We start from the raw sequence: 72,089 nt of genomic DNA, 5'->3' as shown, positions 1-72,089 counted from the left end.
GGAAGCTAACAACTTTATGAGAAATCAAGAAGTTATAAAACAAAACCAAAAGAATGAAAAAAATAGAAGACAATGTGAGTCTCATTGGAAAAACAACTGACCTGGAAAATGGATCCAGGAGAAATAATTTTTAAATTATTGGACTACCTGAAAGCTATGATCAAAAAACAGCCTAGACATCATCTTTCAAGAAATTATCAAGGAAAACTGCCCTGATATTCTAGAACCAGAGGGTAAAATAGAAATGGAAAGAATCCATCAATTACCTCATGAAAGAGATACCAAAAGGAAAACTCCTAGGAATATTGTAGCCAAATTCCAGGAGAAAATATTATAAGTAGCCAGAAAGAAACGATTCAAGTATTGTGGAAACACAATCAGGATAACACAAGACTTATCAGCTTCTACACTAAGGGATCAAAGGGCTTGGAATATGACATGCCAGAGGTCAAAGGAGATAGTATTAAAACCAAGGATCACCAACCCAGCAAAACTGAGTATAACACTTCAGAGAAAAAATGGAACTTCAATGAAATAGAGGACTTCCAAGCATTCTTGTTGAAAAGACCAGAGCTGAATAGAAAATTTGACTTTCCAACACAAGAGTCAAGAGAAGCATGAAAAGGTAAACAGGGAAGAGAAATCCTAAGGGACTTACTAAAGTTGAACTGTTTACATTCCTACATGGAAAGATCATATTTGTAATTCTTGAAATTTTTCTTCAGTATTTGGGTAGTTGGAGGGATTATACACACACACAGACACACACACACACATATGTAGGATTAGTGTGAGTGTATGGAGCTATCTACATGAAATATCCCCATTAGAATATAAGGTTCTTGAGGGCAACAAGGATTCTTTTTTTCTTTCTGTCACTTTTGTCTTTCTGTGCCTAGCATTTAGCATAGTTCCTGTCATATAATGGTTAATAAATATTTGTTGCCTTTTTTATAATTAATGTACACTGTACAAATATCTTGGATGATGATGGGATGTATATGAATCCATACAGGCCACTCTTTATCCATTTGTGTGATTCTTTGCTTAGAGTCAAACCCTTGGAAATTTTGAGGCTAAGGGCCTCAAAATGTGACGGGCCCTAAAATAGGAGCCCAGAGCCACAAGCTCAGTTCCTAATCTCTGTCAGCCGGCTCACAAATGGTTTTCACATCAATTAGTCCTTTCTTCCCAAAATTTCTACAGAACCACTACATTTCATTGGCCCTTACTAGAGTCATTCTCACATGGGTTGAATGATGTCATGGCAAGTGGATCCACATCCTGAAGTCTAGCATATGTACTCTGGATCATTATTTTAGGGTTGTACTGAAAGTCACACCTGCCCACAGCTTGGTTTCTACTGGATGAATGTGACCCTGTGGAGCTGGGATTATTTGCATGATTATATTAGGCGATATCTGAAAAGCCATCATATTTACTCTTCTCACTCCCCTCCCCCTTCCAGTTTCCCTCTCTGTCAAACAGGGAGAATAATCTCTAGAGAAAGAGAACAATGACCCAAATCCCTGAGAAGGGCTAGAGATACCCTACGAACAGATCATTGCAAGGTTGGACTTTCCTTTTGGGTATCTGTCCTGGATCTTATTCCAAACAAGGGGCTAAGGAAGCCTATGGAAATGTTGATCCCTGGCATAATCCAATTAGCTTCACAATGGAGAGAGCATAGGATCTGGAGTAAGAAAAACATGGGTTGTATTCTCAGTCCTATCACTTATTAGCAATGTGGTTTGGGGCAATTCACTTAACTTTCTTAATCTCAGTTTCCTCATCTATAAAATGGTGATAACATGCCCATTACCTATAAAAGGATTGTAATGAGGCCTAAATGAGAAAAATATCTATGAGTACTAAACCATAAATAATGTAATGTAATATATTATTAATATTATTATTATTTATATAGAGAAAACCTCCATATCATGACCACAAACTGCAACCCTGAGCACGGTCAGGCTCATCACAAATGCAGGCTGTCAGACACAAGGGGAGACCAGAGAGAATGACGAGATTGGTGAGTGCCTTTCCCACTACTGAAAACACTGCTTAAAGAGCACGTGGCAAGGGTTGGGATCCTTTCTTCTTTCTCTTCTCTCAGCCTGGGGGGAATGAATGGTGACCATGTCAGTCAGAAGTATATGTGGTAGCAACAGGGCCAGTAAGTGGTAGTAAAGGGGGAGGGAGAATAATAAAAAGAAGATACCTCATGAGAGGAAAAGAACTCATAAGGGTCATTGGGAGATGGCAATGGAAGAATGGGGGCACTTGTCTTTGCCTTCCCTGGCCTAAGAAAGTAGGTGGATAAGAGAAGCTGGCTAAGACATGAGAGAGGGACAGAGAGGAGGGGGGGTGGAGACAGAAACAGACAGTTATCTTCAATAATATCAGCTTCTCTAATATTGTAAACAAGTATGCTTTCCAGTAGAGGGTTAGTCCAACGATAATGGAGGAGAGCAATGCCATGTCTAGAATCTCCCCAATGTCCTGGGTGTGGCAGTTCTGAGCCAAGAGAAGCAGGAAAATCTCAGGAAGTACAAAGCGGCCTGCTTTCTGTGACAGTGGCACTAACCATGTCATGTACCAAAGCCAGCTGTTCTTTCCTGTTCCCTTCATTCTTGCATGCATGCTCACAGCTCTTAGGTCTGTTACAGAAGGGTGTGAACATCTAAAGCATGAAATGAGATTCTTCAGACTCCCACAATGAAGGGGATTAGGATGCTGGAAGTCAGTGGTGCACAACCATGGGGAAAACTGCTGCCACTTCCCTCACAGTCTCCAGGTCTACCCCATACCCTCATACACTAGCAAGGCAGCTCTGTCCACAAGAATACCCTGCCCTGTCCTCTATTTCCAAGTTGGAGGTGAGGAGGGGGGTGCTAGAATTTGAGAAGCAAATGTGCTCCCCCACCCAGCACTCCCTACCAGCCGCTGACAAACTACCAGACCCAACTTCTCTGCTGGCAGCTTCGGCCTGGCTGAAACCGGTCTGGCATGAAAGCACTCTGTTTGCACGTCATTGTCCCCTTACCCAGGGAACACCCAGAGCTGGCACTATGCCCTGTGAGAATCACAAGAGATACACACTGTGTGGTTTGACCCTATTGTCCCTCCCCTGGCTGTATCACTTTCAGAGTTTGCATGTGCAAGTGAATTACTGCAGTACTCTCTCTTCAACCCTCGAATAAACCAAGGGTCAATGTGCTTTAACCTCTGTCGCTTCCCTCCCAAATCCACCTTCTTCATGTCCCTGGCTCTACTCCCAGAAGAGGGTGTTTCAGTCAGTAGGAGTTTGTTTTAATTCTGGGTTTCTTTTTACTTCCTTGCTTGGTGACCCATGGTTTCCCAACTTCTGCTCTTTCTTTTCCTGCCTGTCTCAGGTAGGTGGGTTTCTTTCTAGCAGCCTAGGAGTTGGGGGAGCTGACTTGGGGCTCCAGAACAATTTGGATCCTATTCCCCAAGACTAGTTTGATAGCAAGTCAAAGAATTTGACCTTCCTAACAAGAAGCGGTTTTGGAATCAATAAGAAATCCAAAAGGCCAGGGATGGCATAGGGTTAGAGGATCTGAGAGTTGGAAGGGACCATAGGGGCTGATCTTTTCCAAACTTCTGAGTTCTTATAGTTGAGGAAACTGTTGCCCAAGGGTGAGGTGAATTCTATCCGGTGACAATTCTTAGTTTGTGTCTTATAAAATGGGTCAGACTTGATCCAGTCTTAGTAGCCATCTTCTCCAAAAGTGCTGGAGAGTCTAGGGATTCCTTCCCTTGCTTACAATCATCTCTAACTGGATCCAGAAACTCTGGGATTCTCAAACTCATAAGAATGCCTCCAAGCCTGAGCATATCCACCTCAAGAATCACATTCAATCGCCTACTCGGGAAATGAAACACAAAGTAGTAAAGGCAGATCATACACAAGCTGGCTAGTTGAGTCCATCCTCCATTTGGGAAAGACAGTGAGGTAGGGGGAAGGAATGTAGCCCATTTCCCTCACTAATTGTAAGGTACTTAGCATAGTTCTTGGCACATAGAAAGTGCTATATAAATGTAAGCTATTATGTTCTTGTTACTTCCTTCACTGGGAGTGTAGAGACAAAGAACACTACTTGTTCCATAAGAAATTCAAAGCAAGAGACTGAGCCAGATAAAGGTCCACCAAGTCATCAATTTTTCTTCCTCAGAAGCAAATGAGAGCGTTGCACCAGCATTTCAAAGCATGCATGTACTTCAGTGGTGAGCTACCTCATGGCTATCAACAGCCAAGGAGTTTCCATCCAACATGGCCAATCACTAAGCTAGCACAAGGGGTCATTAGAATCAGGAAGGGCAGCTCTTGAACATGCTCCCTAGGATGGCTCTTATCAATCATGCTTTCCCTAGATTATAAATGGAATTATTTATATTCGCTTGGAAGAAGCAATACAACTTCATCATAAAAAAGTACTGGACTGAACAAAAAACCCTGTAGTCATTCAAATACAGTATAATGATTCCAAGTAAAAAGAATTAAATGAGTAATAGTTATGGCTGCTGTTTATGGTGCATTATGTGAAAGACTCATTGTGAAATGCCCTTTATGCCTCATTTCTTATATTATTCATTAAATTTTTTATCCAAACCTTTAAATTCTTTGGTCTATGGATTTTCCAGTGAGGAAATTCTCTCTCCCACGTAGAACATCAACTGTCATGCAACTTACTGTCTTAAGAGTTCCTTGGGCAACTGAAATAACCTCTCTGTGACTTATTTGGAATCCCACAGAGGCACTGCCAGAACTTGCTGGCACCAAGGAGGACTGTACCATGTAAATCTTATTTATAGTATGCATGGCAACTTGAAAGTTATAAAACTGCATTCATTTTAAAATATTCTCTAATTTGGACTATTCACTAAGTCAAATATAATTTCCCTCCACCTCTCAGCTTCATAAATCCCATTTTGTCTCCATTCTTTTTTTCATTATTTTATTTTCAGTTTTCTACAGTCACTTCCATATATCTTAGATTATTTTCCTCTCCCTCTCCAACCTTCCCCATCCTTTCCCTCTCCCTCCCCAAGATGGTATGCAATCTTAATATAGGTTCTACACATACATTCTCATTAAATACATTTTTACCTTAATCATGTTGCATAGAAGAATGAAAATAAATGGGAGAAACCATAAAACAAAACAAAACATAACACAAGGAAAAATGGTCCACTTTATTCTGCAATCCAATTCCATAGTTCTTTCTCTGGATGTGGAAGGCATTTTGCCTCAATAATCCATTGGGAATTTTTTAGGTCTTTGCATTGCTGCGAAGGGCTAAGTCTACCAGAAAAATTCCTCTCATACTGTGGTTGTTGCTGTGTACAAAGTTCTCCTGGTTCTGCTCCTTTCACTCAGCATCAGTTCATATAGGTCCTTCCAGGACTTTCTGAAGTCTTCCTGTTCATCATTTCTTATAGCGTAATAGTATTCCATTACATTCATATACTTGTGCAGCCATTCCCCAGTTGATGAGCATCCCCTCGATTTCCAGTTCTTGGCCACCACAAAGAGAGCTGTGGGTCCCTTTCTCATTTTTATGATCTCTTTGGGATACAGTCCTAGAAGCGGCATTGTTGCATCAAAGGGTATGCACATTTTTGTAGTCCTTTGGGCATAGTTCCAAATTGCTCTCCAGAATGGTTAGATCAGCTCACAGTTCCACCAACAATCAGAGTTCCAACTTTCCCATATCTTCTCCAACATTTATCATCTTCCTGTTTTGTCATGTTAGCCAATCTGATAGGTGTGATGTGACACCTCAAAGATGTTTTGATTTGCATCAATAGTGATTTAGAGCATTTTTTCGTATGACTATATATAGCTTTAGTTTCTTCCTCTGAAAACTTCCTGTTCATATCCTTTGACTATTTATCAATTGGGAAATGACTTGTATTCTTGTACATTTGACTCAGTTCTCTATATATTTTAGAAATGAGGCCTTCCTCACAAACACTAGTTGCAAAAATTCTTTCCCAGTTTTCTGCTTCCATCTCCATTCTTTACAGCAGAATCTCAGAGTAAGAAAGGAATCAGGGAGACTACAGGTCCAGTTTTCACCTGGACAAAAATCTGCTCTCCCCCATCCCTAACAAAAGTGGTCACCCAACCAAGGCTGGACAAGCTTTGAGCCAAGCTCAAAGACCCACAGAGAAGGAGAATGCACCATGCCCAGAGACAGCTCAAGACTGTAAGCACCTTGAGAGCAAAGACTGTTATCTACTTTTCTTTGTATCCCTAGAACCTAGCATAGTGCCTGAAACATAGTAGGTGCTTAATGGTTAACTAAATACTCAATGAATTTAACCTCCTCATTTTACAGAAAGAGGGTAAAGAGGGAATGGAACATGTACTACGTACCAGGAAGTATGCTAAGCACTTTAAAAATATCATCTCATTTGATCCCAGCAACAACCCTGAAAATTAAGTGCTATTATTATCCCCATTTTACAACCGAGGAAACTGACGCAGGCAGTGGTTAAATGACTTGCCCAGGGCCACACAGTAAATATCTGTGGTAGGATTTGAACCAAGGAATTCCTGACTCAGTCTTCAATTAGTCAGCTTTATTACGTGCTAGGCACTGTGCTAAACATTCAAGTTACAAAGAAAAGGCAAAAATTATCCCTACTCCAGGAGATCACATTCTGGTAGGAGAGACAGCATATGTAGACAAGATTCCACATCTAGGATCTTATCCAATTTGCCACCTGGCCTATCTATTCCTTCAACTGAGCTTCATCTGACTGTCCTCGACTTTTCACAAACACACACACACACACACACACACACACACACACACGCACACGCACACGCACACGCACACACACACTGCCTTCCTTTGGATGCTCTGCAGCTTAGTGAGGTCCTTCTAAAACAGGTAACTCCCAGAACTGAACACAACACTTGAGATGTCTGGCCAGGTCACAGTACATCAAAACTATCACCTCCTTTGTACTGGATACTATCTCTTCTCAATGCAGGCTAAGTCACATGAGCTATTTGCGGGGTAAGGCAAGCGAGGGAGATGCTTCCATATCACACTTTTGGCTCACATTAAATTTGGTCCACCAACACACACACATTCCACCTCTTTCAGATAAACTATTGCCTTGTCATGCCTTCCCCAGCTCATTCTTAAGAAGTTGAATTTATGAACCCAAACTTTTATAAGTTTGATTGCATCTTAATAAATTAAGCCCACATTCTAGTTTGTTGAGATTTTTTTCAGATCCTTTCTCTGAGTCATCCAGTGGATTAGCTACCCCTTCCTAACTTTGTGTCATCTGGAAATCTGATAAGCATTCCATCTGTACTTTTATCTAAATCATTAATAAACAACATAAGAGCAAGTACAGAGGTAGGGACTTCCAAGAAGTGGATTTGATCAATGCCATCATTGTGTCTATCTAGGTAAAGAATTGGGGAACCAGTTACAGACATGGCTCTTTCCCTTCTCCTTTTGTCGTCTCAACTGACCTATTGCAATAGCTTGCTATTTAGTCTTCCTGCCTCAAGTCTCTCCCCACTCCACTTTATTCCACATACACATCTGCCATTTTCCCAAAAGGATAGGTCTGATCATGTTGCTCCTCTGATCAATAAACTTCAGGGGTTCCCTGTTACCTCAAGTCACTGTTTGGAATTTTAAGCCCTTCACACGGATCCCATCTAGCTTTCCACAGTTATTATACTTTACACCCCTTCATGTACTCTATTGTCCAGGTCAACTGGACCTCTTCATATTGCTCACACATACCATTTGATCTATGTTACCAGTGCCTTTGCCATGGCCATGGCCATACCCTGTGCCTGGAACACATCTCCTCACTTAAGATCCTCAGAATCCCCTAAGACTTAACTCAAGTACTATCTTCTACATGAAGCAGCAAGGTAGCAAAGAGTATTTAGTCTGGAATTGGAAAGAACTGAATTCAAATTCAGTCTCAGATTCTTACTAGTTCAAGACCCTAGGTAAATCACTTAACCTCTCTTAGCCTCAGTTTTCTCATCTATAAAATAGGGATAGTAATAGTACCTACCTCATAAGTGAACATGTAAAGGTTTTTATATACTTTAAAGCATTATATGAATACTAGCTATTATTATGAACTCTTTCCTGAAACCTACAACTACTAGTGTAAAAATAATGATGACAATAGTTTACAATCATATAGAGTTTTAAGTCAATGGAGGTAAAAGGGAGCCACTGGGGTTGATTGAGTAGGGAAGTAACATTGTCAGACCTTACTTGATCAACTATGGTGGCTCTTAGCTGAGTGGAAAATGGATTGGAGTGGAGACACTTGAGGTAGGGAAACCAAACCATGGGCTGTTTTAATAATCCAAGTATGAGGTAATGAGAACTAACCCCAGGAAGTCACCACGTCAGAGAAGAGAGAGAGAGGATAGATTAAGGGAACTAGACAGACCTTGGCAATAGATGATCTTTTCCCCTATGGAAGGAAACATCATTCTTTCGAACTCCCATGAAGTCATCCTCAGCTTTGTACATCCCCTCATTTCCATATCCAATCAATTGCTAAGTCTCATCAATTTCAACTCCTCAATATCACTCACATTCCTCTTTGCTTTTCTCCCCCCACAGCTGCTCTAGTTAAATGCTGATCACTCCTTGTCTGAATCTGTGCAACAGACTCCTAATTAACTGGTCTTCTCCCTCCTCTCTCCAGTCCCTCCTTTACACAACTGTTGACCTGATCATCCTGATGAATGGGTCTGATTGGATCAGAAGCTTCAGAGTGTGTCCCCTTGGGTCAAATGAGAATAAATCACATCTTATCTCTGTCTCATTGAGTTCTCTTAGGGTCTCAAGGGCTGCGCTGCTCACTTATCTTTGCTTCCAGAGATGAAGGAGAAACTGAAAGACTTAACCAAAGTTTTGTAGTCTTATCACAAATACTAGGCCTTCTAGTAACTTCTACAAAAGTCCATTGGGGCAACTAGGTGGTGTAGTGGATAGAGCACCAGTGCAGGAGTCAGGAGGACCTGAGTTCCAATCTCACATCAGACACTTGACACTCACTAGCTTTGTGACCTTGGACAAGTCACTTAACCCCAATTGCCTCCTCCTGGGTCATCTCCTGTCATCCTGCTGAATATCTGGTCACTGAATTCAGATGGCTCTGGAGAAGTGAGACTGATGACCTCCCTCACTCCAAACAAAGTCAAGTGCAAGTCATGTCATTATTTCTCTCATGGCATGGTCTTCTTTGGCAACGAAGGACGAACACACACACACAAAAGTCCATTAATTTGATGGCAACAGAAAAACCTGGAAAGACTTACATGAACTGCTGCATGGTGAAGTGAACAGAGCCAGGAGAATGTTGTACACAGTAACAGCAATATTGTTCGATGAAGAATTGTAAATGACTTAGCTATTCTCAACAATGCAATCATCCAAGACAATCCCAAAGGATTCATGATGAAGCACCCTATCCACCTCCAGAGAAAGAAGAATACCGTCTGAAACACGCTATTTTTCACAAATTCTTGTACAAACTGAGTAATAAGGAAATGCTTTCCATAATTGCACATGTATAACCTATGTATGATTGCTGACTCTCTCAGGGAAGGGGACGGAGGGGTAGAACTTGGAACTCAAAACTTTTAATAAAAATGTTTTTTAAAAATATGCTGGTAAGCCTGCATCTATTAACTTCGTAGTCATGTGCCTTATTTTTCAACCATTTCCCCAGTCGTCACAGGATGGCCCTATCTTTAAAAAACATTCATTGCTATTGATGCGGGTTCAGACTCTGGGAGCCTCCTTGAGCTCCGCTTGAATCTTCCCACTGAATATGGCCTTTCTTACTCAAATCTAAACTTCCCATTTTTTCCAGCAGTCTTAGGAAGCCTGGGCTTTTCATTATCATTCTACTCAGGTCCCTGTTGCACCCCCCCCCCCCCACCCTTGATCCCATCAAAACCCCATTCCCCAGGCTGCCAACCACTCCCATCAAGATCTGTATCCATTCCCATTCTGTCCCTATCAAGATCTCTGGATTGCCCCACCTGCTTCCCACCCAAACCCTCCACTGTCTGATATCTCCTAACAGCCTCCAGTTGTTTCCAGCCTTTGACCCTCCTTGGATTCCCTCCTTGGACTTTTCCACAAGACCCTTCCTAAATCCCTCCTCCCATCACGCTGGACTACCTGACCACCCCCCAGATCCCTCCTATACTCTTTTCTGTATTTAAGTCCCACCTTGCCTCCATGAAGGCGCTCAGATGCAATCCAGCTCAGACTGTCTAGCTGGGATTCTATCTGGCCCGCTTGTGAATACAAGCGTCACAAATGCTTAGGTTGCTTAAGAGGCAACCCAGTTTGGCGGATCTTTAATAAACTTTGTTTTCTTTGGCTTTAAGAAGGCTTGAGTCGAATTCATTCGAGCACGACCCGGATTGTTGGTATTTTGGGGTCCTATCACCCCTCAACCTTGTCACTATTGGGTCATAGTTCCAATTGCTATTTGGCCTTTAGGACAAAAGAGACTCCACTGCTTGCTACTTACGATCCTTCACAATCTGACTGCCTGTCTCTATAGGCTGCTTAGCCATTATTGCTCTACTCTAGCCCAATGAGCTGACTTGCTGCTCCTCATAAATGCCATCTCTCCTCTCACCTCCCCCCTTTTGCTGTCCTCTATCCTCAGTGCTTCCTGGGACAACTGGCTCCCTTCAGTTCAATAAGGATTTGTTAAGGCACCAGATACTGCACTCAGTGCTGTCTGCAAGATGCTTACAACCTAATAGGAGAAAACAACACCCAAGAAGAAGATGGAAACTGGGAAAGGTGGAGGCAGGGGGAAGGGCGGGGGGGGGGGGAGGAGCGTGCCTGCCTGGGGGAGAGGGGATATCATGTTCCAAGGAATTGAAACCAAGCAGAGCTACAGATGGAGAGTAGGGTCTATCCTCGAGGCTCAGTTCCAGTGCCAGCTCTTTTAAGAGGTTTTGCCTGATTCCCCTAGTTTTTACTCTCCCCTCTCACACTAGATTTATTTTGCAAGTACTCTATATTTATCTATGAACATGCTATATTCCATCCCATACTCCCAAGTGTCTAAGCCTCTTGAGGGGAGGAATCATCTCACTGTTGTATTTGTATCCCCAGTATCTAGCAACCTCTAGTCTTAGAAAACTGCTTTGGGCAATAAGCAGGAAAGTGACTTAGTAAAGCTCACACGGTCAGTGTGAGTCGGAGATGAGACTTAAAGACTCACTCCTCACTCTGAGGTCAGCTTTCTATCCATATTCCAGACCGCCTCCTTCATCCTCCCTGTTATGCATGTACCTATGTGCACATGCAGGTGTATGCATGTACATGCATGTGTGTTTGTGTATGCATTGTGTATGCGTATATGTGCATTGTGTTTGTGTGTGCATGTGTGTATGTGGATATGTGTATGTGCATATGTGTGCATGTGTATATGTATATATGTATGTGTGAATGCATTGTGTGCATTGTATATTTGTATATCTATGTGTATGTGCATATCTGCATGTTTATGTGTGTATATGTATTGTGTGTGCATATGTGTATATGTGTTGTGTATATGCATGTGTATTGTGTATTATGTATATTTAAGTGCCTATGTATGTGCTGTGTCTATGTGTGCATGCACGTGCATACATGTACATATGTGTGTGTTGTGTGCGAATGTGTATGTGTGCGTGCATTTGTACATGTGTGTATGTGTGTGCATGCATATATGTGCGTGTGTATATTTGTATATGCATATGTGCATGTATGCATACGTATGTGTATGTATGTGTGTATGTATGCATGTATGTATATGTGTATGTATAATTTATCCTTCCTTAAGTGTAGGTACTTTGAGAGCAAAAAATAAGCTTTTTCTATTTCATATTCCTATCGCCTATGTGACTAATAAATATATGTTGAACCAAACTGCCCAGTGTTCATACCTGCTTGTCTTCCAGCAAAGACTCTGTGCCAGAAACTAAAGGTAACTCAGAGATGAAGGAAATATCCTTGCCTATAAGATGCTTAGATTCTCACTGGAGAGGGGGGAGGAGGAAAGAAAGAGACAGACAGAAGAAAGAGAGAGAGACAGAGAGAGAAGAGGAGAAGATGAGAAGAGGGGGGGAGGGGAGAGGGGGGAAAAAGGGAGAGGAGAGGGGAGAGGGAGGGGAGGGGAGGGGTTCAAATCCTCAAAGTATTTGAAGGGCTATCATTTGGAAGATGAGTTAAATGTTCCGTGCTTATTAGAAGCATAGTAAATAGACAGATTTGGCCAACTCTTTGCTTAAGGTAACTAGGAACTATGGAGCTACCTTTTCAGCACATCTCAACCATGGCATCCAAATTGCCCCCTGCCTCAGGCTTACTCGACCACATTTTTGAGTACCCAGGAAGGAAAACAGACAGTCTCATTTCAGAGAGTCTAGTATTCAATATTAATGGATTCCATGCAGAGAGCAGGCCTGGGCCAAGTGGGTAAACCCCAAAACCAAGTAGCTCAAATCTCATGGACACTTATGGAAAGGATTTGTTCTTAATCCCTAAACAAGGGAAATCTAGCTACAACTGGATTTCTTGGCTGCCAGCAAGATAGCCCTCCACTGAACACTCCTTCAGAGTGGGTCCTCTTGTGCCAAATGAGAATGAATCACATCTTGCTTCCATCTGGATGAGTTCTTGTAGAGTCCCAAGGGTTGGGTTACCCACTTATCTGTGCTTCCAGAGGTGAAGGAGAAACTGGAAGGCTTAGCCAAAGGCTTCATACAGCCTTATCACAAACACCAGGTCTTCCAGTAACTTTCTGAAAAAGTTCACTAATTTGCTGGCAAGTCTGAATTTGTTAATTTCTTACTCATGTCTGACCAATTTCATTTGCATATTCCTTGTTTTTCAACAATTCCCCTAACAATCACAGTGTTCCAAAACTTTAGATGGTCCTATCTTTACAAAAATATCAATTGCTATTGGGTCATTGTACCAACTGACATCTTTGGGTCTCTGCTACATCCTATCCACATCTTTTACAGGTACAAAGGTAAAATGAGGCAAATCATATTCAAGAAATTTATACAGTCTAATTGGGGGTGGGCTCATTCACCTGCAGGTTGGCCAAGAGGTGATTCATTATTTGGCCACAGTAACTCCTCTGAGCTATCTCATGCATTAAACCACAGAGAGGTTATAATCTATGTTGGTGGATAGCGTACTAACACCAGGAAGATCGCATATCCTGGAAGTAGTGTGAAGTATTTATATGGAAAAAAGAAATATAAATCTATGAAGAATTCAGAGGATAAATTCTTTTCCAGTGCCTTCTAGTGATATGGAAATGTGAATAATGGCATAGAAATAGAAATTATAAGCAAACAAAGCTTCCCAGTCTAGGTTGGATATTTACCATCTACACTATTCTATTTAGCTCTAGCTCCTCAGGCTTGGAATGACCTATGATTTCTTCACAATCTTAGAAGTCCATTCTTTCATGACCTAGAAAGGGATGCCCAATTTGGTCCCTACAGGAGTCTATTCAAAAATCCAACTCAGCCAATCAGAAAGCTTCTTCACTGTAGAACAGCTTTAAGGTATTGCACCCAGGTCCTTTTTATAATTACTGAATTAATGTCTACTTTCCTTCCTTGATATGGGGTTTGAGTTGGGGAAGAGGGGTCAGTTTTTACTGCCTTCAAGGTACAAACAAGGAAATACAAATAAGGAAATTAGATAACATTTCTAGTACTCCTCAAATAATAACAGTTCAAATCAATACACAGTTGGCACCTACAGAAGACAGGCTTTCTTTACATAAAGTTGAGAACATTGAAGAAGAAGGAAAATATGCTAGTAATTAATACATTAATTAATAGCAAATATTGATAATTAATACATTAATAAATCACTCATTTTGTCTTTTGATGATGCAAAGGAGCAGCTGTTACATATCAGTGATTCTATAATAGAGAATATATTTTTATTTCTCAATCTTAGTTTCCTCAACTGTAAGATGGGGATAATAATAGTAGTAACCACACAGATTTGTTCTGAGGATCAAATGAGATAACAGGTGTAAAGTACTTTAAAAACCTTGAAACACTGTATATACGCTAGCTTTTGTTATCATGGATAGTATCTTTCCTGCCTTATAAATAATTAGTGAGGATTCATGATGAACACTCCAATCAGCCTGCTATGGAGTTGACTAAGCCCTCCAAAGCTGTTCCACTGGAGTACAAGCTCTGGAAGGTTCTACCATCAACCAATCAGTATTTATTTGGCACCTACTATGTGCCAGGTGCCATGTTGGTGCTAAGTATATAGACAAAAATGAAAACAGTCCTTGTTCTAAAGAACTTTACATTGAATGGTTTGGGAAAGACGTCAAGGAAGAAACTAGGGATGGGTCATTGGCCAAGTGATAGTCTGTTGTCCAAAGACCAACCCTAGGTAGATGCAGAAACGTTCATCTCCAGATAGTTGCATACCAAGTGATAATTTTTTTCAGTCACAGTAACATACAAAACATGCAAAGGTTTCAGTCTATATGGAAGCAGTGACTACCCATGAATACGATGAAATCAAGGTTCTTTCAAAGTCTTAGGGACAGTATACTAATGGGGGGATCAAATGAGATTGAGGGGTATGTGTGTAAAGATAATGGGGGTAGAGGGAAAGGGGGAGTTTCCTGGGCTATCACCCATTTCAAGTTCCCTGAGTCACAAAGGTCACTATGACATTGCCCAGGATCACCTGGGCAACAGTGGTCAGTAAGCACCAAGATATCTCAAATTAAAGATGATTAGCTCTAGGGAGGGATCTTCATCAACATCTCAGTAAGACCATGTGACTTGCACAAGGACTCCTGAACCCTAGTCTAGTTAGTGCTCATTCAACTTTCAGATGATATGAAATGGGACTCATGAAAATAGGTGGTTTTTCCAATGAAGTGAGCACTTCCTTTCCCACCACCATCCTTCCTATTTCTTCTTTCCATAATTTCACTTTCACTCATTCTTCTGCTTCCCCCCAGATGTGCTCCCAGTTGCTTTCCTTCTCCTCTCCTCTCCTCTCCTCTCTTCATCCATCATAACTTCAGTCCTGTGATTCTCTGGTTCAGGATCTAGCCAGCGAAGAGTAAATAACACCCTTGTTTAGGTTGGCCTCCCTTTTGACACAGGAAAATGTCCTTTCAGGTTGACAGTGTAGTGCTAGGAACCAGATTTCTCATATTAATGCAAACCTCTTGAGTTGTAGGCTTTTTTTTTTGTCTGCTTTATAGATTGTTGTGATTACACAACAGTTTTCAAAGTTGACCTGTGTGCCAGGAATGAAAAGTCACCATGCTATACAAGTAGAAAGGGAATTGGGCTGGTCACGTAGTGAGAAACAAATGACAGATGGCTAGCCTCAGTGGCACATAGGTACTTCTGAGATGTTAAAAGAACAAAAGGAAAACCTCTAAAGCATTAAGTGGATCCCCTGTGGAGGATTAATAGGAAGATGGATAAAAATTACACAGGAGTTACAATCTGAATTAGTAGGGTGTAGTTCCCACATGGATTCACCAAGACAACAAAGAACCAAAACCAGGGGGTAAGACATCTCCCATTGATATTTTAAGAAAAAAAATTATGAAAATAGATTGGTGTCTATTTTATTAGATTTCCCAGTTCTTACATAATTATAGGTTTTCTGGTAAACCTCAAAAAAGAAGACAAGTGGAATAGAATAGAAAGTGTGATGAGCAGGGTAGTAAGATACACTACTCTAAATTTAAGCTTGAAATCCCAGGGACTAAGATAATCCTAAATTGTCCAGTCTCCCCAATCACATTAACAACAACTCTTTGAGGGCATAAATACTATTTCATGCTTCAAGCAACCATAAAATCTTCTAAATGAAAGGGACCTTAGAGATCATCTTGTATACTTGTATCATCTTGTATATCTTGTATTTTGACCAAGAATTCCTCCTAGAAAATAGTAAGATGCTTACCTAGTCAATATTTCCTGGAATGGAGAACTTCCTACTTACTAAGAAAGTCCATTCCATTTATGAAAAGCACTAATTATTAACAAGTACTTCCTTATCATTAGGCCAAAATCTAACCCATGGTCCTACTTTTGATCTTTTCAGGGGCAAGAGAAATCATGAGTCATTCCAGTTCTGAGGAACTAGAGCTAAATAGAATAGTGTAGATGGTAAATATCCAATCTAGACTGGGGAGCTTTGTTTGCTTATAATTTCTATTTCTATGCCATTATTCACATTTCCATATCACTAGAAGGCACTGGAAAAGAATTTATCCTCTGAATTCTTCATAGATTTATATTGCTTTTTTCCATACAAATGCTTCACTACTTCTAGGATATATAATCTTCCTGGTGTTAGTATGCCATCCACCAACATAGATTACAACCTCTCTGTGGTTTAATGCATGAGATAGCTCAGAGGAGTTACTGTGGCCAAATAATGAATCACCTCTTGGCCAACCTGCAGGTGAATGAGCCCACCCCCAATTAGACTGTATAAATTTCTTGAATATGATTTGCCTCATTCTACCTTTGTACCTGTAAAAGATGTGGATAGGATGTAGCAGAGACCCAAAGATGTCAATTGGTACAATGATCCAATAGCAATTGATATTTTTGTAAAGATAGGACCATCCAAAGTTTTGGAACACTGTGATCATTAGGGGAATTGTGGGTTACCCACTTATCTGTGCTTCCAGAGGTGAAGAAGAAACTGGCAGGCTTAGCTGAAGGCTTCATATAGTCTTATCACAAACACCAGGTCTTCTAGTAACTTTCTGCAAAAGTTCACTAATTTGCTGGCAAGTCTAAATTTGTTAATTTCTCAGTCATGTTTGACCAATTTCGTTTGCATATTCTTTCCATTATCAACTTCATGGGGAGGGACAGACGTTAATATGGAGGATCAAGTTAGATATGGTAGATAAAGAGCTTTGTGCCTGCAGAAAGCTGTATAAAGGTGAATTATTACACAGAATCAGCTTGTCATCTCTCTTCTCCTTAATAGCTCTTCACATATTTTGATGACCTATCATATTCCTCCCAAGCTAAATATCCTCAATTCCTGTAATCATTCCTAATATGACATGGCTTATGGTACCTTCCTTCCTTGATCTATACACACTGTATAGTGCAGGTTTTTTTATAGTAGTTATAGTGCTTTTTCTGTTTCTTTGTTTATATGGAGCTAAACTAGGAGTAGGGAACCTGTGGCCTTGAAGCCACATGTGGCCTTCTAGGTCCTCGAGTGCCTTTTTACTGAGTCTTAAGTTTGACAGGACAAATCCTTTTATTAAGGGGATTTGTTCTGTGAAGTTTGGATTCAACCAAAGGGCTGCAACTTGGGGACTTAGAGGGTCACATGTGGCTTTGGGGCCACAGGTTCCCACCCCTGAACCAATCACCTACGTCTTTTTTACTGTACTACTGTTAATCTACACCTTCTGCATCCTGTACTTGTGTGATTGATTTGTAAAAAACAAAAACAAAACCCTAAACGAAGGATTATTTACATTTATCTATAATGTTATCCATGTATGCATGGGATGAGGTGTTAAGCACTAGAGACACAAAAGAAAACATCAGCTTCTAGCCTTAAAGGACTCACATTCTATGGGGAGGGAGACAACATGTACCCAGGGAAGTCAATACAAAATTCATACAGAGGAAATTCTAGGAGGGCAGGCATAGCAAAGAAGATTTGTGTACAAGTGGTACTTGAACCTCTGAACCTACAAGGAAGCTAAATATTCCATGAAATAGATGTGAGGAGAGAGTCCATTTGGGCAGCCTGTCCAAAGGTGTGAAATTAGGAGATGGAATACCAAATACGGGAATCAGCAAATCACCCAATTAGGCTGGACCATGGAATTCATTAGGCAGAGTTATATTCAACTAGCCTGAAAAGGTGGGCTGAAGTCAGATTGTGAAAAGGTAATTAGATCTAGAGAGGAGACTCCATTCTATTCTGGAGGCAAGGAGACATTGGCAACTCCTGATGAGTGAACTGATAGTTTTAGGAATATCAAATTGGAGGCTATGCAGAAAGTGAATTGGATTCTAATAAGGAAATGATTGTCATGGTCTTGGCAAGAGATGATGAAGACATGAACTAGTCATGATGTATTAGGGGAGAGAAGGAGATACAAAAGGTACAGTCTGACATGGAAGTTGAACCCCCAAAATTTGGTAAGTGATGGGGTAGGAGAGGTCATAGCGTGAAGAGTTGGATTTGATCTTATGGTTGTGTATCTGGGTAACTGGGACAATAGTGCTCTGGAAAGAAAGAGCAAAGCATGGAAGATGGGAGAATTTAATCTTGTTTGTTTCAGTCTATTAGTTTAGTTGGTATATGAAATTTCTCAAATCTTGACTATTACTTCATCTTTAATCTGTTTCTCCCAACTTTATGTCATCTGCAAATTTAGTACTAATATTTTCTTTACCTTCCTCCAAATAATTTTCCAAATGTTAAGAAAGAAAGGACAAATATAGAATACTTTAGGGCACAAAGAAGTTTCTGCCATTAATCCATATAAACATCAATCATTGGATACCAATAATTACTTGTGTATAGACCTCTGTTCTGTTCCTGGCATTTCTCCTGGAGTTGTGGGGCGGCAAACACCATATCGACTGTTCCTCAGCCCTTTCTGAAGCCACACTGGCTCTCAGGTAGATAACCATCTTCCAGATGAAGGATCAGCCTATTAAGGAGGACTCTAGCAAGAATCTTGCCAGAAAGAGACACTCCCTCACCCCCCATGATTGTCGCAGGATGATCTATTTCCTTTACCTTTATAGAAATGGACAACGGAGGCATCCCTGAACTCCTAGGGGATAAACTCCTCTTGCCATATAGCCTGGAAAATTTCAGTCAGCTTTCATATGAACAATGGTCCTCCTACCTTGTAAATCTCAGGGGGAATAGAATCAGTACCAAGTGCTTTGTCACATGAAAGGAGCCTCATGGCCCTCAAAACTGCTTTTTCAGTTGGAAGTTCAGCTAAGGAGGGATTGACTTCAGCCTGAGGTTAATGGTCAATGGCCTCAGCATTGATTGATGATGGTCTATTGAGAACACTATGGAAGTGTTCAGCCCATCTCTCTAGCATCATTTCCTTGTCACTAATCAATGTGGCTCCATCAGTACTGAGTAGTTGTGACGCACCATAGGTTTTTGGTCCATAAATAGCCTTCAGGGAACCATAAAAGCGTTTTGGATTGTTACTGTCAGCATAAAACTGACCAAGGTCTTTGGTACAGTTAGTCATGAGGGCTTATGGAAAATTATGTCAAAATTTGGTTGCCCAAAGAAGTTCATCAGTATTGTACATCAATTTCAAGATAACAATACTTGCCTGGCTTCTGGAAAGTGCACAATGTTCTCGTGCCTTCCCAGTCACCAGTGGAGTGAAACAGGGCTGTGTGCTTGCTCCCGTGCTTTTTAGCATGATGATTTCAGCCATGTTGTCAAATGCTTTCAATAAGGATGAACATGGCTTCAAGATCAGCTACCACACTGATGGTAAATTCTTCAATTTGAAAAGGCTACAAGCCAAGACCAAAGTGGAGGGAGTGTTAGTGGGTGATTTTCTGTTTGCAGATGATTGCGCACTCAATGCAACCTCTGAAGCTGAGATGCAACAAAATATGGATCAATTCTCTGCTGCTTGTGATAATTTTGACCTAACAATTAAAACCAAGAAAACACAGGTGCTCCATCAGTCACCACCACACCATCCATATGTGGAACCATTGGTTACGGCAAATGAGAAGTTTTGAATGCTGTGGATAAGTTCACCTACCTAGGGAGTGTACTTTCCAGGGATGTACACATTGACAATGAGGTTGACGTATGCATTGCCAGAGCTAGCTCAGTGTTTGGGAGATTCTGAAGGAAAGTTTGGGAGAGAAGACGTAAGTCTGAGACTGACTACCAAAGTGGTCTACAGAGTCGTTGTGCTGACCTCGTTGCTGTATGTCTGTGAAACATGGAAACATGGACAGTCTACTAGTGCCATGCCAGGAAACTGAAGCACTTCCATTTGAACTGTCTTAGGAAGATTCTGAAGATCACCTGAAAGGATAAGGTACCAGACACTGAGGTGGAGTTCTAGCTGAACTCCAATGGGCTGGCCACATTGTCTGAATGCAAAACATACATTTGCCAAAAAGATTATTTTATGGAGAACTTGCATGAGGCAGGCAATCACATGGTGGTCATAAGAAGCCACAGCAGGACACTCCCAAAGTCCCTCCCAAGAACTTTGGAATTGATTGTGTGACATGGGAGACACTGGCACAGGACCACTCAGCATGGTGCCCCCACATCAGAAAAGGTGCTGTGCTCTATGAGCAAAGCAGAATTGAAACAGTTCAAAGGAAACACAGGATGCACAAATTTCGAGTATCCACCCTAAATGTTCACACAGACTATTTGGGTCTGATCTGGGGTAAAGCATTTCAAGTTCGTGTTGGTCTGATCAGCCACAGTCATACACATTGAAACTTCGCTTTATCATGGTGATGTCATTTTGGTCCTCTTCAAGAATGAAGGACAACAACCAACCAATAATTACTAGTATTCATAATAACAAGAGTTAGCACTTATATAATGCCTACTATGTGCCAGGCACTTTATGAATATTATTTCATTTTAATCCTGACAACAACCTTGAGAGGTAAGTGCCATTATTGTCCCCATTTAACAGTTGAGAAACTGAGGCCAGCAGTGGTTAAGTATAAGTGCCTGAGACTGGATTTGAACTCTTTTTCCTGACATGAGGCCCAGTTCTCTATTTGCTTGTCACCTACTTGTTCTACCAAAGGGTGATGCCAGGAAGAGGAAGTAACCTCCCCAGGACCTTGATTCCACCAACACCATCCCTTCCCCCTCAACCCACTTCCTTCAGGAGCTGAGATTTAGCAAGTGTGCCTGTGTTTGATGAGTCTGTGGAGGATTCTAGGATGAAAAGGGGAATGGGGGAAGGGAAAAGAAGTCTACAAGTCTGTGTATGGTCAGAGACATTAGAAGCATAGCAGCTGCATATGATTAAGTGGCAGAATTCTCACTAAGAAGGCTTGGGTTCAATTCCTGGCCAATGCACACAGACTTTTATTATACAATCAAGTCCACTTCTCTCCATCCTGTCCTCAAGGATTTTTTGAAAAGACTTAGCTAAGTGCCTCTCTAAAATCCAGATGTCCTGTCACTAAGTTACTCCAATTTATTAATGTAGCAAACTTATCAAAAAAGGAAATTAGGCTAGTTTGGGATAATGGGTTCTTAGAAAACCCAAATCATTCATTCAACAATTCATCTTATAATTTTGTCCAGATATCAACGTAAAATTTCATTTGCGTTCCTTTAAAAAAAAAAAAAGGAAATTGGGATATTTTATACTTTTCAAATCTTCTACTTTCCTGTTCTCCATGATTTCTTCAAGATTTTCTGTCACAGGTTTTTAAATTTCCTCCGCAAGGTCTTTGCGTGCCCAGGGATGAATTTGCCTGGGACTGGAGATCTGAACGTATTAAAAGTTGCTAGATGCTCTTATTATTATTTCCCCAACTAACTTTGATTTCAATTACTTTTTTAAAAATTTATTTTATTTTTAATTTACAAATAAGCATTCCCATAATCTGCAAATCTATTCTGTACAACTATTTCTTTTAAATATATAACGAAGTTTTCATATAATTTTTTTTTTTGCTTCTTGTGTTTTTTCTAACCTCCTGAGTTTGAAGATTAGTTTCCCTGGTTGAGAAGTCTTAAAACAAGGCAGAGACTTAAAAAGTACTTCTGCTTTTTGTTATCTATTAATATAGCACCCAAGAAAGGTCCCATCCCTTCCTTATTTTTCTTGTTTTGGACATGCCTTAAAAAATTTTTTCTTCATCTTTACTGTATTTCAAAAGATCCAATTTGTGTTGGTGTCAGCTTTCCTAACACTCTTCTTAGTGATCTGCATTCCTATTGTATATTCATCCTTAACTACATTTCCACTTCCATTAGCTGTACATCCCCTTTTAAAATATATATTTAAATACATGCATACGTATATGTGTATATAAATGTGTGTACATGTACACGCTCATCAAAGGACTCTCCATGCACCTACATTAGTGTCTTTAGATACCTAGCCCCTTTCTCCTTCATGAGGATTTTATGTCATTGTGACACAGGAATTTCATTTTCTAGAACTACCAATTCCTCTTAATCCCTCTTCTCCTTTGAAAGCCATAGGGGTAATATCACTTCCAGATTTTTAAAAATTATTTTGCCTAAAGTCAAAGATATATACCACATCATGCCCCATGTTCTCTTCTTTGAGCCCAAGATATATGTCCATTTTTTCCCCTAAGGTTCCCAGTGCTTCCATATTCAAGTAATATATATTATTTGCCTATAATGTGCAAAGCAGTTACTTGTATACCCAAAAGTTCTTTTTTTGTGAATCATGGAACCTTTCACAATCTGCAGAAATCTTTGGACCTCTTATCCCTTCTCAGTTTTTAAACATATAAAATAAAATACACTGGGTTACAAAGCCAATCATGTTAAAATATAATTACTGACATTTTTTAAAAAGTAAGTTCACAGATCCTAGGTTAAGGATCTCTGCTCTAATACCTCCATACAGTAGGCTCTCAAAAAAATGTGTGTTGTTGATTATGTTATGATTATGATAATTAAAAAGGAATTATGATAATTATATCATTTACAATTATAAATTATATTTAAGATAATTAAAGAAGGGAAGTACAGTCCTATGTAGAACAGCTGAGTTTTTTTCTCCCCAGGATCCTTCATCTTTGTGAAGCAGGAGATTGCCCAAACAGCAGCTGGCATGAACCTTGCCCAAGGAAAGGCTAGTGCTATTTCTCTAGAAGCCACTGGAAGAAGTCTCAATGCACTGCCCTGCTAGACATTGTCAGGGGCAAGAAAGGGGAGGTGAGAGACACAGGAAACAAATGAAACAGTTGCTGTTCTCAAATTGTTTATGGTCTGAGGTTGAGGACGTCACTGAATCGGATAGCATGGAAGCTTCAGTGTCATACTTTCAGATAAAGCATCCCTTCCCATTCTCCCTTTCACCACTGATCAGTGACCTTGTTTTCATTTCAAAGTAATAAACTGAGAAGGAATGGCTGGCAGGAGCATCATGGTAAATGTGTAACAACCCATTCTCCAGGAAAAAAAAGAAACATCATACACTTTGAAGTTTAATCTTGTATTATTCACATTTTCTGAACAACATAATAAATCAAGTCCTGATCTATAGCATTTGCCAATTCCATTCAGTGCAAATTCTGATACTGAAAATTTAAGTTTTCTATAACAAGAGTTGACTCCAAATCAGTACTGATAGGAGGGTAAAAGGAGAGACAGTATTTTCCAAAACCTCCCTCCAGTCCTTGAAAATGATCCTGATCTGAGACTGCAAGATCTTCGGACCTGAATCTGGGATCTCTGAACGTTCCAACTGCCCACCACCTTATCCCCTCTAAGGAGCTGTATTGAGGAGCTAATATCTGGCTCTAAAGTAGGCAGATCTGGACCAGTGCTCTGATATTTTGACTTGAGTCTGCAAGGTGGAAGGAGACACTGAACATTGAATTTTGAGGAAGAAATAAGTCTTTCCAAACGAAATGTGGTGGTTGTTTGTTGTCATTATTAAAAAAACGCACTTGAAAAGGCAGCCAGTCACAGAACCACAAAGGAGCCTATCACACAAATCAGTAGAGTGTTTTTGGCAATGTCCATTGTAATTCTTGGCAAAGGAAAGTTGTTCCACAAAAAAGAAATAAATGACTTTAAAATATTTGGTCTATCATCGTCCGGAACAATATCTTCCCCCAAATCAGATCATTCATTGCTCCAGGTTTAATAGTGGCTCACCTCAAGTAGGTCTCCTCTGTTCAGAGACTGAACAGTGTAATTTAGGGCTTACCTATTTTTGGTCTTATGTAGTGAGGCAACAGGGGCATAGTGGCTCAAGTTTTGGACTTGGACTTTCAGAGACCTGGGTTCAAACTCCTACCTCAGACATTAGCTGGGTGACCAGGCACAAATTACTTCTCTGAAGCTTCAAATGGGGAGATAACATGTAAAATGTTAGGTATAATAATTCCTGCAACAGGGGGTTGTTGAGATGATCAAGTAATAAAAACAATGGCTAGTAGTGGATAGCGCTTTTAAGGTTAGCTAAGAGTTTTACAGGTTAGCTCATTCATATACATTATCTCAAAGGAGATGATGTCAAAATGCTTTAAAAGCTTTGTATAAAGTATGAGGTATTACTCTTGTTTCATACATAGGTGGTTGCATTTCCCACCCAGGCTTGTGGCTCTCAAAGGACACAGGCTATATTCTCTCTGATCTCCATATCCAAATTAGCATTGGGCAGATGCCCAGTAACTCCTGACAGCAATGAGCTGGCTGCATGGACCAAACCCGAGAAAGACTTTAACAACACATCATGGTGAAAGGAACTGATGAGGAGCCAGTTAAGTGGTTAGAAGCAAAAGGCATGTTTACCATGGTCGAGAAAACAATTGCTGACCAAATGACGCTTCTTCTCACCCAGTCTCCTTGGCAATGTCAACAGGCCACAGCATGGGTCGGGAAATCGAAAGAATTGTTCTAAAAATCTCTGCCCTGCACACTATTTAAGGATAAGATTATCCAGACAAGTTTACTAGATCAGTGCATCAAAAATCCTAGCAGTTTCCCACTTTCAATTAAGGACATTGTTATCAGGTCAGGTATTAATCTCATTGTTTTACAACTGCTTCGAAACTGGGCTACCAGGCTTCTGGCACATTAACTGATGCCCAGTCAGTCTCCTCACATTCTTCCTCCTGCCAACATTGTTTGTAAAAGGACGATGTAAGGAAAGAATACCGTACTTCTCACAAAGTTGGAAGAAGAGTATTTTGTAAGGTGGTGAGCATGACTAAATGTACATTGAATAAGATTTTTTTTTTATCACTTTTAGCAGTTGAAGGGAGAATCAGTTTGAACATATCTTAGCACTTTCCCTTCACTCTTTAAATGCTGGGCTCTGCTATTGACACCTGTGAGATCCCTTTGCTCTCTTTAAACCTTCCTGCAAAAGAAAGTTCCTCCTTCCCATCCCAGCCTAAGGAGAGGAATAGAGCCCCCCAAAATTCACAGCCGTTTGAGGAGACTACTGGTCTGTGGAAGAAATGCTTGTAGGACACAGAGAGAACCTGTCCTGTTTAACATGTGTTAGTAACAATTTCATTCTCTCCTCAGCAGCCCATGTGGACCATGTTACCCTGAGAATGGAGGAAAGTCTAGGAGATTCAATACTGCTGAACTTGGGATTTAGAAAGGTGGGAAGGATGTGCTAGGAGATATGGGGGGAAAAATTGATTTATATACATAAATACACACACACATATATACATATATATGTATACACACATTCACACACGTTTTCATACACACACGCACACACATAAACTAGAACTAACAAGATACTAGTCTGAATAACTAACAGAATATAAGCATTTAGAACAGGCAGGTGATATGCCTGCTCTATTTAGGGCAGTGTGAACCACTCAGGTTTGGGTGATAAAGGCATCATATTGTCAAAACTGTCAGGCAATAGCTGGGCTTTATCTGCCTTTAATTTTTCCCTGAAGCACAGAGAAAAAGAACACTGTAATTTGAGTTTGAATAAGTTTGTTAAAGTCTCTCCATTTCAGCTTATCTGTAAAATGGTGACACTACCCTACAAGGTTGTATGAGCATCAAATAAATGAAAAGGGACAGAAAAATCACCGTTTTTAAATTATAGAGAAAATCATAATGATAACAATTAGCATTTACACAGTATTTTAAGATAAGCAAAGCAAAGGCAGTCAGTGTCCATGGGTCTGTCAACTCATTTAATCAAGAAAAGATATTACAGTACTACCCTTTAAGCTTATGCCTGTTTTTCCTTTAAAAAAAAAAAAAAGATTTGGAGGCCAACATCACTGATCACTGCTATCATGAGGAGGGCAGTTTGAAGGTGATACAAAGACATAACAATACCCCTGTCCTTATATTAGTTTGGAATGATTTTTAATAATGGCTTCTGAAAGTATGATCTCCAAGTTGCCAAGCTGCCTGCATTGCTAACATTGCAAATAGCATAAGACTCTGTTCTCCCTTTATCTCACATCAATGAGAGACTTTAGGGAGCATTTAATTCCCCAAGATCAAGAGCACAGCCAAAACTTAACAATACAAGGTAAATTGGCTGTTGGGTAAAGGTTGCTGACCAACACAGTAAGAGCAAGTCAATAGACTATCACCATATTCTACACAATGGTAAGAAAAGGGCCAAGAAAAAGTTAGAGAATTGGCTGGCTTGAATTGTCTGGAGAGATCACAACAGATGCACACACAAGTTTTTCTTGTGGCCCAGAGGTGTTAATCTCCTGCCAGGACATAGCCACAGGATTTTCAGCAACACTTATATAAGTATATTGTTAGTACTAGTTAAATAACATAGTACTAGTTAACTATGTCTGTCTGTCTGTATTCGTCCTTCGTTTTCGAAGAAGACCATGACATCAGAGAAATGATGACATGACTTGCACTTGACTTTGTTTTGAGGGAGGGAGGGCTGTGCAAGATCACCTAGTTAACAGGCAAAGGATTTGTTTCTGAAAGTTCTGCTGGTTAAAATATGAAGCCTTTGAGGTATAATACCTAGGATTGAAATACACCAGCACTGTGCCTTACCAACGACATGATCCATGAAGCACAAGATTGGTGATTCAGAATGATCTGAAAGTCAAAGTGTGAGTTATCCAAAATAAAAATGCATATTAGTGCTATCCCTAGTATCCATATCAGTAAAAACACAATTGACAAAGATCTTTAAAATATATCTTTATTTCTCAATAAACTCAAAAGCTTTTTTCTTATAAAGTTTTAACACATTTTGCATTGACAAAAGAAAGTGATTTCATCCATATTGACTGAGAAGGCTAGTGACCATTAACAAAGAAGTAATCCCACACTTCTTGACTTGCTAACAAATCAAGAATTCCAATTTTTAGTTGCTACGCAAATTCAGAAAACTGAAAAGAATTTCCTATTTTGCCTAATAGACTAAAGGTGACTTTTTTCTTAGCTATATATATTAATTTGGAAACAAAAATTTAAAAAAAAAAACACCTACTTTAAAAAGTTAGGAGTTTTTTTATCTTTAAATAAAATGAGTTTCAGGCAAAAAGAAAACTCAATACAAACCCACCTCATTTAATTTATCTACTTCATTAGTGAATGGTCTTTTAACCTTCTCATATACACACATAGGAGGAGATGACTGCTCTGTACCTTCGTCTGTTCCAACTACTACATTTGGCTTTTGCTTTTTAATATTACACTTAAGTTATTAGAAAAAAAAGTGACAAACAAGATTTAGGCACTTGAAATATCTGGTTTCAGCAATATTGGCCTTTCCTTTCTTAATTTGCTCTATTACCCCCCTCTGAAAAATTTTCTAATATTTTCCTAGGCCTCCTTTGGTCCTCTTAATGTTAATTAGGAAAATTGGATTTTGTTCCAAAAGCCAGCCATGACTAGAGTGATACAATGTTCTGGTCTCTGCCAGTGTAAGGATATCTGGCTCTAAGCTTAGAAATTGGAGTGTTTCTTCTCCCAACTTCTAAGATAAGATTTGTACCTCAGATAGGTTGATACACACACCAGTGGATTCTTTCTGGTCCAGAGTTAATAATCAGATAACCACTGTGAATGGTAATGGCTCATAGTAATATATGTTTTCTCCTACCCTGTGGTAACATTTTAATTATGTCTTAACATCACCCTATGGAAGAAAAGATTTGAAGAATCTAACTTGGGCCCCAAAGACTAGTCCATGGTGGGAGGGGGAAGCACTAGCCAAAAAGGAATTATTGTTCTTAAAAGGAAGGGAATACCTGATACCTTGAGTGACACTTCTAGCTAAGAACACAGTGATACTAGTGAAAATCCTATCCAACTGTTACAACTACAGCTACTACTACCATCACCATCACTACCACTACTGCTACTATTTTTACTTTTACTACAAAGGTAAAGCCTAGATATGAGTGTGAGGGGGCTACCACAATGAAAGAGGATGAATTCGATTCAGGTCTTTGCTTTTTATGGTTATCTATCATCAAGTGGCCAAATAATTTCAGAAGAAAGCCAAGCTTGAAATTTCATGCCCCAACAGCAAGCTACCCAACTGCTTCTGCACCATGATCCAAGAAGCATTTCTTCCTTTCCTCTCCCCTAAATGGAAATCTGCTGTGAAGGATACCCAGTTTCCCCACATATGCCTATTGAATTTGAGCTACACTGATTGAGAGTGTGCCTGTGAAATGTTTTATTCCAAATGTTTACCAGTGAATTTGAATGTGAGATAATATCTGTCAAAATAAAATTATATAGGAAATCTGAAAGCTTGAGCCCCAAGAATCTAGTGCGGACACCTCTGTCAATATGAAGAAAAAGGTACAATTCTTATCTAAGATGACCACTCAAAGGTGATTCTGAGGATTAAGTTAAGAGTATACTGCATGTTTGAAAAAGGCAAAAAAAACCAAAAAAAGTCATCTTAGGGACCCAACATCTATAAGGTACTATTTAAATTTAGATTAGAATTTATACTGAAACTTTTAATTCCCCTCTGTAACTACAAAAGTTTCGTCTTACTCAACACTAGAAAGAAAAAAAAAGGAACCCATGGATTTGGTATAAATACAGACCACAGAGACCACTTCTGTGGTCCCCAAAGGCACATTTTTAAGTAGAATGTCTGGACACCTGAATTTGGAGGTGACTTGACATATCCCAAAGCTGGTTAAGGGCTACCTTAGCAGGTAAATTACACACCTGAGTCAGGGATAAGGTTTTAGTAACTCAGTTTTGTTCTTCACTATCCAAACAAGTCTCTGCTACACCGCACACTTAACTTGGAATGGGGGGAGCTGCAGTTTAGGCAGCTTTGCTAGCTCCTGAATAAGCATCTACTTGCAAACTACAAAAAGAATTGGATCAGAATAATCTCAGGTAAGAAGATAATTCCACAAAGAGGGCACCCAATGTGTGTGGAGGTGGGGGAGGGATGATGAACAAAGAGGAGCCAAAAACTCCAAAAATGTTATCTGGGCCCCTTGCTTGGATTCTTTTCTGTCCCTTGTGGCCTCTCTCTTACTATTTTGAGACAAAATAGAGCACAATAATTAACTTTAAGTAAACTCCTACAAGTTCTAGATTATCTAAAGTGGTACACAGCACACGTTCTAGATGACCTACAATGCAAATCTAAAGATGTTGCTATTCCTTCAAAGGGACAGAATAAAGGCAAACTTTGCAGGTGGGAACAGAAGAAGTGGTCCTCCTGCCTTCTCCTCCCACCAACCACCCCGTAGTCAGGATATTAATACCAGAGAGAAACAAGAGGTGTAAGCAGAATAAGCTTTCAAAAAGGACAAACTGGGAATTTAATTATTTAAGCTAAGGGTACCAGTCCTAAGATCCCCCACCACCCTCACTCCCAAACTTCTCTGGCAAGCAAATAGAAACGAGCCACTGCCATAGCTTTGGTTAACATTCTGCCACAAATGAATAATTTTAGTGCAGACATGTAGCCTTTACCCCTCCAAAGACAGCTTATCCTAAGTCACAGACAATCAAGTGGTTTGATAAATTCACCTTCAGTCTGTGCCACACCCAAAATACTACACCAAGGGACCTCAAACCAATCCTATTCACACCTAAGCTCAGCCTTATAATGTAACTTTGATTTAAAAGTGAGTAGTTCAACATAATTTTCTAAGGTCTTCTAAAGAAGCAAATGCAAGTTATACTGCTAAGGTGGCTTTTTATTCACCTTGCTAAAGTTAATATAAGTGACACCCAAGGGGGTAAACAAAACCAAATTCACCCTTCTGTTTCACTTGAAAAAGGGGCCAAAATATCACATTCCAAACAGAGCACACTGCACATCTCTTAGCTTTCTCTTAGATAGAGAAGTCATTGATCTTCAAGCATTCTCTCATTAACTTAGCTTTGTCATGGCACAGGATTTCTATGGCCATAGCAGTGTCAAATTCAGGATCTTGGATTTGAATAATCCCTTTGAAATCTGCCAACTGGGCTATCATTTTCCTAGTCAACTAAAATTGTTTCTCTGAAGTGAGAAGCCCTATAAAAAGCTGCAACATGAAATTCCTTCTCTGTAGGGTAGAATCTGCAGAGGTCTCTACACCTATATGATCCTGGAACTTATCTTAGCCAAGCTGAGCAACAGAACATTCACTAAAGTTAACACTGTCCTTCCCTAAAGTGCAGAATACAAGGTAAGCATGGTTGATCAGGTCAACAAAACAGCTAAGGAAAGTCCAGTAGCTCTTCATTCACAAAGCCAGTCCTTACCTAGAAGGGAGAACTGGGAACTTACTTTACAAAACATTATCCAAATTAGGAGCTCTGACCACCTTCCACACTAGACTTGTTACTAACCCAAACCTTCATCCAGACATAAGAAAGATTCAGAACAGCAGTCTATATTCTATTGCAATTCCTTGAAACCTCAAGCAGCCTGTTCCATTCAAAGAGATCTTTCCACACATCATTTAGAACTACAAATGAAGCTATCCTACAAGCCCAAATTCCTATCCAAGTAAGTATCATGAACTCATTTGCTGTGAATAGAAAGTTAGGGGAGTAGTTACTGAAATCTTTTTTGGGGGGAAAAAACACATTAGCACTCAACATGTTTCCAATAAATTAAGTTGTCATATTTGGCATGTGATCAAAAAGGGCATCTCATCCTACAACACAGACATGGGGAAGTCCCAATAGGTCGTTGTAGTAACAAAATGAAACAAGACCACCCAACTTAAGTCTTAAGAACAGGACAACAAAACAAGTCAGCCAGGAAAAAAAAAAACTGAATGGGGAAAAACAACCAAAAGTTCCATTCTTTAAAAATGCCTTAAAGGAAGTGTCATTTGAACGTTAATTCTCTAGTCACAACCATTACCCACCACCACCAATTTTTTTTCTACTTTAACATTGTCTTACATTTTATTTTGTTTTTGAGTTACATTTCCAAGAAACCTTTTAGGTCATGCTTTAGCAGTAACCTCTCACATTTCTTTGGGATAGCACAGCATCTAAGCCACATATGCCACTTCTAATCAGACCTTGATTCTGAAGGCTGTTGGCTTTGGTTTAATTGATGAAGGAAACCTTCAGCTCTGCTGAAAGGGGATAAGTCAGCAAACATGAGAATTTGGCCTTTACTCAAAATCCCCTTGGAACAAGAACAAAAGCACCCAAGAAGACCCTCACCTTGTCATTCTGCACGGATTCAAGAAAACAGTTTTGCCCAAGCATTAGCTGGCTAAGGACTCTGGACAAGGGCTAAAACACAGCCTAGTTTAGATGCAAGATTGATGTGAGAAGACAGTTGGCTTAAGGCTTCTCATACACTGCCCAACTTATTTTCCATTCTAAGTAACTGCACTGCAACGGGGCTCAAATCCACAAGTGCGTAAGGTTTGGGACCATGAAGTGGTAAGTGTGTTTTGGACAGATCAGTTTCCAAAGTGGCACTGTAGTAAGGGTCCCTTTTAAAGTTTTCTCATGCTAGACTGTAGACCCATTCGATGGCTACACAAAGAAAATAAGCAGAATCAGAGCTGAGTTCCCCTTTAAAAGCCAAACACCTGCATCTAGAAAGGCTCCCCTATCTCCTGAAAGCTCTTGTCCTTTCGAGGTTTCCTTTTCAGAAATCCTCAAGTCAAGACATTAGTTAGTTACAGGGCAGCCAGGTGGGATATGGCTGGCTGTAGGGCATTGGAGTGTTGGCAACATAGTAGTTGCTGAAGTTGCCATCACTGATGTAGGGAGCGGGCTGGTAGTAACAAGTGACGTTGGTAGCATTTGGGATGATGTTCTGCTCTGCCAGCACACGCAGGGCCAGGAGGGAGATGAGGTTGAGGGTCTGCCTCCGTTCATGTCCCATGAGACACACAGTGCTCTCATTCACAACCCGGCGAAGGATCATGAGGTAGTCATACTTGCTTCTCTCCTCTTCAGCAAAGTGGTTCTGGAGGTAGGTCTCCAACTTCCTCTGTTGCTCCAGAATGTCTGGAAAGTCGATGAAGAACCTGGAACACATGTAACGTTCCAGGGTTTTGATTTCTTCTTGGTCTGTGGGTCTGAAATCCCGTACCAGAAGGTTACTATACTTCAGGAGTCCCCCGCCCCTGATTTCTTCTGGGTTCTTGGTAGCAATCAGTCTGTTCTGGAGGTGGTCAAAGGCTGCCTCAAAGTCGCCATACACACTCTCCCCAATCACAGTGGGGTGGAAGTGTTCAGACATAGGATTGCTTGAACAGTCATAATACAAAAGCAAAGAGTCCAGAATGATTTGGAAGGAGTCCACGCTAAACTCAAACTGACGGCGAATGGAATCTACAAACTTGAGTTCCACATTCCTTCCATTCTTGTTGGAGAGGGAAATCAGGCTCCAACGGTCAGTGTCTGTACAGACCTTTACCAGCTTCTGGACGTAGGCCTCCTTAAGAGTCACTGGACTGATTTTTAACTTGTTGACTCCCTCTGGCAAGAAGTTCAGAAGAGAACACAGAACGACATCTCGAACAAGCTGAAACTCTGCCTCTGTTGGAAGAGCCACATGAAAAATTAGGTCCAGGTCTTTACAACCCAAGCCATTGTCTTTGACCAAGACGTGACCAGCTGCAGAGCCATTCAGTCGAACATCCTGCACCTTGATTCCTGCCTCCTCCAGCCTGTTGCGGACAGTCTGAACAATATCCTTCAGTGTGATCTTCAGGGTAGGGAAATTGCCCCGTCCATGGATTGGTACAACCTCAGTCAAAACTTCATTCAGCCGACTGACCTGATCCCAGTTCAGCACACTGAAGGACATGCAATCCCTGGTGTTTGTCTCATCTGCCATCTTGGGGTTTAGTCTTTCCAGGGAAACTGAAAGGAGGGGTGAGAAATGAAAGTTAGCATTTATTTTCATGCAGCAAAAAAGCTCAAATGCACTTATAATAGTTGCTTGTGACACATTCATCTCCTTCCAACACCACCTTAAATTAAAACTATTTCCTCAAAGAGAGGGGAAGATCAATGGATTCCATAGCAGAAAAGTCACCTAAACAACACATACATTATAATCAGTTAAGAGCTCAGAACTCAGCAAATGAAATGGCTTATTGTCATTCCTTTCCCCTTTTCTCAGAGAAAAAAAAAAAGTTCCCAAGAGTGGCCCTAAACCTCTCCCATTAAAAGATCAACCCTATACCACTATAGTTCTGGATCCTCAAGTTCTTATGTTACATTTTGAAATAGTAGGTAGTTTGGCTACCACATCTATGGGTTATTTTAGAATAATAGAAAAATCGGGACCATACTTCTACCTTTATTTGGGTATAAGAAAGCATGAGATTTTGAGTCTGAGGCCTGACTCCACCATACTGCATGACTGAGTGCAAGTACATGCAAGTGCCTCCTCCAACATCTTTCCCTATAATCCTCCTTTTCCAATCAATCTACAAATGCTGATGGGCTTGACCATGCTTGTTAAGGAGTGCTGGCTCTGGGGTCAAAGGTCTTGGGGTTAAATCCCACTTAGGACCTTGTCCTTGGACAAAGAACAACCTCCCGGGATTCTCGTTTCCTCAATCTATTAAAAAAAAAAATATGAGAGCACTGGACTAGGACTCAAAATGAACTAAAAATGAGAGATGGACTGAGATTTCAACTAGAACCTAGATCTAGGAATGGTGGTCTACTCAACCAAGTATTCATGTTAACTGTTGCTCATCAATCTATGTAGGAAGTTAAACTTCCATATGAGAATCTCCACCATAAAGGAAGGTTATTTCTTTGGTGCCATTGAGGTATGGCTATTCCCAAATGGTTTTCTCTTTAATCTTCCAACTATTATTTTAAGAAATGGTAGAAATAAAAGTTAAGACTGTCTCGAGGGTTTAAGTAGAATGGATCTAGCAAGAAAATAAAGGTTATTCCCCCCAAAACTTTGCATAGAAAATTTGATTAGTCACTAAAGTGCCAGTTATTTAATAAATAAAGTAATTAGAAAATTATCTCAAAATGGTTCTGAAAAGCAATAGGGTACTACAAAGCACTCAGTAAAGTATTAAACTGGTGATTTAAAAAAACAGTAAATCTCATATTGCCTCTATATCTCCTGAATAAACCCAGACTACTGAACCTACAGACTTAAGAAAATAGCAATGAGAAAAAAATAGGTTATAATGTACGTAGCTAATCTGACCTGCAAATACCTTACAATGATTTTACTGTACTTACTGTGAACATCAGATAGTAGGTTTCCCACCCTGCTCAGACTAATTCACAGCTCAACTGACATAAGCAGAACCTTTCCAAGGTTTCAAAAGCATTTTTCTTTTGTTGGAAACCTACAGCTTTTAAGTAACAATCTTCAGGCTAAGGTCACCTCAGACTTTTCACCCTGACCATGGTGACACTAATTTTGATTTTGAAAATGGCTATGAAGTGAATGAAATTAAGATTTCCATTCATTTCACAAATTTTTAATTGAACGGATACCTGTATTCTATGTGAGACACATTGTATTAGGTGCCCTGTGGATACAAAATCTTACAAAGAGGGGACCTCCGCCTCAGAGAACTTACCAGGACAGAGGGCATAAACACTTATCAGCAATATGAAACCAAGTACAAAATTACTGAAAAAGAAAACTATTTCCAACTGGGCTGGAAAAGCATTGCAAAAGGTGGCACTGATTGGACCGAAAAGATGAGAAGGAAGAAAGTTACATACAGTGGTATGTAAGTTCAACAAATGTTTGGGGAAAGGCAATAGTGTACACCGAGTCGTCCAAACTGGGGAGGAGTGGAAGAAAAAGCCGGAAAGGCCTCAAGTGCCAGCCCAAATCATTTGGACTTTATTTCAGTATACCATGGAGGAACAGCTGATGACAATTTCTGAACAAGGGAGTCCATGATCATAATCATGCTTCAAGATCAACCTTCAGGATCAAAGGAGTTTTTAAAGAATTTCTCTAGAAAGGATTTTTTAAGTTTTTAATGAGATCTGAATCTTCCAAATAAGCAGTATTCTATCCCTCCCCAAAGTTATAAATGAAATGTCTACACAGGATAAACTGCCAAGTTATATGTTTTTATTTACTATAAATCCAATATTGTGTAAAGGTAACTATTACGTGAACTACTGTAATAAAACAGAAGGCCATTATACTATTTCCCAGTTTCTGTTTTTGACTTATCATATTTAAGATTGGATGGAAGTTACTAGTGAGGAAAATCCAAAGGTAGAAACTAATTTCCAGTGGTATCATTCCTGTCTTCCCATTTCCCACCAGTGTCCAGGACTATCATGTTTCCCACTCAGTTTCTTGAGATGGTTATGCAAAGGACTAATGAAGTAAAAGCACATCCTCCACCTCTGCCCAGACTTCATACAGCACTTCACATAGGCACTTGGTTATTTGTGTATGGTCATATGGCCTCCATAAATCTCATTAGGGCAGGAAACCTGTGTGTCACACCCCAGCACTCTGCTTGGGGGAGGCACTTTTTTAATGCCCACTGAAAGTATTACACACCACAAAAACTTAGAAGAAATCAGAGCAGATATCAAGTTCAAATCTCCAGAGGCCCAAACATAGAGATTTTTTCCCCAGGGTCACATGACTTAGCTTCAGAGCCTGATTAAAAACCTCCATCTTTCTAAGAAACCTAAATTCTTTCCACTATACCATACTGCCCTCTCTCTAATGACATGGTATTAGGGTCACATCATGGAAAGAAGGAGGTCATCACCCAATGAACAACACACTTCACCCAATGAACCACTCACTTCACTATTCTAAAGTAGCAAGGTAAAGAGATTACACTGGAGAAAAAAACATCTGAGTAACAATCTTAGTAGAGAAATTATATGAAGTTGTTTAACAAATACTTACGAAGCATAAACAGTAACTTCAATGTTTAAATTCAAGGGCTTCCCTTCCCCTAAATTCCTTCTGAAAGACCTCCTTTTGACTTTTCTGGAGTCTTTGACACTATGGAATAGCCTTCCCTCCTTATTCTCCCGCTTAGTTTCCATGAGGATTATCATACCAGCCAAGAAGGTGAGATAAGGAGCACAAGGAAAGGAATAGAAGTCCCCCAAGGCTGTCACATCAGTCTTCTTCACATATTTTCCCCCTCATTAAGTGGTTGCATCTACTTATATGGTTTCTCCCATAAGCAGCTAAGATCTCTCCCTCAGTAATATATAACTGCTTGCTTCACATCTTTTTTTCCAAATATACTTCATTTTAGCATTAATTTTTTTTAAATTTTGAGTTCCAAATTCTCTTCCTCCCTCCAACCTTTCCCCCATCCATTCATTGAGAAGGTTTGCTTGACTTCTTTAATGGGGTATTCCACCACAACCTCAAACTCAACATGTTCAATTAAAACTTTTCTCTCAACTTGTTTGATGACAGCATGTATGTATCAATTTCCTAAGGCATCCAGGCTTAAAAACCTGTGTTATGCTGGCATCTTCTTTAACATGTTATACATCTAACTCCAGAATACCTTTCATATGCCCCATTTTTCATTCAGGGGCATCACCAAGTACCCAGTCAAAGCCTAGTATCTCCTAATTTGTCTCTGCCTTCTCTGATCCATCCTTCACAGAACTGCCAAACTAATCTTCCTAATACAAAGATCTCACTTTGTCAATTCCCTGAACAAAAGTCTTTAGTGCCCCCTTGTCTATAGGATAAAATACCCCACTCTTCAGCCTGGCATTTCAAGTCTGCTATAATATGGCACCAATCTACTCTTTCAGCCAAACTGAACTACTCACTATTTCCTTATCTCACTCTATAGAGGATTACCCCTCTATTCCCCTGCCCTACCACATCTGAGATGTGTGCTTTCTACATCTCTACCAGCTTCATTTCAAACCAATGTAAGCACTTAATAAATGCCAACAACATGCACAGCTCAGTGCTGGGTCTAAGGATGCAAAGATAGCTTCTTTTGAGTCTCAAAGAGTGATTTTGCCGGTCATATCTAGCCTTCCATAATTCTATCCCTAAAAGAATATAAAAACTTCTAACCACTGTTCAAGTTGTATTTCCCAGCTTATCATTTTCACCATGAAGTATTTAGAGTACAAAAGCTGCTCAAAAATTGAAGTTGACATCACACCAGGTCATTAACTTGTTATTACTACTATTACTATTATTGTTGCCACTAATAATACAATGAACAATTACTAAACTAGTCCCTGTTAGGTGAAAAATTATTTCTCCAATATTCATCCTCCCCCTTCACCACCATGGCAACATATTTAACTAAACTTTAAAATTAGGCCAAAGATGAAGATATTAGGGTAGATTTCAGGGCACATGCCAAAGAACTGAATTCAGCTTATAGTTTTAGTTCTAACCTACTTTGGGTCAAAACTAAGATAATCCCTGCATAAAAGAGTCATGTGAAGCACTCTAATACTCCTAGATCACAAACAGCTCTTTTCACTAATAGGAGAATTCCAATTAACAGGATTAATATCTGAAATAGTGACCAGATTAAGAGCTTGAAGTCAAGTAGGTTCACATGAACTAAAATGTCCGTTGCCATTTCCATACTGCTTAAAGAACCCCTATAATCAAGTTAAACATTGACTCACAGTGAGATGGGAAGAGGGAGCCAATTATTTGATTCAACTCATGGGTCCTTATTAGATATAACATTTTTCTTTATTACAAAGTCAGGAAGTCACCAAGCTGTACCTCAGCTGCCAAGCAACCATAGATTCTATTACAATTTATACAACTTTGGGTGAATTTGTTCAGCCAGGAACCAGAAAGACCTAAGTTCAAATCCAGCCCCAGATGCTTATCAGCTGTGTAACACAGGGAAAGTCATTAATCTCTGTTTCCTCAGTTGTAATAACAAGTAAAGTAAGCACCTACCTACAGGGGTTCAGCAGATTAAATGACACATAGTAGGTACTTAATAAATGTTTATTTCTTTCCTTTTCAACCTCCTACATTTGCGCCCTTCCTTCCCCTTACCCCTACTTACTACCACCATGTTACAGTGGTAGAAAAAAATTATCATATATAAAAGACTAAGCCACAAGAAAGTAAGCTATGGCTCTAGAATGAGCATTTTCAGGGGGATACTAAGATATTTTCCCCCATTTCTACTTCCTAGGTTAACCTTTTGATGCCCACTCTCCAAGTTTTAAGGAGATGACCTGAAGATGGAGAGGACAGAGATATAACATGGCAGGTGAAAAGATGGATAAATCCTTCAATCAAGAGACTAGATCCGGTCAAAAAGCTTTTGAGTAGCATCTACTACTGTCAATCCAGCACTTTGGATGATTTTTTCAAAAGTTAGAGATATGGTCTTTGCAAACAAAGACCCTACAATACAAAGAGAGAGGAGATCCACCCGTGTACATGAAATCAAAAAGAGTATCTAAACTAAACACTTGATTTCATAGATTATAAATATATGCTACAGGAATTTAGTCTGTGATTACAGCTCTTGGATGATGACAAGTTTATACTGGTGGTAAAGCTGTTTCAGAGTATTCAGTTCCATCAGCAACTAAATGGTTCAATAAATCTTTAATTCTTTTTATATTTTTAGTCAATGCTAACTAACACAAACATCCACCACACATTCAATGCTATATCAGATGCTTCACAGGATATAGAAAAGGCATAAGCCTTACCAGAAGGAACTTACAGTCTGGTAGAAAAGACTAAGCATGAGTATATAACATTTAAGACAGAAATACAAGCACTAGTTACTGCACAGAGATGCTTAGAAGGCAAGATCACAATAACTAGGAGAGTACTACCGAACAGAAAAGACTTATGAAAGAAGTGGGACTTGAGTCAGTGAAGGCTTGGAGAGACAAAGGGCATTCTAAGTCCAGGTGGGAACCAGTAGGAATGGAGCCCAGAACAAAACAGAATGTGAGTAAGGATGAGAAAATGTGTTCTAAGCTTTGAAGAAATTTACATGTAAGTTGACAATAAGGAGAATGATGGTATTAGTAGTAACATGAAGAGACCACTTTGACTATAGGAAAAGGTTTGAATATGGAAAGAATGGGGAAAACTGTTAAATAAGGATACTAAGGTCATACTATGGAATGCTTTAAAAACCAGAAAAAGCAGCTGAGATTTGATACTGTAGGTAACAGGAAGCTATTCAAAGTTTCAAAGAGCTCCTTCCCCGTGCAGTTAAAAAAAAAAATCCCTCTTAAGAACAAAACAAAACAAAACACTAGATTTGGGGGCATATCTAGCCTAGCTGGAGCCAGAAAATTCAACTATAATTAGAAATAGAGATGTGTTTTTATTCTTTGTTTGAAGAAACAGCAGCTAAGACATGAGGTCGGAAAACCTGAGTTCCTTTAAGAAGCAAGAGTCCAGGATGACCAGATAATAAAGGGGCTAGGATAATCTGCCTTCTAGGAAAACAGAAAGTAGATAAAGATCAGAGAAACTTGGGAATTAAGAGGAAAAGATTAGGTTAATTTGTAGAAAAATGAGTAAGGTGCTGTAAATTCTAAATAAGAAAGGAAGAATGTATATGAGTAGAATCTTCAGGATACCCACTACTAGCCGAACTGGGATTTCACATAACCATATTATCTCAGACAAAGGTAGTGGACACAGGGCCCAGAAAGAAAATGACCCCAAGCTTGAAGCAAGAGGAAAGGGTTCTACCTGGGCATTATTCAGCCTAAACCATTGAGAAGTATCAGTCATCCCAAAGGTCACAGTTTAACGGATAACTGACTGAGGAATAAAAATTAAGACAGCTTGGAGAGACTACGAGTTCTTCAAATCTGTACCAAGTTAAGCAAATATGAGATTATATCTGTAACTTGCTTCACACATCACTACATAATTTAGCAAAAACTACATCAGAAGACTTCATAGGACAGTAGAATTGGGCCTATATTTGAATATAGGCAGTACAATGCAGTAGAAAAGATGAGGAAATGGTAGACTTACTTTATAGAAGAAATGGGCCAGACTAGATTCAGTTGCTAAACTAAGTTCTCTCTTTTTCAGAATCCTGTGTAATGACTGCCAAAAGTTATCCACAGGGAAGTGATAGTAGGAAGAATTCGATCTCCTTTTGGAAGCTGCCCTAGGAGTCCTTCCTACTCTGATGGCATTAGCACCATATCAAACACACACTCTCCCCCCCAAAATCTTCCTTTTTCACATTGGCTATACATAATTGTGCTTTTAACACTAGATAAGTTAAGGCTTGTTTACTATTTTATTCAACCTCTTATTCCTGTCTATCCCAGTTGATTATATTCAGAATTTTTTTTTAATTTAAAGAAACAAAAAAGTTTATCCACTAGCCTGCATACACACACTGGAGAAACACCCTTCTCAAGACAAGGAAAATAATCCCTCCCCTTTTCAGGTTTCCTGTCATTGCTCCCAGAGATCTCACATGAAAAGGCCATTAATTTTCCCTCTCTTTCCCTAATCCTTGTGAATCTAAAAATGCCCATTATTAAGGGTGAGTTCCAAAACTTTACTATGTCCTCCAGATTGGAGGATTTAGGCACGCCTTGCAGCTGCAGAGGAGCCCAATGAAAAACACCATGGAGCCCAATGAAAAAGGGACAGAAAGGCAACTGGGAATGGAAGCAGGATGGGATATCCCAGAGAAGAGTGGGTTTCCAAGGGAATGGTAACTCTGAAAGCAGAGAAGATATAGGAAAGCAAGTGATAATGACACCAAGGATCAAATTAACCCCCAAAGTCCAAAATTCTAGCATCTAAGCGTTCAACCTGGAAAATAGGGTAACAGGTATTATTGTTTTAAATTAGCTCAGGCTGAGGGCAAGTGTAGGCAGAGCACAAAAGCTCACATTTGCTTCTTGAGCTGTTGGCTACACAGTCTGGTGGTGATAGCAGGGTGATCTTTGCAAAACAGTGTGAGAATGCAGTCACTAGGAGAGGAAGTGGGGAAAAGGGAAGAGGATGGAGAATCTTGATTTCCCTATTCTGTTTGTGTGTGGGGAGGGTGGGAGTTTAAAAGGAAGGGAGAGTTGGCAAACCATTTTTTCCAAAGCACATCTCCCTGATTCCTCCCCTCTTCCCAACTCCCACTAGATCTGATAGAACATACTTTTTACACTTCAAAATCCCAGTTTCTCTGACTTTTCTTTATACTTGTGTTACCTGGTTCTGTGGCAGAAGTTAATAACACAATAGCTAGCATTTGTACAGCAATTTTAAGTGTCTAGCACTGCACTAAATGCTTTACACTTATTTCATCAGATTATTTACCTTTAGCAAGAGTATATTTCTTCCTAATAGTTTAATTTTTTTTTAGTAATTGCTTTATTTAAATTACTTTCAGTCTATCAGTTTAATGTCTTTTTTTTCCTTTCAGAGAACTAACTTTAGGGAGAGTAGCCCACTAGTCATACCAATTCAGTAGCTGACCAATACCCCCCTGCCCCACCCAGGTATTCACCTATAAAAAAAAATGGCAGTCACTATTTAGTGACTCCCATGAATACAAAATTTCTACTATAAGTGACCAGAGGCGTAATACTCACTTTTTTAAACTAAAGGACAAATTATTTTGATTATCAGGATTGAAGCAGCAAAAAAGTACACTACATACCCCACTCCACTATCCCTCTTTAAAAATTATGTTATTGTGCCCATTCTGACTGAATGTTCCTCACTACTGTTTTTCCAGGAAGCTCATGTTCCACAGTTACCCACCTAAATGCCCCAAACTCATTGTTCCACATCCACAGAGAAGTGGTTCCCCATATTATAAAGTAATGCATTGCAGAAAAAAGGTCTGCCTAAGTGGCAGTCCACAGATGGTCCTTTCTCACTCAAAACCTTTTACAGAATTCAGTCATCAGTGAATTTTCTCAGACTTATCAGTATCTACTCCACCATTTAACATCAATATGTACTTAAGAGTCAAAAAATTCAGTTACATTCCCATAGCAATTGAGACACTGTCTGATTTAATGGAGAATCCTACTGCAGAATGAAACCCAGCCAGCTAGACCCAGAAGCTGTACAATTTTATGGGTTCAAAGTTAAAGAAGTTGGCTAAGCAATGTCAAGCGTAGTGAATTTAATGGGTTTTATTCCACACATACTACTGTGAACTTAAAGAGTTCTAGCAATTGGTGCTTTTTTAAAACTATGTTGGAAGCCACACCCCACACAGAGATACCTTCCTTAGGAGACCTAAAGCCAACTTAGAGATGTGTTCCAGTAAGTTCTAAAATGGTATCTAGCCAGTCCTTCAAAATATCATGCCCACAGTAACATGGCTAAGGAGATAAGACTGGAAGAGCTTGTAGCACTGCTACTGCAGGACATCGATTTGGGCTTGTAAGGAATGAACACAGAATCACCAACATAATCGGGGATACTACAGAAATTAAACTGCTCAGATCATCCTCTCCAGTTAGTTCAAATTCACTGCTAGTCAGTCAGTAAACACTGATTCAGCATCTATGAGGTCACCAGGCACTGGACTAAGCACTGAAGGTGCAAAAGCAAGGAAAAAAGGCAGAAAGGCAACAACAGTCCCTGCCCCCAAGGAGCTCACAGTCCAATGGAGAGACAACATGCAAACAACTATGTACAAATTAACAATATACAGGATAAATTAGAAATAATCAACAGGCACAAGGAATGAAGCAGCATCAGAAAAGCTTCTTGTAGAAGGTGAAGTTTTAACTGGAAGCCAGGGAAGGCAGGAGGTGGAGATGAGGAGGGAGATTGGTCCAGACATGAGGGCCAGCCGGAGAAAATATCCAGGGTTGGGAGGTGGCGTGTCTTCTTCAAAGCCAAAATATATCAGGTATTTCCATGAGAGGAGATACCAAGATCTAAAAAGTTCTCAAGTAAATTTTGATGAGTCCTAGCATTAACATTCATTAACATAGGCTATGCTCATGTGAACTATTTAGATAAACCAGAAATAATATTATCACTCACTTAACAAGAAACTCCTTAGACTTTGGGGCTCACCTAAGGTCCTGGGTAAAATCCTCAAAGGATAACAACTGATTCATTCTATCAAACATTTTGTTTTCCAAAGGATCTTACTTCAAGTGCCTCGTTAATTCCTCACTATAATTTTCTCAAAAATAAAAACATGAATGGTAAAAAACAAAATTTTTAAAAAAGGATTTCAGACACATGAGAGCCCTGGTCCATTGCCATCAAATGTCCTTGAGTATGCTATAAAATTCAGGCCTCTGATCCAAGTTTACACTATGATCACTGCTCTCTTGTAATTCTTCACTTCTGCTTAGAGCATAAGACATTGAAGCAAGCAAGGCTGTAAGAGACTCAGGAGAAAGCAAGGTAAGGTAACTTGGTGGTACAGAAGACAGAACACTGGGCCTAAAATCAGGAAGACCTGAGTTTAAATCTGGCCTCAAACACCTTACTAGCTGAGGAGCCCTGGGCAAGTCACTTAACCACTGGTCTACCTCAGTTTTCTCAATGTGACATGGGGATTGCAACTACATCACAGGTTTATTGTGCATATAAAATATGAAAATACATGTAAAGCACTTAGTATAGTTCCTGGCACACAGTAGGTGCTTTAATAAACACTTGCTTCCCTCTCTTCCCTTCCTGTTGCATTCTTGCATTGGGCAGATAACAGTATTAATATAAGTTTAATTCTGGAGTCACATTTTAAAAACAGTGACAAAGACAACTCAGAAGAAGGTAACCAGGGATACAGAGGAGTCTAGGCTCTTATCATGGGAAGGCGTTTATCCTAGAAAAGAAAGAATTTGAGAGGGAGTTAGATTGCTGTTCTCTAGTATCTGAAGGGTTGTCATGTTGAGATGGTTTCTCAAGGGCCTAAGACCTACCTAGCCCAGTGTCTAACATTAAGTACTGAAGTTCATTGAATTGTAATTGTTCAATGGAGTCCTAGAAAGGATACATGAATAGTATTAGAGAGGAAAATCTGGGCTCTGAATAGTTCTACAGCTATCCACCAATGGCTTGAAACGGCTGTCTTTTTAGGAAATATACTCATTAATGTGCAGGTATCCCAGAAAAGGCTGGATATTCACTGTCATACAACAGAAGGAAAGAACATCTTGATTTTGTATTCTGGATTAAGCTATGGGTATGCAAACAACTGAAAGGTAGAAAGCCTCTCAAGTCACAGATTCACAAGGTGGGGGACTGGGGAAGAGGGGTGGGGGGGGGGGAGGAGAGGGCGGTCCTTGTAACCCAAAGGAAGGAAAAGATAAGGGTGAGGAATGAGGCAGATGGGAGTTGGAGAAGTGAATGCTGACGAGCTCCCCCACTCCCACCCTGACCATGGCAAGCTGCCAACCACTCCTTTAATAACCCTTTGTCTACCCTAGCAAGACACAAGCATGTTCTGTTTAGAGAAGCCTCTCTGCTGGCACACAATTGCTGTTTCAAAGCATGGGGAGAAAGTAGTGTGTGGGTGGGAGGATGTCATGTGGAAAAAAGTTCTCTGTTTTCTTCTTAAAATGTTAGGGAGAAGAACCAAGTATGTGAATGTGGAATCTCTCCTCCCCTTTATAGTAAGTACAAGAATACATATATATGGGAAAAACTGGAGAATGATAATGCCAAAAGAACATTAACCAATTGAGGGAAACACAGAATAAGAAAAGTATTAGGCAAAGACACTTTAAGAAGACCTAGGCTTTGAGCTAGATTTTGAAATAAGACTAAAAGAAGAAAAACAAGAAAAGAGATTATTAGTACGAAACAAGATGTATTAACAAGTATTAGTAAAATATGTTCAAGGGATGGCAGATGGATTAAAGAAGATACTCACCTGCAATAGGGAGCTAATTGAGATTGATTGGGTTGAGAGTAATTAGGCTGTCTTCTTTTTTAAAAAGCAGATTAAAAGCAGGGAGCAGTTTAGGGGCTGGGGAGCCCAAGACAGTTGAAAGGCAGTAAGAATTAGGAGGGGGCAAATATTCAAGAAGACTCAGAAGAGAGTTAGTAATAACAATAGCTAGCATTTGCATATAGTTTTCAAGGTTTGCAAAGTGTTTTACATAATATTATCTACAGCATAAGATCCTGAAGGCACCCAAGTGAAGTAGGTGCTGTAATTATCCTCATTTTACAGATAAAGAATAAGTCTGAAAGTGGTCTAGAGTGACTTGCCCAGGGTCAAAGAGGTAATAGGTGTCTGAAGCAGGATTTGATCTTCAAGTCAAGTCTTCCAGACTCCAATCAAGTGCAGTGCATTATTCACAGTGCCAACTGGTGAAGGAGTCCAGAACAAAGAAAAAGGTTCAGAGATAAGCTCCACAATGGAGAAAAACTGAATGACAATAATAAGAACGAAGGAGAGGGGAGGTTCTGGATCTTTAACAACCAGCTATACAAAAGGGCCAGTGGCAAGCCTAGCAGCCAGGACCAAGGAAAAGAGAGAGTACAATAGCAAAATAACAATGGCTACAAAACTGGTTCAAATTCCCGGCCAGGCAGACTAAGTTCATCATGCCCACTATAGCACTCAGTCTGTCACTTCTGTCTCAACAACCCAGCTCGGTGTTACAATGAAAATTACTATTCCAAGAAATAAATGATCTATGAAATAGGAATGACCCTGAATCTAGCTCCCAAGAACCACAAATGTAAAGAAATGTGGTGAACAAGAGATAAGGCTCCAAAATGCTTTCTTTTACATACAGAAATAGACTATAAAAGTAAGCTATTATATCATTAACATAAAGATCATTGCTCCATCATACAGAAGGGTAATTAACATCTTTGGCCATAATGGTAGGCTGGATTTTGTTTTTAGAGGGTTTTTCTTAATCAGTTCAACTTTAGTACTTTTCCCACTATGGTTTCTTTCCTTTCTGCAAAGCTTTACAAACATCTCTAATTCTAGTACTACTGGTCTACAATGGCTGCTATATTAAGTCAATGGGATTATCTATATGACACAACCCAGATAAGAAAAGTTGGACATTTTTTTAAGAGAACCTTCAGATTACTTTAAAAGTCCTTCCTAAAGATGTTTACTTCATGTCAGTTTATTTAAATTCCAGATATACGAGTAATTCTATTCTATTCGTGCCAGATAAAACAACTTGGAATACTTCCGAAGAAATCTGACAAGACTCTTATCATGATTAACACTGTTGCCTCATCCAAATTCATGACAATTTGGAAACCTTTTTGACATTTCATAGTAGCATACTGATGTGTGTGATTCACCTTAAAAGGCTTCTCCAAAGTAACATTCTTGTCTCTTGAATACAGAGTAACTCTTCTCTAGTACCTTATGAATTTCTTTGTAACACTTCAGAACCTATACCTTAAATGGCTGTAGAATGACATAATTCAACAAAATTAAGGCATTTCTTAAGCACCTGCTAAGGTTAAATCACTGTGCCAGGACTATGGGGGGGATGCAAAAAAAAAAAAAAAAAGAGTTCAGAAACCATTACATAATTCTTCCTTGTTAGCTTTACACACACACACAGTTTAGTGAAGACTCAGAAAATAATATGTGTGTATATGTGTGTGTGTGTGTGTGTGTGTATAAACACTCCCTTCATTAAATCAAGTAACATTCAAAAACTGGAGTGTTTCATACAGAAATCCATCACAACAGCAGGCCCACAGAGATAGCAGGGGAAGCAGACAAGTGAGTTTAAGTCTTGATATGAGAACCCGGGCTTACCACAACACACAATATTTAAATTGACAACTATTATAACTTATGTAGAAACCCCTCTTCTTGTTAGATATGACTTTAATTAGCAGGCAAGTTTTGACACATTAACAGCTGATCATTTCACTAGCATTAATTTCAAGGACACATACCTAAAGAAGAGTGGTGACTATCCCTAGCATGACCTCACCGAATCTACTTTATTTTGTTAGTTTTGTGGTAATTTCCACATCTATAAGCCCAAAGCTCAACACAGCACTTCTTAATTTTCCTTGATTGCTATGCTGAAAATCTGGGATTTTTCAAAGTACCCAAAGGGATTTTGCTAGATCAACATCTGACTCACCACATAATGTGAATGGATCTCCAGCTTACTCTCTCAGTCTGGCATATATCAACCATCACTTCCCCCACTACCACATACATCCCAAACTCACCTACACATGCAGCATACTAGTGTTTCTGTAATTTTTGATAACCTCTTAAAGTCATGTGACCTTATGACTGTGAAAAACCATAAAAAATATGACAAGATGGTAGTACCCTTGAACACTTTACTCTGAAGCCTCCATAAACTATGCAGGATCTAAACACTTCACAAGCTCCTGGAAACTAGATTGTCTCACCTTTGTATCCTCAGTACCTAACTCATAAATTACTCTTAATAAACTTATAATTGTTTTCTTTAGTGTTCTCAGGTGCTAAATAATTTGAAGACAAGACCAGTGTCTCCCTCATTCTATAGAGACTCAGTAGAATTCGGTTAGGGTTTTAGGTACTGCAGATTAAATCTCGAGTCATTCTGAACCATATTTAGAATAATATTCAGGGGTTCTAAGAATGGGAAATAAATCAGCATTTTAAAAAATCAAGTTGGTACGTATGTCAAGTTATATATGTAGTCCAAACCCCTCATTTTACAGATTAAGAATGTTAAATGTGGAAATGAAGTGACTTTTATGGTTAAAGAAGTGTCCTAGAAGGTAAGCTTTGATCACAGGTCCTGTAAGGCAATCTGAGACCTGACAGAGAATCACGTGAAAAGAGCACCTGCTTAGGTGTCTTAAAGTCATAGTCTTTCTAGAGGAATTATAACAATCCTGTTCCTTTCCTTACCACCCCCACCTTCTTCCCATCTTTTCTCCCACACTTCATACTGAAAAAAAACTGTTCCCATTCCAAAGTAACTAACATATACTAAAACCACATTACTTAAGAAATGCTTATAACCCAATGCTAATTTCATGCCAGAAGGTAGGGTGGGTTCAGGTTCATTTCTCTAACTCCCCAAATTTTATGTGGTGCCAAACTGTGATAACGCAAAACAATCACACAGAAAATTAGGTTTTACTGAAAATAAACACCTTTATAAGTAATTCTTGTCTATCAGCCCTTACACTCACTTGAAAGAGTGAGGGGGCTGAGAAGATGATTGATCTCTAGGTCAGTTCCTCCCAGCTCTAACACTCTATGATGCTATGTGGGGAGAGTCAGGCACTACCTTTGGGTAAAAAAAAAAAAAAAAAAAAAAAAAAAGGCTTTTTTCCCTTGGAGACTAAATACCATTGCTTCCTAAAATGTATCTGCAGTTTTAAACCCTTTTTGTTTCTTCATCACGAGTCAAAAAACGTTCCTTCAGGGGACTTTGGGGTTTTGATCTGTTGTTTGTTTTAACTAAATGTATTTTTCTTACTCTCCCTCTCTCATCACTCATGATGTTATATGCCCCTTTCCGCTCCCCCAACTGCTAAACCTCGATCTCTAAATGAGAAAAAGTAGACCGAATAACTAATATCTAACTACATCAACGTGGAAACTGAGATTTAAGAAAAAAATATCCTAATGGATTCATCCCAACAGCTTCCTAAGCAAGTTTGGTTTGTACAGCATTAGATGAGCCCAGGGTAGCTACAGCTGACAGCGCAGTATTATTCACAAAACAAAAAAAGCCATGTCGAAGGAAAAAACAAATGAGGGAGGTCTCATTCCTCTCACTAGTTTCCTCAGAAGCTGGAGATCACCATCAGGTAGCTAAATAACGCTATTCTACTGCAATGTTGTTTCTACATTTTCGAGCCCCGAACAGTACCGAGTGCAGAATCAACTACAGTCTGTAGAGGTTTCTTTTTTTTTCTTTCGTGGTCCCGACCTGCAATTTCAATTTAGGGGACTCTCGGTGAGGACATTCCATCCACCAACGCAGAAAGATGACTGCTCAACAGCTAGTAATCTTAAGTTGCTTGGAAGTACTGAGAAGTTAAGTCACTTGCTCACAAGTTCCCCAGCCAACCAGTGCTGGAGACGAGGATATGAAAAGCCAGGTCTTCCTCATTCGAGGCCGGCTGGCTTCAATTCTCTTATCTGTCAGTCGGTGAAGGAAGGTGACCATGCCGCCCCCGGCTGCCTAGGAGCTGGATGTCCCCGAACCAGGAAAGATCAGGGTAGGAAGGCCGAGGGTGGGGGAGGGACGGGGTGGCAAGAGCAACGCTAGGGAGGCCAGCAGTGAAGTCCCAGGAAAACGGGAGCCGCTCACATCTCGAAAGCCAGAAAGACTTTTCAAAGCGCTTTCCCTAAAGCGCCCGAAGGAGGCAGTTAGCAATTCCCCCCTCCCCCAAGCGCCTAGCCCAGTGCGGAGCACTTCTGTGCCCGGTGGTTTAAAAGTTTGCCAACTCAGAAGCGCAGCTCCGTCTCGGTTTCGGAGTAGCGGAGAGTCTCGGTTTCGGAGAGATGGGGCCAGCCCCCAAAAGAGGGAGAGAGGGTGGAGGCCCCCTTGTTGGAGGTCTCACCACCCCCACAAGCGCTGCCCTTCCTTCCCTGGGACTCTGCACCTGTCCCCACCCCCACCGTCCCGTCCCACCCCCCCGGGGCGCAGCAGCCAGGCTCCACTCCTTCTAGCTGTCCGCAGACCCCTCCGGGATCTCTCGCAGCCAGGGGATACAGCAGAGGGGAGGGGGAAATTAGAGGGGGAGGCACTTGACCACCCAGGACTCGCTCACCTGGACGGTGGGTGGAGTTGTTGTTAGGAGGAGGAGGAGGGCGAGGAGGAGACGGCGATGATGGTACTAGCACGTCTTAGCCGTCGGTAGCCCCGGCGGGTGGGGCTCGGTCACTACAAACCCCGGGCACCGGCACCGAGTGAGCCGCTCCGCCGCCGCCCCCTCCGCTCTTATACCGGTCTCAGTACGCCCCGCCCCACCGCTGCTGCCTCCGCCCCTAACTCGGCCTTCTGAAGATAGCCAGAGGAGGGACTAGGGCGGAGCTGGCCAAAAAGGGATCCTTCCGCAGGGGTACTGACGGAGTTGGGGCGCAGATAAAATACTCTCTCTGATTGGCTGCACGAGATCAATGGTTGCCCAGAAACGAGTAAATTATCGGGAGGAGGGGAATGGGGGGGAGGGGAGGGACAGGAGAAATAGAGCGGCGCAGGCGTGGGGGTAACTAAAAGTGTTTTGGGGGGATCTAAGTTGAAGAATGCGGTGTCCCGAGTTGTAGAGTTAATCTACAGCCCTTTTCCCTCATTTAGCCCTAGTGATCTCTATTACATACTAACTCGTCTAAATTCGCACTTAATTCTATCCTTTTCGTTTCTTCCTCTCTTTTTGCCCCTTCTCTCTAACTCTACCCCTCCTCTCCCTCCCAGTCCAAATTCACTTTGTCCCTTAAATCTTAGAGTTAGAGTTAGCAGCACCTTAAGATAACCTAGAGATCATATTGGCTTTAGTTAAAGTTGAAAAGGAACCGTATAGATCTAGTCTCATTCCCTCTTTTTTTAAAATTAAGAAGTACTAGAAGCTGCCTCTAAATATCTATCGATTGAGGAAATACATAATAAAAAGATACTATACATTTATTAACTTTTAAAGGTTTTTTATTTTTTGTTGATAAATTGTGATTGGACACAGCTGACTAATATAATCACAAAAGCCACAGCCCAAAAGTACTTCCCCCAAATCCTTAACACAAAAGACAGTTCTTTTGAATTTAGTTTGTTGGAAAGAGATTGTTACTTAATTTTTAATGCTAATACTTGGGGTTTTTTAAAATAGAAATCACTCTTCAAAGCCTTCCCCAGTCCATCCCTCTCTCATAAAATCCACCCTTATAATAACAAAAAACAGTTAATGTAAACAGTTTTTTAGACCTACTAAGAGTATATTCATTGTTTGAGAAAAGGGTGGCTTTTCTTCATTCTTCATTAGTTCCTACAAATCTTCACATGTCTTAGATTTGTTACGTTCATATTTCTTTATACCAAAATAATATTTTGTTATTCTTGTATATCATGATTTATTCAAGTCTTCCCCAACTATTACAGCTGGCTTCAAACTTTCTCCGAGAACAAATTTGCTACATTGATTTTTGTAAAGCTCAACACTTTCTTCATGGTGCAAGGTGGTTAACAAGGTAGTTCACTACCTTGTGTCTTTTCATCCTATAAAAGAGGAAACACACTCAGAGAGGTTAAAGATCTGCAATGTGGAGAATATACCTTCTAAGGCACTTCTTTCTTTTGAGGGGCAGCTGTAATCTCCCCTAAATCCAGCCTAAATTAACCTTTCTGAAACTTCCATCTACTCTTCCAGTTCTGTTCTCTGGGGCCAAGTTCGTATAACAAGATTATTTCCTCTTCCACATAACAAACCTTCAAATACTTGAAGATGCTTAACATGTCCCTCCTAAATCTTCTCTTCATAGATTTTTTTTATTTTTTGAGACATTTGGGTTAAGTGATTTGCCCAGGGTCACAAAGCTAGTAAGTATCTGAAGCTGAATTTGAACTCAGGTCCTCCTGACTCCAGGGTCCATGCTCTATCCTTCCATAGATCTTTCAAATATCTTATTTGTCATCATCTTGAAGATTCATTCTTGTCATAGTGGCATATATCCAGCAGTACGCCGGTAAATGTTCAACAACCTGCTAAGAGGAGTGGGATATTAACAAGACATTTTGAAGTTTAATTTGCATTATTAACACTAACCTAGGTCTAGACAAAGCAACTAGGTGGCTAGATAGTAGATAGAGCACCAGACCTGAATCAGGAAGACCTGAGTTCAAATTTGATGTCAGATACTTACTAGCCATATGACCCTGAGCAAGTCACTTAACCATGTTTGCCTAAAATGAGCTGGAGAAGGACATGGCAAACCACTTCTGTATCTTTGCCAAGAAAACCCTCCAAACGTGGAGAGAGGTGTGTCACAAAGAGTCAGATGTGACTGAAATGACTGAACAAAAAAGTCTAGACAACCAACAAAACAAAAAATCGAGGCCTGGGTATTTGCAGATTTCTAACATGTGAATGCTCACACTGAAAACTTAATAATTGAGTGAAATGAGCAGAATGTTTTATACAGTCACAGCAATACTGTTTAAAGAATAATTGTCAATGACTAAGTTATTCTGAGTATTATAAGTACCCTAACCAACTACAGAAGACTGATGAAGGAAGATGAGATCAACCTCCAGAGAAAGAACTGATGAATAAAAATATGAATAGTATAGTGTTAGATGTGTTTATGTATATTAATGTGTATGTTATATATGTATGCATATATGTGTATATACACATGTGTATGTACATATCAATCACACACACACACATATATACATATCTGTGTCAAATGGTGGGGAGAAGGGAGGGAGGCAGTCCAAAATTTAAAATGTAACAAAAAATATATTAATTTTTTAAAAAAGAAAATCTCATGATTGGCTGTTTGGCCCTGTTTGAGTTGGCTTCAGTACATCCCTGAATTCATTTTATGCCTCCTCTGCTCTCCAGTCAATGTTCTGCCTAAAATGTGGCACCAAAACTGTACGCAGTACTCCAATATGGTCTGACCAGTGCAAAGTATGATTGGGACCATTACTTCCCTTGCCCTAGACACTACAATGCACCTAAGTAATAATTGCAGCCTAAAATCACATTAGCCTTTTTGGCTACGATATTACATTGTTTATTGATCTGTTTTTAACTTAGAAACCACTAAAACCTCCCAGTTTCTTCCAAATTCCATCTTGTTCTGAAGTTGATCCCATGATCCTTTAGGTTTACTTTCTGAACCCAAATCTGATTTTAATCTCTATTAAATTTCATCTTATTAGATTTGGCCCAATGTTTTAGCCTGTCAAGATCTTTCTGGATCCTGATTGTTACCCAGTGTACTAACTGTTCCTCTTAGCTTTGTGCCTTTTGAAAATTTAATAAGCATGAAGTCTATGTCCTTTTTCCAAGTCATTGATACAAATGTTTAACAGCACTGCTAATCCTTAGCAATCCTTCTTCGGTTCCATCTGGTAGTATGTCTTCAGCAGAATCACCTTAGTGGGTAGTAGTTATTTAGGTTTTTTGGATGATATTTCTCAGGATTTCTCCCTCCTATCCAAGAAGTCTAGATGACCACTTTTTGGGTATATTTATAGAGGGGATTCTTTTTCCTATATGGAATAGACTAGATCTCTAGAATCAAACAAATAGAAACAGATCCCTACAGGCTGCATATTAACTTCGAAACCTGTCACAAATTAACATTATCTATGCTGAACTGCATTTTTATTTATTTTGTTAAACATTTCCCAATTACGTTTTAATCTAGTCCAGTCCACACCCAGGAATTTGATTTATCTGATGGCCTCCAAGGTCCCCTCCAGCTCTGAGATGCTATCATTCTGATGGTTAAATGATTCATCTAAGATCATAGAACTAGTCAATGGCAGGTGCAGGGATTCGGATCTAGGTTATCCCAGATTTTTTAGGGGCTCTTTCCCCTATACATCCCAGTCGTCCCAGGGAAGGGAAGTGACTTTCTCCAAAACAGTAGTTATTCATTAGAGGAATTAATCTTAGCCAGATTTCATATCACAGTCTAGATCAGGGATGGGGAACCCATGACCTCCAGGCCACATGTGGCCTTCTAGGTCCTTGGGTGTGGCCTTTTGACTGAGTCAAGTTTTACAGAACAAATCCTTTTATTAAGAGGATTTGTTCTGTGAAGTTTGGACTTGGTCAAAGGACAAACTCTAGACCAATAGTTATTAAATATATTTTTGTTGATGAACTGAGCAACGGGAAGAGAGAGTAGAGTATGGGCTTCATTTTATACCAAAAGTAAAAGTTGAGGACAAATAGATTCCTGTGTCAATGGGCTTGAAAAACTAGTTTTTGATATATCAAAGAATTATTCCCGTTTATTATTTTTTAAAAGATTGGATTTTTTTTTCTCTTGAATTTTCTTAAAGTTGCTATCCCCATGTAAGAAAACCTGGCCTGAAATACGTCTTACCCTTCTAAATAATAATGAAACATTTCCCAAAGAGTTCCTTGTCTTTTTGTAAATAGCACACAGGCATCATAAAATTGCTGCAAAGCTGCCTTTCATTATCCCCATTTTATAGGTGGAACACAGGAAGCACAGAGGCTCACCCAAGCATGCTAGGGAGTCACTGGCAATGGCTGGGCTAGAACCTGGGCCTTCTGATTCCTACCCAAAGAGAGATCTCTAGTGTTCCCATGCTGCTCCCTACCATGCCTCTTCAGGGTAGGGCCCACCTTGTCTCCTCATTCTCTAGCACACCTCCAAGGATGCACACATATCTGTATGCTCAATTTATAACCAAAATAACGTTTGCTGAGTACGGTGCAGGGCATTCACTCAATGCTAATGATACCATGGACATATGCTATGGGTCTTGCCCTAAAGGACTTAGGATATACTTGAGGAAACAAAACATAAATGTAGACAAATCAATAACAATGAGGACAGCATAGGTTCAGTGGTAGCTGAATAGTGTTGTTCAGTCCTATCCGACAGTCCTATCTTGTGGACCATACTGTCTGTAGAATTTTCTTGGCAAAGATACTACAGTGGTTGGCCATTTCCTTCTCCAGCAGATTAAGGCAAACAGATTAAGTGACGTGCCAAGAGTCACTTGGTTAGTAAGGGTCTAAGACTGGATTTGAACTCAGATCATCCTGACTCCAGCTCCAGCACCCTATCCACTGAGCCATCTTGTTGCCCCAGGTGAATGGAACAAGTCATAAACATTGCAAAAGCTTGAAGAAACAAAGGTGTGATCCTTGGAGACTGGGGTAGTCAGAGTAGGCTTTATGAAGGGTTAGTGACTTCATTTACCTGGAAGAAGCCCAATGCTGGTAGCAACTCCAGGGATCCATCTAGTCCATCCAGTACCGGAATTAGACAACATACCCCACGGTGAACAATGAGAGAGGCAATGAGATGGCTTAGTGGAGAGAGCACCAGGCTTGGAAAGTCAGGAAGACCCAAGTTCAAATCCAGCCCCTGACACTTATTACCTGTGTGACCCTGGACAAGTCATTTAACCTATGCTTGCCTCAGTTTCCTCATCTCTAAAATGGGGATAATAATAGCGCTTACTTTCCAAGATTGTTGTGAGGGTCAAATGAGAGAGTATTTGTAAAGCACCTAGCACAGTGAATCTTAGCTATTATTGTTGTTCAGTATTATTATGAAATATCATTCTTAGCTAGTAACATTATTATGGTCTTAAAGACTTTCACTAAGGGCAAACTCATAATCATAGCAGGCAATACATTCCACTTTAGGATAGGTCTAAATCAGAGGTCTAAAGCAACCTTTTTTGTGTTATGGATTCCTTTTGAAGTCTGGTATAGCCTATGGACTCATTCTCAGAATAAATGTGTGGTTTAGGGAAACAATGACATATCTATTCTATGCCTTATCCAGAATACCCAGGATCTAATTCCAGATCTGTGTGGCCTCGGGTCCATTATTTCTCTCTACTTTTCTATACCGCAGTTTGATCATTGATAAAATGAAAGTATTACACTGGATCTCCTCCGTAACCTAGCACAGTACCTGAAATCCTCTTCATTATTATTTCTTTGGCAATTTATCAGATTATATTCAGAAGACCCAGAGTCCAGAGCCTTAATGAGGAATCCCACCATCTGGTTCAAGGGGAGGAGAACCTGGTGAGAAACCACAAGACCAACCTGTGACACCTCCAGGGCTCCAACCCCTGGGAAGAGGAAGGGAGAGATGATTCCTAGGAAATAAGTGGGACTTTTAGAGGTAATGCCACATGGCACATGAATGGTGGATACTTACCCTACAGAAGAAGCACACTTCCTACATGTTGATGCTATGTGGCAAAACTCAAACAATCATGAGATCTTTACAGCTCTGAGTTAGTATCCTTGAAGCCCCTGACCCTCAAAACCTATACTGAGGAATGAGGAGACATGGAAGTCTTTTTTGACCCTGGGATTACCCCAAGGATATATGGCATACAGCAGATTTGCCAAAATATTTTCTAGGACTTATTAGCAACCAAGGCAGACGTGTTTTACACTGCTATAAGAAATGACAAACAAGATGACTTCAGAAAAACCTGGAAAGATTTACATGAACTGATGCAAAATCAAGTGAGCAGAACCAGGAGAATATTGTACACAGTGACGGCAATATTGTACAATGAAGAACTGTGAATAACTTAGCTATTCTCAGCAATGCAATGATCCAAGACAATCCCAAAGGACTAATGATGAAGCATACAATCCACCTCCAGAAAAAGAACTGTTATTGTTTGAATACAGACTGAATCATACTATTTTTTACTTTCTTTCATTCTTTTTCCTTGATTTGAGTCTTCTAGTACAAAACAACTAATATGGAATGTTTTACATGATTGCATATGTGTAATCTATACCTAATTACTTGGGAGAAGGAGAGAGGGATAGAATTTAGAACTCAAAAGTTTAAAAATGTTTTAAAAATTGTTTTAACATGTAATTGGGGAAAAATAAAATAAAATTTTTAAAAAAGAAATGCTTAACACGGCTAATGATTTTTGAACCTTACATGGTTCCATAGTTTAGCCTAGCTGACATGCTGTAAACTTTGGAGAATAATCTTTAGCCAATTTACTTAGCAAGCCTGAATTGACCAATAAGGGACAATTCAGGTATTGTGCTTCCAAAGATCCCCTAGAAATTTCTGGAGACTCTAAACTAAGTACATTGTGTTGGGAATGACAAATCTTGGTTGTTGTAAGCCATGTGGTGAAAAGTAAAATGATATTAACAGGCTTGCAAAATTACTTTATATTCCAATAAGGCTTCAATATAAGCATCCTAGACAACTGTAACCATGGCTACAAGTTAAGTTACTGAATCTTATTGATTCATTTAATCCTGTTATTGTACTTTGTTATTCTTTATGATAATTCCTTTTTGTGTGTAGGAACAAATTCCCTTTCCAACTGCCAATTCATATTGTACACTGAATACTTTTTTTTACACCTCCCTTTTGGGGAATTCCTTAGACATGTGAATTATAGGTTATTATAGTTTATAATCTAATTTGCTATCATTAAAATTGCCCCCAGGATGCTGGACTGGGAACTTTAATGAGTCAGTGAGTATAAGAAAAGAGACACCAACCTCCTCATCAGGGGCAGGTTCCCCAGTACTAAACCCAGACCAAAACACATGGTTAGGTATAGGAAAGAGGGGAGAGATATTCTAGTCACTACAGATTTAGCTGAATGATACTTCAATGTTAAGTTGATAAGAATCACTCAATGAATAAATCAACAAGCAAGTATTAAGTGCCTACTATGTACCAGGGGCTACTCCAGGAGTTGGGAGACAAAGGACAAGAAATATCGCCTTTCCTCAAGCAACTTACGTTCTGAGGGAGGGAGGAGTAGTCACTTTGTACATATATAAATATATAAAAACAACTACTAAGTAGTTAAAGAGGTGGTAGCAACTAGGGGGTGTGGGTCAGGAAAGGTTTCTAGATGAAAAGAGAAGAACTTTGATTTGGTTTTGAAAGAAATAAAAGATCCTAAGATACAGAAGGGAGAAAGGAATGTATTTTGGGCAGGGGGACAGCCATTGTAAAGGCACTGATATGAGAAATGGTGGTGGTGTGTGTAAAGAACCAAGGGAAGTACAATCTGAGAAAGGGAGTAATATAACAAGGTTGGAAAAGTATATTGGGACCAGCTTGTGAATAACTTTAAAAGCCAAAGAAGTTTATAGTTGATCTTAAAGTCAATCAGACCTGTAGGAGTTTAATGAGTAAAGGAGTGTCATAGTCAGATCTGCCCTTTACTAAAAATATTGTAACTGAAGTTTGCTGAGGTTTTGGCTCCAAAAAGCTTAGAACAAGAGTTATATGTAAATAAGATTTCAAACAAACAAACAAAATTGTGCTAGGTACTGTGAGGTCAGCTAGATTGTGCAGTGGATAGAGTGCCTGGCCTGAAGTTAGGAAGACCTGATTTTAAATCTGGCCTCAGATACTTACTAGTTGTATGACCCTGGGCAAGTCTCTTAATCTTGTTTGCCTCAGTTTCCTCATCTGTTAAATGAACTGAAGGAAATGGCAAATCATGCCAGTCAGTATCTTTGCCAAGAAAACCCCAAATGGAGTCATAAAGATTCCTACAGGACTGAACAATTACCAGGGATTGTGCTAACCACTACATTTGCAAATACAAGCAAGGAGCTTACAACCTAATGGGGGATTAGTACAGACTACATTGTCCACTACAGACTGTAAGTGCTATCAGAATTCAGAGAAAGGAGAAATCATGCTGGTTGGGTAGTTGAGGAAGGAAGATTTCACAGGCAAGGGGGGAAAGTTTCTGTCTTAAAGGATGGGTACAGTTTTGATAAAGGGCAGAAGGGAGGAAGATCATTCCAAAAAAGAGAAGCAAAATTAGCGAAGGAACAGAAATGGGATATTCATGAAAGAGAAAGATGTGAACTTAGGAAGACTGAGGTCCGTAGAGGAGTATGTGCTGAGGATTAGTTATATGTAAGGGTAGACTGAGACATTAAAATCAGCTCAGACCCTTCACAGTCTCATTCCAACCTAATATTCAAGATGATTTCACATTACTCCTTCCTCTGTTCCAACTCCCCATTTGAGTAAGACCAGCCTCTTGGTTGTTCCCAATGTACAGTCTTCCACTTCCTGTCTCTATGTCTTTATACAGGCTGTTTCCCAGGTCTGGAATTTACTCCATTCTCATCTCCCCTTAATTCAGTGAAAGTGCCACCCCCTGCCTTTCCTGATTTCCTCACCTCCTTGTTAATGTACTCCACCCTCATCTGTAAAATGGGGAAAAAAACACCACCTATCTCCCAGGGTTGTTGTGAGGATCAAATGAGATCATATTTGTAAAGTGCTTGGCACAGTGTTTGGTACACAGTAGGTGTTTAACGTTTGTTTCCTTTCTTCCTCCCATCCTTCTTTCCTTCCTATCTTTTTTCCTTCCTCCCTCCCTTCTTCCTCTCCCTCTTTCCCCTCTTCCCTTCCTTCCTCTCTTCCTCCATCCATCCCTTCCTTCTTTTCCTCCCTCCCTCCTCTCTTTCTTTCTTTCTTTTCTCCCTCCCTCTATCCCTCTTTTCCTTCCTTCCTTCCTCCCTCCTTTGCAGCCTTTCTCCTTCACTCTCTTTCTTCCTCCTTCTCTTCCTTCTTTCCCTTCCTTTTTTTCTTCCACCCTGACCCCCACCTGAAATTACTTTGTATTTACTTTGTATATCTACAAAAAAGTGGAGGGTTTTTTTGTCTTTACCTATATGTCTACATATTTTATCCTATAGTAGAATATAAGCTCCTTGCAGGAAGACTGTTCCATTTGAGCTTTTTTTTTTAATTACCAGTACCGAATAGTACATAGCAGGCACTTAAATAAATGTTTATTAAATTGAATCAAATTTAATATTAAGGGGAAATCCAGGAAAAATTTAGACTTGATGTGGTAGGCAATAAGGATGCCCATCACACATTGGCATAGAATAGTTCATGATGAATTGACCAAGAGGATGATACGGAATCTAAAGGAGATCAACTGACTCACCCAAGGTCACTCAGCAGGTAAATGAAACAGAATTGGCTTAATCTGAATATCCTCTAGTCTTCAGGCTTACAACCCAGGAGTCAACCTGGACTCCTCACTCTCTCTCACCCCCTCACATCCAAGCTGTTGCCAAGCCTAATGATTTCACCTCTGCAGTATCTCTCAAATATACCCCTTTCTCTCCTCTAACAGTCCCACCAGTCTAGTGCAGGCCCTCATTACCTCCCACCTCCCACCCTATAGTCTGCTGGTGGACCTGTCTGCCTCCAATCTCTCCTCACTCCAATTCATCCTTTACTCAGCCAGTAAACTGATTTTCCTCAAACCCAAGTCTAATCATCAACCCACCCCCACCTCACCCCAAACTCCAGTGGTCCCCTACTGTCTCTGGCTGCAAATGAAATGCTCTGTTTAGCATTCAAAGCCCTTCATACCTTTCCAGTCTTTTTATACTTTACTCCTTGCCTCCTACTCCTCAGTTCAGTGACACTGGCTGCCTAGTTGTTACAAGAACCAGACACTCACTCTATCTTTCGTCTCCTGACGTATTCTCTAACGCTGTTTCCCATTCTTGGAATGTTCTCTTTCCTCTGCTCTGACTACTGACCTCCCTGGCTTCCTTCAAGTCCCAACTAAAATCTCACCTTCTGTAGGAAACCTTCCCCAACCCTTCTTAATACCAGTGCCTTCTCTCTGTTAATTATTTCCTATTTATCCTGTATATAGCTCACATATGTGTGTGTATGTTCATATATGTTGGCATGTTGTCTCCCTGAGGGCAGGGATTGTCTTTTGCCTTTTCCTGCATCCCCAGTACTTAGTATAGTACCTGGCGCATAGTAGGTGTTTAATAATGTTTATCGATTGATTGATTGAACATCCAGACTCCAAATAATTTTATGCTCTTCTGTCTACACCACAAATTGCTTCATTATACACTGACCAGCCATTACACGGCACAGAGCCAGGTACAGATCTCAGGTGAAGATGAGGCAAAGTCAATTTTAATGTGGGAAAGGAAGGATTGAGTGGATTTGATTCATATTCATTCATTCATTCATTTAACAAACCTATTAACTAATGAGAGTAGCTAGGGATGATAAAGTTCCCCTTTCTTATGAGGCTTGTACTTTTGTAGCAGTGGTAAGGAATGTCAATAAAGAAATACATAAATTAAAAAATAGGATACAAATTTTATTGTAAAGGCATGTTATTGTATGACCACAGGCAGATTATTCCCCTTTCAGACTCAGTTTCCTTATCCGTAAAAGAATGTTTGTTCTGCCTTTCTTCAGGAGTTGCTTTATAAAACTTAAGGCACTGACTGAATTGTTGCTTGTTATTTAATGGAAGACACAGGGATATGAGCCCAGATAAGGGAGCGATCATTTCCAGAGGAGCTGGATGGAGACAGGCAGTATGAAAGCATCGAACATTTTTCCCCCCAAGGCTGTTTAATTGACAAGATCTGAAGTGGCACCACTAGGGTAAGAGGGCTGCCAGAAGTCTCACTACTTAATTTATCCAATCCCAAGTCCCTGGTCACTCTTTCTCCAACCCCCATCAATGTATTATGTGAAGAACGAGGCTCCTCCTACCAGCTCCCCTTACCTTTCTTCCCCTCACTTCCAGTAAGAAAAGAGCTGGGGAAAGTAAGCTTTTAACACTGGCCTTGGCTAACTTAACTCCTTTGATCCTCAGGTTCCCTATCTGAGGATTAATGGTTTTCAAATCCTCTTTCTGGGAAGGGAGATGCCACAGCAGTGTAAGCTGCAAGGCATGGTTGTTGTTCATTCACTTGTACCTCATAAGTGACAGCTGGGGCCATTCAGGAAGGGCCTGACATCCATCCACCACCTGGGCTTAGCACACAGGAGGCAGTGAATAAATGTTTCTTAAAGTGAATTACATTCAGATCCCCAAATGGCTCTCCAACTAACCTGTCACAGAGCCTGGAATTCCTACCATCTCTAATGTTAAGAAAGTTGTCCCATAGGAGTACCCTGTTTCAATGCTAATGCCCCATAGAAAAGAGAAAATATTAAATCTTAAGACCTTAGAATGTCATGATTCAAGTACCTGTAAAGGACATCTAAGTTGCTGACCTCATTTCAAAGAGGAAGAAGCTAAGACTCAAAGAGTTGACAGGGACTTGGCCTCATCTTCCTGACTTCAAATCTGACTTCAGACATTTCCCAGCTATGTGACCCTGAGCAGGTCATGAGCCCTGTTTGCCTCAGTTTCCTGGTCCATCAAATGAGCTGGAGAAGGAAATGGCAAACCACTCCAGTATCTCTGCCAAGAAAATCCCAAATGGGATCCAAAGAGTTAGACACATCTGAAAATGACTGAACCACAAAACTCTAGTGTGCTAGTTGCAATTTCATTTATCAGATTTTAGCTAACCAGCCATCCAAATCTGTGAGAGAAAGGACATAAGTCTGTAAGTGTTGATGGAAGATTGGAAAGGTCTTGAGGTTGAAAGGCTAACTGCGGTCAGATTGAGTGGGTACAAGATCGGCGGGAGGAGGGTTCTGCTATGTCAAGGGCTAATGTGATGCCTGTATTCATATAGTACTGTAATGTTTACAGAATGCTTTATACAAACACTCTGATTACAGCCTCACGATGACCCTGTGAAGTGGGTACTGTGACTGTTATTATTAAATCCATTTTGTAGATTTGAAAATTGACTCTCAAAGAGGTTAGGTGGCTTGCCCATAGACAGCCAGCTAATTAATATCAGAGGCAGATTTCACACCTACATCCTTCTCAGGTTTAACAGTCATCCATTCATTTGAGGTATCCATTTTCATGCCTCTCTTAGTGGCCTTAGATTAGAGCTCTACCTATTTTTAAAATTTTGCTAAGAACTGGCCCTGAGTTTCCTTTAGGTCTCTGGACAGAGATAAGGATTGGTCCTGTGATTTTACTGGTATTGAGAACTTCTGGACTCTACTAATGTAGGTTGATATCTTCTCAGAGCACCAAGAGCTTAGTGCTTCATCTCTGAGTCCCACACTATGCCAGTATGATGGACCAGAAGCCCCCACTTTGGTAACCACCCTCAGCCCAATTACAGGACACCCTTATGTTGCCCACTTTTCTCGACACCTCTCAAGAGGCCTAGGTACCTCCAATATGATAAACTGAGAGGTAAAAGTCCAGCTGATCCTGGCCTCAGAGCCTCTAACCATTGTTATCCTGCCTTTCTCTGAACTACAAGAAACTATGCTATATTTCTAAGCAATAATTTTAGTTCTAAACTCATTTGGCTATATTTCTTTCAACCTTCCAGGTGGCACCCTAGTTCCCCCAAAGAGATAGCATGGTATAGAGAAATGAGTACTAGACTGAACTCTAGGCTCTGTCCTTTATCAGTCCTCATTCCTTTGTTGTTGTTCAGTCATTTCAGTCATATCTGACTTCAAGACCCCATTTGGGATTTTCTTGGCAAAGACGCTGGAGTGATTTGTCCTTTTCTTCTCCAGTTCATTTTACAGATAAGAAAACTGAGACAAATAGGGTGAAGTGACTTGCCCAGAGTCACAGAGCTTATAAGTGTCTGAAGCCAGATTTTAACTCAGACAGATAAGTCTTCCTGAATCCAAGTCTAGCAACTCTATCCACTTCGCCATCTGGCTACTACTTTAGTGAGTCCCTTAAATGCCCTGTGTCTTTACTTCCTCATATGTAAAACAAGGCTTGAACCAGATGAACATAAAGTACAGGAGAGCCAAGCTCTGGTTCTCATTCCTCTACTTACTATGGAACTATGGGTGAATCACTTCACCTATGCATGCCTCAGTTTCCTCATCTGTACAAGGCAGTTAGCAACACTTGCATTACTTGCCTCCTTGGCCTATTTTGGGGAAATTGTTATATAAAGTTTAAAGCAGTATAAAAATGTGAGTTGTTATTATTTTAATATTCCTTCTCCTCTAATATTCTGGCAGCTGAATTGAGCAGTAGTGCCCCTCCTCGGCACATTATAGGCTCAAGCTCTGTCTGCATCATGACAAAGTCTCAAGGGTTTTGCATAATAAGCAGACTTAGCAAAAGGGGATGGTTGCTTGCTAAGTTGGAGAGAAGTCTATAATTAGACTGTCACAACATCAGCAAAAGTATATAATAAACGTAACTGGAAAAGAAAATGGAAAAAAAAAACACATTGAATCTGTTAGAACCTCCATGGGGAACTAGTGGGTTCCTGGGCACAAATCACCGCAGTTGAGGTTCAGTGTTTTGTTTGTGGGTTTCCTTCTCTTGTGATAAGGTGGCCAGCCAAGGACAGCAGGCCTTCCTACTTCCCCTCCATTCCCCCAGGGAATCCCTTCTTCCTCTTTTCTCTCTCCCTCCTCAAATGGTCCTTTGGTTTTCTTCTATGATTTTGTCATTGAGCCTTACAGGTCATGGTTCAAAGGAGGCGGGATTTGCCCAAGAAGCATATTAACCAAGCAGCATCAGCTCCTTTTCTTCCATCTGGGCTGGCTTACCTTTGGACCTTTGATTACTTCTTTCTTTCCCATGTTACATTCCATGTGATGATGGTGCAATCAGGCACTGGGATCTAGGGGAATAGTTCCTTTACTCATTTCTCAAACATTTATGAAATGTCTACTATATCCTACCATACATCCTACTATATACGCTATCATAACAAACACACATACACAAAGAAACACTTGAAGGGGAACTGGAAGGAAGGTGCTGAGTCTGGAAACCTGTGCCCTAGAAAAAACAAGGCAAAAGCTGACCCATCAGAGCCCAGGGAACCAGCGATGGGGCACCATTTTACAAGTTGTATCCCAACCCCTCCCCAGCAGAGTGGAAAGTTCTTGAGAGCAGGAACTTCTTTTCTTCTCCATTTTTCTTTACATCCCTCATACCTGTGAGGGTGCCATACACATAATAGGTGTTTAGGAAAAGGTTAAAATATCTCTTTAAATCTAGACCATGATAATGTATTTCTTTTTCTTTAATTTCTTTAAGAATTCAGAAAAGTCTGTAGGTGTTTGTCTCATTAATCCTCCTGACATTTAAGCCAGGTGCTGGGCGTATCTTTAGTCTCATTTTTCTAATGGGGAATGAGACACAGATTCACCCATTGAGGGAGTTGGATCCGGAAGTCTCCTAGTCTAGTCTCTCCCCTGAGTCAGTTCCTTCTCTATTTTCCAAACAATTGGCTTTTAATCATTCTGAAACCAGAGGATTCAGGGGGATCAAACTTAACTCCACTTCTTTCTGAAAACACATAAACCTAGACACTATGTTATTCCTAGGATTATAGTTACAGAAGACTTTGCATTTAGACATTTTTTAGGCCTTTGGTGACTTTTTTTTTTTTTGTCATTTTAGACCATTTCAAATCAATAAAACTCCTTTACAACTCTTCCAGGAGTTGTGAAGCTTATCATACAATGAGAAAAGCATGACACTTGAAGACATGTTGAGAAGTTACCCTCTCCATACCCCTATCCTCAGGTAGTACTGTGCATCTTGGGAAAATGGCTGACTATTAAGGCATCTCCACAAAGCTATCTTCCTGGATTGCTAGTAGCCAAACTGGGCCATTGTGGCTCTCCAGTCAATCCAACCCAAAGTCAAATCACTTTACTCATGGATCTTTTAGATCCAAAAGAATTTGGAACATATTTGTCTGCATCATCTTGGCCCTGACTACAGACCCAGACATAGGTTAGGTTAGTGGAGAGATGCTTAGCTGGAAGTTGGAGAACTGGTCTAAAATTACTTACAATTAAAAATGGAACATGAAACATAGAAAGGATTTCGGAGATCATCCCATCCAACCATGTCATTTTATGGAGGAGGAAATTGACGCCCAGAGAATTTGTCAAATCAGCTGTGAGGGGAGGGGGAAAGGGAGATTACAGACTTTGAATTTTTCTAGAAAAGTACCCTATAATTAGTAATAATAGGTCAAATGCATACAACACTCTACATTCACATGAATTATCTCATTTAATCCTTACAACAACCCTGTGAGGTAGGGAGTAGAACTATTCCCGTTTTACAGATCAGGAAGCAGAGACTGAACAAGATGAAGTGATTTCACACTAAGTGGAAGAACCAGGTCTTCTGAGCGCTCAGCTACCCTCCCCCATCCAGGGCTCTTTTTCATATACCATGCTTTCTGTCATTCAAATGGAATTAAGATTCACTGTCAGGAGTTTTAAGATTTATTTTCAGGGTGTCTTGATTTTTCTGTTCATTACATAGTGATAATAACATCAACCTCTTTTGAAATATACATTAGAAATTTGGCAAAATTCCCATAAAAGGCATAAAGGAAAATTGAGAACTTAAGTAATAGATATGCATTGGGAAAGAAACTTTTGGATCTCAATCTGCAATTTCAGGATTACAAAGTAATTCTTACAAAGTAAACACATCTTTACTCTGTTGCTTTCAAACCATATTTTGCTAAACAAATAAAGGTACGCCTTTGGCAAAGTGAAAAGAGAATTGGATTTCAAGTCCAGGGACCTAGATTCAAATTCTGTGTGAATTCCAGAAGTCACACCATCTGGTCCTTAGTTTCTTCATCTGTAAAAACAGGGGAGGAGCATTGGATCAAATGTTCTCTAAGGTCCTTTCAGTTGTACAGCTATGATTCCCTATGTCTACTTCCCTTCTGTGAACCTCATTTTCCTCATGTGAAATGGGAGTGAGGTGATTGAAATGATTTCTAAGGTCCCTTCCACCTTTAAAACCAAAAACATATTAAGAACCAGACAAATGTCAAGTCTGACAGTTTCAGGGGAAAACTCGTTTTGGTCTTGAACTTTCCATATTTAAATAATTCATCAACAAAAGTGTTTAAGTGACATCAAGCATTCCCTTCTGCTCTGCTCCCTGCCTCACAATAGACCCATCTAGGTAATTGAAGCAGGGGAAGTGGTTTTATTTTTCTTTTCAAAACAGGCAAGTATGGTCTGAGATCAGGCAAAGGGTTCAGGGAACCTTGTATCCAAATGGATTCTAATTTTTACAAATGGCTTATTTCCTAAATTGATTCACTCAATGCAAAGACTGCCTCTACCTCTAATATCTTTGTTCCCTAGAAATTGAGGTCAATGCTAATTTTTAAACCCCTTCCCTCCTTGATCTTCTGCATGAGCTTCAGCTGTGGACAGCTCCCACTTCCTATAGATAGTGTTTCCCATTTTGTAAACATCTAAATTCTCAAGGCAGAAGACAGAGGGAAGAGGACTTTGAAAAAGACAAGACAGCTCTCCGTGAGGAGCAGGAAGATCCAGACCTGATCCAGGGGACTTGGAAATGACTCACTCTCCCAGAAAGTTTGTCTTCCTTATGAAGCAAAAATTCTTTGATGTATATTTGCAAAGTGCCTGATAGCTATCAATTCTTTCAGCTGGGGGTGGGGGAGGGGGTGTCAACTGGGAGTGGGGGAGCGGTATCAGGATGGACAAGGAGAAAAAGGAAACTAGTGCTCTTTTTTCAAATGTTGAAATTTTTGGCAAATAAATTAGGAGAGACTAGAGAGAGACAGAGAGATAGAGAGATAAGTTGTGATTATCAAAAACATGAGATCATGTTATAAGAATGAATAGCAGACATGAGGCATAGGACCTGGGTTGAAATTCTAGCTCTGCTACTTATTTTCTATGTAACCTTAAACAAGCCACTTAAATTGTCTGAACCTCAATTTTCTCATTTGTAAAATTAGAGAATTGAACTAGATGATTTCTAAGTTTTCTTCCAGTTCTAAATTTTATTACCCCATAGCTGGAGTTTGAGTCCTACTTACTTGCCATGTGGCCTTGGGGAAGTCTCCTCCTTCCCTGAGCCTCAGTTTTCTTGGCAGTGCCCACCCTTTCATTGTGTTCTCTGTTCTGTTGTTTCCTTCATCTTAGATTTCTTCTTCTCACAGTCCTCCTGTCTTCCTGCAGGCATGAAAACATGGATTCTTCCAGAAGACATTACATCTCTGGGCACTCTCCCTGGTATAGGGTATAGCTTCTCTTTATACCCTGACAAACTGGCCTCAGTAATAGTAGGCATGTTCCTTATTCCTTACTGCCACTTTCAGTTCCATCTCTATTTGACAATATCTCCTCCTTTGAGCTATACTTCATCCATTTCACATACCCTCATCCTAATTATAATAATCTACTGGACCCCAAGTTATTCTTTTTTTTTAAAAAAAAAAGGGGGAAGGAATAGGCATTTATATAGTGCTAACTATGTACCAGATACTGTGCTAAATGCTTTTATAAATATTATCTCATTTGATCCTCACAACAACTCTGTGAAGTAGGTGCTGTTATTATCCCCTTTTTTACAGTTGAGGCAAACAGGATGAAGTGACTTGCCCAGGGTCAAACAGATAGTAAGTTTCTGAGTCTGGATTTGAACTCATCTCTTTATAACTCCAGGTCCTTCATTATAGCCCCTGAGCCACTTCCTTTCCTCCCTGTTCCCTGACTTATCCTTGGGAACTTTAATATAGAATTTGATGTCCCCTCGAACGGCCTACCAGTTCATCAGTCTCCTCAACTTCCATGACTTTCACTCCAGCTTAGTCATACGCAAGGATAGTTCTACTTTGAGCTCACCATCTCTCAAATATTTTACCTCCATGATTCTGTCTTGCCTATTCTTTATCTTCACTACAATGCCTAGTTACCCTCTCCTTCCATATTCTCCCAGTCCCTTACCCCTTCTCTGACCTCATAATCTTTCTTTTTTGGTCTTGATTCTTTAGCTAGTCAAAATCCTCTGACCTTGATTCCCTTTCTGCCTTACTCCACCACCAGTCATTGTTTCTCAGACCCCAACTCTGGGTTATTCTCACCATCTACCTTGTTCAATGCTCTTTGTATTCTACTCCATAATTATGGTTTCCTTCTCTACTTCCTATAAATATGCCCAACTCTCCCCCATCTTTAAAAATAAATCCCTCACTTGACCTTGCCATCCACTTGAGCAATTATCCTATATGTCTCTTCCCTTTGGTAGTCAAACTCCTAGAAAAAGCAGTCTACACTTATTGCCTTTACTATTTCATCTCTCAATCCCTTCGAAATCTGACTTCAGAATCCATTACTCAACAGAAGCTCTCTCCATGATTACCATCTATCTATTGGATATCACTGACTGCCTACTGGACATTTCCTAACTGACATCCAGAAGGCATATCAAATTCAGCATGTCCAAAACAAAACTCACTATCTCCCTTTCCCCCATTCTTCTATATCTATAAATATTCCCTATTTCTATCAAGGGCACCACCATTCTTCCAGTCACCCTAGTTTGCAAACTCAGAGTCATTTGACTCTTCACTCTCCCTAACATTATATATTCAATCTGTTACCAAGTTTTGTCCATTCTACCTCTGTGATATTTCTTGCATCCATGTCTTACCTATTCCCCATCCTAATTCAAGCTTCCAACAGTACAAGTCTCCTAATTAGTCTCTTTGCTTCTAGTCTCTCCTCTTCCAGCTTCATCTTTTATAGAGAAACCAAAATAATCTTTCCAAAGCACCAATATGATCATGCCACTTCCTAGTAAAAAACCTTCAGTGGTTCCCTATTACCTTCAGGACAAAATACAAACTCTTTGGCTTGGTCTTTAAAGCTCTCCATACTCTGAATTCAGTATCTCTTTACAGATTTATTCCACATTATTCCACATACACTTCACGAATTCTCTTTTCCAGCATAACTACTCTAGTAGTGTTCCCTGAACTTAGCCCTCCACCTTCTACCTTTGCACAGACTGTGCAATTCCAGGAATGCACAACCACCTCTTAGAATTGCCAGCTTCCTTTTAGACTCAGTTCAGCTGCACCCTCTTATGTCAAGCCTTTCCTTGTCTCCCTCATTATCAGCACTTTCTCCTTCATCAAATTATCTTCTACTTTCACATTAGTTTACATGTTCTATTCCCCAATCGACTGTCACCTCCTGGACAGCAGGAACCATGGTTCATCCTGTGTTTGTGTGCCCCAGAGCCTGGCACACTGAATGCTTGTTGAATTAATTTTCCACTGCCTCCTTCACAAGATGGTTACAGGAATAAAATGGAGTGTAAATGCTAGCCATCATCATTATTATTATTAATTCAGAGAGTAAAAGGCAGCGAGGTAACCCACTGCTAACTAGAGTCCCTGCTATGATGTTCTGTTGGTGGGGGAAGGGGATATAATTGGCTTTCAGTGTCACATTTTCACACTTAGGTAAAATGCGCAACCCCACCCCCTGTTTTCTTATTTAATTTCAAACATACCTATGATATAGAGGAAAAAATGCCAGATTTGAGGTCAAAGGACTTGAGTTCAAATCCCAGCTCTGACACGTCTTACCTGTCTGACCTTGGTTGACTGGGTCCCTTATCCTCTCTGAGCCTCAGGGTTCTTATCTGTAAAATGAGGAGGTTGAATTACTGGCCTCTGAGGTACCTCCTACCTCTAAATTTATTCTTTTACATCCATCCCAGACAAGAAATCCCCTCCAGTGCTCAAGTACCAGCACCACCCCTAAGAAAGAAAGTACTAGGCTGCTCACAGTCTTTGCACTGTCCCAAGTTTTCTCTCAAAGGGCTTGTTGTTGGGCAACAGAGTCTAAAAGAATAAAGGTAGCGATGCATGAAGACCTCACAGAGAAGAGTCTGAAGCCCCTCTCAAGCACACATCTGGACCACACTAAAATGCTCAAGAATAGGGCAAGACACCAATCACTGGCGTGTGCCCAAGTTCCTTCAATAGTATTTAGACATGTCTATCTCTGGGCTGCTTCCCCCATGACCATGAAATCCTGCATCTGCTGTCCACCAGTCATCATTAAAATAGAGCTGGAGTATATATGATGTTCAGGGAGGACCAGCACCTCGAGTATAATGCCCTTTTCAGGGCTTCTTATCTCCCTTTGATATCCACCTTCGCCCAACTCTCACTTGTGGCTCCAAGAAGCTGTAGCATGTGAAGTGGCCATACTTCAGTAAAACCATCTCAGCAGATGGGTTAAACCAGGTTGAGGATAACCAATGGGCCTCAAACCCACCAGTGAGTTAGGGAGGTGTGAAGACTTCCCCTGGCAGAATTCACAGATGAAAACAATTTGTCCCAAAGTCAGGAAGGCAGCTGACCACAGAGCTTGGTGAGACGTTGAAGATGCTGAGGTCATCCACTGCATCCTTGGCCATCACCAATCATCCTGAGTTTTGTCTTGCCACTGGACATAAATGACTCTGCAAGAGGGGCTGATGACTTTGTACAACTCTGCCTCACTTAAACTCAATTCACCCACAAGTCCAGCTATCACCTGTGATGTCATGAGTGCTCTTTAAAAATGAAGGGTGAGGGAAAAGGATCCACATGTACAAAAAAAAAAAAAATGAAGGGTGAACAACCACAGGGCTGGGAGAGCTAAAATCCAGAGAACAAACAAAGGTCTTACTTGAAACCATGAATTCAAATGTCATCCCCCCAAAGTCTTTTCTAGAATAGTAACAGTCCACATTGATATATCGCTTTAAGGTTACAGAACACTTTTACATACATAGTCTCATATGGGTCTCAAGACAACCTTATGGGGTGGATAATATAAATACTATTTTTCCCATTTTCCAGGTGAGGAAACTGAGATTCACAGAGTTTAAGTAATTTATGCAAGTTCATGCAGTAAAATTAAGGTGGAACTCCTTTTCAGAGATGGGGAATGTTGCTTGTATTTTCAGATTTTTAAAAATATATTAACTGATTTTTTTCTGTTACAAATGCTTTGATACATGGGATGGCTCTATGGGAGGATGAGAAATCCATGGAGAAATTTAGGTGACCAAAAAAAGCAAAAGATATCAATAAAAATGAAACAAATGCTAAAAATCATTTTTACATGTAATTGGGGGAAAATAAAATATTTTTTAGAAAAAAAAGTAGGACTGGAAATTTAACACCTGATCCAGTGTTCTTTCCATTATGACTCATAGTAAAATAGATTAATTTCACATTACTAACTCACATTTGCCTGCTGCCTTAAGATTTATAAACTCTTGTCCTCACAGCCATCTTTCCTGACAGTTTTCCCTCTCAATCTACCTTTCATTTAACTACTTTGTACTTATAAGTATTTTTGTATTTGAATTTTTTATGTGCATGCTTACACTGTTCCTGTTTTCTCCTCCATTAGAATGAGAGCTCTTTTAGAGAAGGGACTGTCCCCCTCTTATATTTTTATCCATATGAAATAGCCCAGTGCCTGGCACCTAGTAGGCACTTGATTGAAATGTGCTGTGAGAAAG

At 40.0% G+C, this 72,089-nt stretch overlaps 1 protein-coding gene across 1 annotated transcript; it reads right to left on the bottom strand.

Moving 5' to 3' along the window:
- Nucleotides 1–26,983: 26,983 nt before the first annotated feature.
- On the bottom strand, nt 26,984–50,153 carry TENT5C (terminal nucleotidyltransferase 5C). The gene is made up of 2 exons (XM_072644498.1): nt 49,921–50,153; nt 26,984–33,122 (listed from the first exon to the last, which is right to left on the bottom strand). The coding sequence occupies exon 2, from the start codon at nt 33,094–33,096 to the stop codon at nt 31,924–31,926; it is 1,173 nt and encodes a 390-aa protein (XP_072500599.1). The 5' UTR covers nt 33,097–33,122; nt 49,921–50,153; the 3' UTR covers nt 26,984–31,923.
- Between the last annotated feature and the right edge of the window lie 21,936 nt (nt 50,154–72,089).

This window comes from Notamacropus eugenii, chromosome 2, assembly GCF_028372415.1.
Source record: "Notamacropus eugenii isolate mMacEug1 chromosome 2, mMacEug1.pri_v2, whole genome shotgun sequence".
NCBI lineage: Eukaryota > Metazoa > Chordata > Mammalia > Diprotodontia > Macropodidae > Notamacropus > Notamacropus eugenii.
This window is presented reverse-complemented; position numbering and strand designations above follow the sequence as displayed.

Bases quoted from the DNA above. Each gene is read 5' to 3' on its own strand.
- TENT5C (XM_072644498.1), bottom strand. From the start codon at position 33,096: ATGGCAGATGAGACAAACACCAGGGATTGCATGTCCTTCAGTGTGCTG.